Source organism: Microchirus variegatus (genome assembly GCF_963457635.1).
Source record: "Microchirus variegatus genome assembly, chromosome: 13".
Lineage (NCBI taxonomy): Eukaryota > Metazoa > Chordata > Actinopteri > Pleuronectiformes > Soleidae > Microchirus > Microchirus variegatus.
In genome coordinates, this window is record NC_139814.1 from 16399245 (window position 1) to 16471333 (window position 72089).

Consider the following 72089-nt stretch of genomic DNA (forward strand, 5'->3'; position numbering starts at 1 on the left):
TATATTTTGTTAATGACACTGTTCAGTTACAATTGTAAACATACATCCTCCTATTCATAAGGTCAGTTTCGGATTGTTACTATAAGATAACAGAAATTGTTGTGCCTGTCAACTCATAATTATGCATTTAGTCATTGTCTGTTTATTCTTGTCTACCTTTTAGACCCCCCATCGTCTCCAGTGCCAGAATATGTCTTCAAGCCACCGTCAAGGCCAGACTTTGGCACCATGGGCAGGACAATCAAGCTCCAGGCCAATTTCTTTGAGATGGAAATACCCAAACTGGAGGTCTACCATTATGACATTGACATAAAGCCTGACAAATGCCCGAGGAGGGTCAATCGGTAATAGACATTAAGTTAATCATCACCCGTGACATGTATTGGATCATTGTTGGGGTGTTCATTGTGGCAATTTATTTGTTTCATTTTGTCCATAGTGAAATTGTGGAGCACATGGTCCAGCACTTTAAAACACAGATCTTTGGTGATCGAAAGCCGGTGTATGACGGGAGGAAGAACCTATACACTGCCATGCCCTTGCCCATTGGCAGAGACAAAGTATGTGTATTGTACTTGAGAAATAGTATAACATTTTTATTCTTGAAAATGTTTTGTAAAAATGTGTGTAAAGTCATCTTATTTCACAGTGTTGTCTCTCTGTCTTTTGTCTTGCCCATCTACCAACTAGGTGGAGCTCGAGGTGACCATTCCTGGTGAAGGCAAAGACCGCAGCTTTAAAGTATCCATCAAGTGGGTGTCCTGCGTTAGTCTGCAAGCTCTCCACGAGGCACTGGCAGGGCGGCTCCCCAGCGTTCCCTTTGAGACTATTCAAGCTTTGGATGTGGTCATGAGGCATTTGCCCTCTATGAGGTGGGTGACGATTTAACATTGACAAATATATGGATCGTGGTTTACCTTTTGTATGTTATTATTTCTCTCATATTTGTTGTAATAATAAGCTGATTGTAGATTTGAGGCTGTGTTTATGGTTATGATTGCTGACCGACCGACATACTGTGTAGTGCAGACCTGCAGAGTCAAACTCTTAACATATGCATCGAAGTAAGTGATAATCTTGTCATGAAGTGTAAGTGCTCACCCATTTGCTTCTAAATGAACAAGAGCTAAATGTATCTTCTACTCTAATTAAGGTCGCCTGGCGGAAAGGAATAATAATAACATAATATAAAAGTGTTCTTGTCACACACAGCACACTGTGATAACCAAAGATTCATGTTTTCTGCCAAAGGTATACCCCCGTTGGCCGATCTTTCTTCACTCCATCAGAGGGATGTTCAAACCCTCTTGGCGGAGGCAGAGAGGTGTGGTTTGGTTTCCACCAGTCAGTCAGGCCATCCCTTTGGAAAATGATGCTCAACATTGATGGTAATTTGTACTGTACTTCTTTTTTTATTTTTTTCAAAGGATGTTTGGAATAATGTTTTTTCTGAATCTCACCTTTGCTTACTTTTTCCTCCCCAGTTTCAGCCACTGCATTCTACAAAGCCCAGCCTGTCATTGAGTTTATGTGCGAGGTCTTGGATTTCAAAAGCATTGAAGAACAACAGAAGCCCTTAACAGACTCTCAGCGAGTGAAATTTACAAAGGAAATCAAAGGCAAGTACCGTTCAGGAGCTCATTTGGTGATAAGTCTTTTATTGACATACAATTTTTTTTATTGTGGGTGACATTGTGTAAATATATTTTCAAAAAGGACCTGGTTATATGGCTCCTGAACCATATATGATCAACATGCAAAATGAGTTATGCCGTAAAGGATGACTTTGAATGAAAAGTAAACATCATTGCGTTTGTTTTATTATACTATTATTATCATTACTTTGCATTATTTTCAATAAACCCTTCATCTGAGTTTGCTCACAAACAGATTTTTAACAAAGCCAAAAACACTGCCCATAAATAAACCCTCGAAGACATAATAAAAACTGGGCCCACTCGTTAATTTTTTTATTTTCTTAGTGGGAAAAATCCCAGCTCTGGCAAACCTCTCTTTTGTGATCATCTATGTAAGCTGCAAATTACAGTTAAATATTTTCTTAAATCATTGTGATTTCTCTGTCCAGGTCTGAAGGTGGAGATCACTCACTGTGGACAGATGAAGAGAAAGTACAGAGTCTGCAATGTGACCAGAAGACCAGCTAGCCACCAAACGTAAGAGTGCTCCTCTGATTGTGTTGAGCGTATTGTATTAAACTGCATGAAAAAATATTTGCACTCCTTCAACAAGGAAAACTTGGCCAGAGGTGAATGTTTACGAAATGTAAAATGCATATATTGCACTGTAACTGTGTTTGTTCTCTAACTGTGAAAACTGCAGTGTATTTGTTAAAAGACTGACCACGTGTTCCCCTTATTTATTCCCATAGGTTCCCACTGCAGCAGGAGAATGGCCAGACTATTGAATGCACAGTAGCACAATACTTCAAAGACAAGTACAAGCTCATTTTGCGATACCCCCACCTCCCATGTCTCCAGGTGGGACAGGAGCAGAAGCACACCTACCTACCTCTAGAGGTAATCCATCCTAACCATCGACTTGTTCTTATAGTATTATACTTTAAGGTAAACGTTTATTTTTAACATGTTTTGCTTTGTATTTCCCCTTTAGGTGTGTAACATAGTGGCAGGACAGCGCTGCATTAAAAAACTGACAGACAATCAGACATCCACTATGATCCGTGCCACGGCCCGATCGGCACCAGACCGCCAGGACGAGATCAGTAAATTGGTGAGTCACTATGAGAGAAAGTAATGAAAGTAAATTTTACCATCAGAACTTCAAACCATAAAGATATAATTTAGGCGTTAAAGTATCAAAAGCACTGAAAGTAATGTTATATATTGTTGAGTGGGCTACATACATTAGTCAAAATGATAGATTTCCATAGAAATTCATGTTTCTATTCAGGGTCATGGAGCATGTCATTGTTGTCGCCTTCTGATAGGGCTGGGCGATATTGCCTAAAAATAAAATTCCTGATTTTATTAATAAAATAATAAAATTAGATTTTTGATTTAAATCTTTTTTTTCCCCAGGTAATTAAAATATTTTAACGTTCCTCCATGACCGTAGTAGCACAGACTCTGTTCTGTGTCACAGTCTCTGGACTAAAATACAGTGACAGTGTGATGCCAGTCGTGGACCAGACTACTGTGTTAAATATTGAGATTTTAGACATTTCCCTGGTAATTGTTAGAGATTAACCCATGTTTTTGGGGCCGTTAAATATTTGAAATGATCTACAGTTCAGCACTGTTCAGCTTGATCCTTGTGTCGGAGTTCTCCAGAGCAAAGACTCTGATACAGTCACATACAGCGGTAGCTCGCATCAGCGGTGCTGTCCCGACTTGTGCTACTGCCTTTAGTTGAAATGGGCTTTAAATAAAGTTTACAGCAAGCAGTCACTTGTTCCACGTCTGTCGCCGCAAACCCAAACCAGTTCCAAATCACTGAAGATACTAGTCCTTTCTCGAGAACACAATTCTCGCACTCGTCTGCAGTAGCAATGTTGTCGCTGTGTGTGCATCCGTGTGCATGTCCGGAGGGGAAACACGTAGGTGGGGCACAGAAGCTCCTGAGGGCAAAAGGTGCGCCGTAGTAAGAGGAGAAATAATCAATGTTTTTATTTTTAAAATCATCCGGAACAAAAAACTTGAATTAATCGATAAAATCGATATATCGCCCAGGCCACCCTTCTGATGACATCATCGACTTACCTCTCTCTGCTATAAATTCCAGGTCAAACTCTCGATGAAACTGAAAAAAACTAAGACAAAATTTCAATGTTTTGTTGTTAAATGGACAATTATTATACTATTGTTACCATTGCCTGATTTGTCATGAAAATATGAAGAATTGAAGAAATGTTAAATTATTATTATTATTATTATTATTATTATTATAAACAGTTTCAGGCACAGTGACAGATTGAGAGTTTCACATGTAATTATACTGCTGTGCATTTTCCTTTTAGATGAGAAGTGCCAACTTCAACACTGACCCTTACGTTCGGGAGTTCGGAGTGATGGTGAGAGACGAGATGACAGAAGTGAACGGCCGCGTCCTACAGGCACCTTCCATCCTGTATGGAGGCAGGGTATGTTGGTGTACTTTTCATGCATGTAGCTGCGACACAGTTAATTTGTTGATTTAGTTTTACTAATATGACTGCTCCCTGTACTTTGCAGAACAAAGCAATAGCCACACCTATCCAGGGAGTATGGGACATGAGAAACAAACAGTTCCACACTGGTATTGAGATCAAAGTGTGGGCCATCGCCTGCTTTGCACCACAGAGGCAGTGCACTGAACTCCTGCTCAAGTAAGTGAGATACGCAGAGAACACGTCGTCATTTGGCTTGTGGTTTAGAGTTGTGAGCATGAAACTTCTGTCGTTAGAAGAACACAAACACAAGGATAAATTGGGCTTATAAAATTTCAAAGGTGTCGAATTTAATTACTGTCTTGATTTGCTTGAGAGTTCAGTTAAGTAGCTGCCAGGAGTGCAGCTGTAGCACAGAACTCCCTTACTTGATTTTCTTCTTTTGTTTTTTCCCTTTCAAATGTCCCGACCGTTGAGTTTACTGAATCCTTTGCTGCACATGCAAGTTTTAAGAGTCCATGTTATGTATGTACAGCTGTGCCCCATCATTTATGATGTATAAGCCGGGGTTTGTCATCTGCATTTACCCATTCAACTTCATGTACTAGCTAGATGACAAATATAGCACAAACAAAGACCGCCAAGCTCAGTTTTATCTCGTTATCACATTTACTGTGGCACAGGCTAAACTTAACTTTCTGGAAGTCCTTGACCTGCTTGTGATGCAGATGTGACGTGGCTCCATTTTTTTATTTACTTTTTATTCAAGACTCGATTTTCAATTGAAACGTTCGCTCCTAATGGATCAACCTGTGCTTATCTGTCTCAGAGCATTCACAGAGCAGCTGAGGAAGATCTCAAGGGATGCAGGAATGCCCATCCAGGGTCAGCCCTGCTTCTGTAAGTACGCCCAGGGAGCAGACAGTGTGGAGCCCATGTTCAGGCACCTCAAGTACACCTACCAGGGCCTCCAGCTGGTGGTGGTCATTCTGCCAGGGAAGACGCCCGTCTATGGTGAGGGATCCATTCTATAACTGTTGTTCTTCTCCCATTGATAATAGACATTAGGTCAGGACATTTATAATGGGTAATGGCAAATGTGGAATGTAGTTATGTAGATGACTACATTTTGTTCACTGTAAAACTGAATTTTTTTTCAGTGCAAGGCATAAATAAGAGTAAGGATTTGTGATTAGAGTGAGTTATATTTAAAGCTCTGACAGTTGGTTTGGTGAATTTGAACTTGGCTCCTGCTTCAGCGCCTGCTGAGCAAGTTTTACTGCTTCTATTTTTTGCTTTTGGAGATAACCACAAGAAAATAAGGACCAAATAAAGTTACATTCTCTCTTTAATCCTTCCCATCTGTTCTCCCGTATTCCCTCCCAACTCACTCTGTCATTTAAGAATCAGTAATCCTATTTAATACAAATGGGATGGCCAAGTGAAACCACTTTTAGGTCGCCAGTGTGATGGAACAAACCCAGTTTTCCCTCTATGGTGGCTGAGATAGGTCAGTGTTGCTGTGTGCACATGGCCATGCATTATTTATTGATCTGTGTTTTTTTTTCCCCTGGTTTGTGCGCAGCTGAAGTGAAACGTGTCGGGGACACTGTACTCGGAATGGCCACACAGTGTGTACAGGTGAAGAATGTTCAAAAGACAACACCTCAGACTCTGTCCAACCTCTGTCTGAAGATCAACGTGAAGCTGGGCGGAGTCAATAACATCCTCCTTCCACAGGGCAGGTTAGTGGAACGACATCACTCCCATTTGAAATCCTGAAAGTATTTAGATGAAGCCAACATAATCTCTTATAAGGTAAACCTTTTTTGCATTGCATTCTTCGTTGTGTGTCTCTTCCAGACCACTGGTGTTCCAGCAGCCAGTGATCTTCCTCGGTGCAGATGTGACCCACCCTCCTGCAGGAGATGGAAAAAAACCTTCCATTGCTGCTGTAAGTAATATCACAGCATGCAACACAAATACTGTGACTTCTGAAATAAATAAACAGAGTTTGTGCAGGTGCTTGAAATCTTTGGAAATGATTGAATCAAAGTGTTTCAAGGAATTAAGTAAGTTGCGAGTCTGAATGAAAACTACTCCGCCTAGAGCCTGGATCTCTCCTGGACCTCGCTTGAAAGTGCTGAAATGTGCTCTGACTAAAATGATGTGCAATTTAAGCACAGCGATACACAGAGCCTAATCCCGTGAGGCAACACATTAGCAACAACAACGTTAGTAGCACATGCCTTTCATGCACTATCTTTGTACCTTCCTCCTTCAGGTTGTTGGAAGTATGGATGCCCATCCTAGCAGATACTGTGCCACAGTGCGGGTGCAGCAGCACCGTCAGGACATCATCCAGGACTTGGCCGCCATGGTGAGGGAGCTCCTCATTCAGTTCTACAAGTCCACCCGTTTCAAGCCGACGAGGATCATCTACTACCGCGATGGCATCTCCGAAGGCCAGTTCAACCAGGTGATGTGACTACTGTGGATGGCGCCGAATAATACATGTCAGGAAGTAATGAAGACTCATTTTAGATTTAGATTCAGATGTTAATCTTACATATCTTTTTTGGGGCGGGGGTGCTTGAATTCAAGCAGGTCCTTCAGCATGAACTGCTGGCAATTCGTGAGGCTTGCATCAAACTAGAGAAGGACTACCAACCTGGGATCACCTTTGTTGTCGTGCAGAAGAGACACCACACGAGACTGTTCTGTATGGACAGAAATGAGAGGGTCAGTATTGCATCATTCATGTCGATATTTAATGTAGTTTCAAAAAATATATTTAAGTAGCTAATAATGTTATATACAGTGAAATAAGCTGTCTTGTGTGGTGGCAGCCAGCCAGCTGCTACAAATGTGTGCCTCATTCAAGCAGTGTCCCACATTAGGAATGTTATGTTACCTGGAGTAATTTATTTAATTAAATTCTTACTTGGAAATTGCAGTAACACATTTTGTTGTTGTTTTTTCCCCAGGTTGGGAAGAGTGGGAACATCCCTGCAGGGACCACAGTGGATACGAAAATCACTCACCCATCAGAGTTTGACTTCTACCTTTGCAGTCACGCCGGCATTCAGGTAAAATTTGATTATAGTAAAGTGTAATTGAACCAACGAGGGGAGGAAAAAAATCCACATACTTGAAATAAGTATTTGCGATTGATCCATAAATCGATGCAGAGCAGAGAAGGGTCCACGGAGTAGACACAAAAAGGAACATCTGTTATTGAATGTTTCTCGTTGCAGGGCACCAGCAGGCCATCTCACTACCATGTGCTCTGGGATGACAACCACTTCACTTCAGATGAGCTCCAGATTCTCACCTACCAGCTTTGCCACACTTACGTGCGATGCACCCGGTCCGTTTCCATCCCAGCACCAGCCTATTATGCCCATTTGGTGGCGTTCAGAGCTCGCTATCACTTGGTGGACAAAGAGCATGACAGGTAAATGTTCAAAGCCAGTCGCTGTTCTGTAAAGAGCAAATGAATCATGTATTTGATATGAAAACAACAGATAGTGGTGACTGTTCTTTAATTTTTCTTTTTTTTCTGGCAATTTCAGTGCTGAAGGAAGTCATACTTCAGGCCAGAGCAACGGCCGCGACCAACAGGCCTTGGCCAAGGCCGTTCAGATCCACCAGGACACGCTACGTACCATGTACTTTGCCTGAGTGCACACAACCCCAGGTTGGTGTGGGTGAGACTGATGGAACACACTACACCACCTGCTGTGTCGCTGTCAACTGTAGATAGCATCACAGTGGTTTTACATCATGATCTCACTGACTTAAACCATGAGTTACCCATATGTCGATAATTGTACTTCAGCCCCCCTAACCCAGCTAAACCAAGCCGGCTATTAGACTAAGATGCAAAAGAATGGAGTTAGAGGTTCTACTTACATGTCGTGACATGTTGTGCATTCGTGTGTGTTTGTATGTGTCGGGGGAATATATATTACAAAATCTGAGATTAATAGGAAGAGTTTGTACACTGATAGATGAAATCTACCATTTCTAAACTAGTGGGCAGTAACGTTTGACATCGGGGTGGTTTATTATTTAGAATAAGCTGTTTCGCCCTCCTTCTCCTGTTTTTATCATTTGTTACAGTCTTGGTGCTCGAAAGGAGAAGGAGATGTCAAAAAGGTGAGGAGGCCCGTTCACTGTTTATAATGCCTCTGACAAACATTATTTATCAGCCAATCAAAGCAAAGTGCACTGACAAGAAGGGGTACTTAACCAGGACAAAAGTACTTAATAATTTGAGGGTTGTGTGTGATTTTTCACATAGGGCACTATGTGATGAAAAGTGCCATTTGAAAACCACCTTTCTATCATGTCATTTTTTATGTAAAATTATGATTTTATTTGGCCCACGTCTACTGGGTTTTTTTTTTTCAGTATTTGTCCTTGATTGATATTGGTGACCAATATTTATGCCAAGTCTGGTAACGACTTTACCAACAGATTCTTTCAGTCACAGATGCAACCCTCGAACCTGCAGTTCTACTACATATGTGTGGGGGCGGGGGGGCTTTTAGTGTCCAAATTGACAAAGAACAGCTCTATTTTATCCTCCTGCCTCACTTGTTTGTCTGAACTGACCAAGTTGCACCAGTAATCTAGTTCCCATGCGAGAAATAGTGTATTGGGACTGGTTCCCTCCAAGGACTCCTTTCTAATGTACTCTGAGCCGTGTTGATAAAAGACACATGATGTAGAAATCACCATAGAAGAGAACTCGATGAAATCAGTTTTCTTCCCTTCTCTTTTTATAGTCTATTTTAATTTCAATCTTTCTTCTTTTTTCTTTTTTTTTTTTTAAAGAATATGCATGTAGCTGACTCACGTTTTAGACATTTAGGCTTTTTGTGATATTTGCTTATTGTGATATTAGAGTGTTCTGCAGCATCTTCGTCAGAGAAATGTTCGTGTCGCGCATTGGCATCCTGGCAAATGGTACAGTGGAGTGAAAGCTGCAACCTTTTAAAGTTCAACTCATTTGAAATTTCCTAAAAGTCCAAAAAAACAAAAAACAAACACGCATTTTCAAATTATAGTGTTTGCTCCAGGAAATGGATGCCGTCGTCGCACTAGAGCTTGGGATTTATGCAAATGACTTTTTGTGAGTCTTTTTACTATATATACACAGTAATGTTGGTAATGAGGTATATTTTGAATAAGCTTTCGAGTGGAGGCTGCTAAAAATATAATTTTTTTTATCTGATCGGCCCACATGTAGTCTAAATTAACACTGTCTATTTGTATACAGATTTCAAATGCAAATATCCTCTTGCCTTCTGAGACTGTTACCGGTCTTAACTAATAATTCTAGACATTTACTAACATCCCATCCCAACACGTTTTACTACTACGTCAAGCTGGCGAATGTTTGTATGGTCTTGATTGGAGGCAAGTTGTCTATATTTTCTAACTATGCATAATTTTTAACCAAGAGATTTAACAGTGGGGTATCTCACATGAATTTAGGTCATTTGTAGAGATAGATTATCAGGGCCTTTTTTTTGTTTGTTTTTGTTATTGTTGTTTTTTTTAGCATGTCGCATTTAGTAGCATTTCTTAGTGCTTATCAGCCTCTTCATGCCTTTCGTATGGGTATGAAGTATTTATGTGGTTATTTGTAACGTTATAGATTTTATAACCTTTAAATGGGGTGTGGGGGGTGTATCCTTTGTAACCCACGATCTTTCTTAGCCAAACAAGATTACAAACTTTTACATGATTAATTATCAAAAAACGCATAAAAGCACAACGGGACATCTTGATTCTAGGTGCTAGATGTTTTCACTGTAAACCACCTTAAATCCTCACTGGATTGGTCCACAGAGCTTTTTTTTTTTTTAATTGTATGATAAAAATATGCTTTGTCATGACGAGGATCTTCTCTCTCCCTTCGATGACCTCTCTGTGTTACGCTTTCAACTTATTACCTGTAAAGCAACTAGAAAGCCGACTGACTGTGTTTGTGGGGCATTCTGAAAAAATCATGTACTTGATATTTACCGTTATGATGTCAATATTGTTCTTATCGGTGCTGGTCTCACAACATGTAAATTTGGATGCACTTTTGATCGCAGAACGTTGGTTATGACTTACTTGGTATAGACGTGTGTTCCTCAATCGAAAAAAAAAGCAGGAGACTCGGCCATATTGTGTGACACTGGCGTAATTGTATGGAAATGGCCATGTGTTCTACCTCTTGTTACCTGTTTTAAGTGTTATGGTAACATCACACCGCTGGCCATTTCTGTATAATTACCCCGCTCTCTTATCTAATTGGTATTTTCTTGAGCCTTGTGTTGACAGTACAGCTTTTAAACGCTTGGTGTGTGCATGTGTGGTGGCGAACGCTCTTTTCTTGGGTTTATGTTGTTGTGGTTTGTTCCTAGTTTACTCAAACTGATAGTTATTTGTTTTTTCCTTTTTGTAGAGGTTTTGAGCATCAAGCTGTACGACCAAATTCTTGAAGTGTGTATTTCGCACACAGCTTTCCTTGCTTTTGCTCCTTGAAATTCTATGCACCAATGAAATTACAGACTTTGGCTTGCCCTCGACACCTTTTGATATTTTTTTTCCATCTGAGCAGTATAACAATAAATGCAGTCAGGTGTGATCGTTGCATGTTTTTGATCGGGAAAATGGAACGGTAATTTTGCCGTCACTCCAACTATTATTCAAAGTTGCTTTGGAGCTATTAAGAAAATTTCAAACAATCCGTCTTGAGGCAAATGACAGAGCTAATAATTTGGGTCAGGTCAGTTTCACCACAAAACTTTTCTTTGTTCAGTATATTTAAGTTGGTGCTGGGCATGTTAACGCGATAACGGCGGTTAATGACGTTAACGCACGCCGCATTTCCATGGCTAGTGACCGGAAAAAGACGATTGTGACGTCATGTTTACGTGACTCCGGATTGTTAAACCGAGTCTCTAAAGTCACACTAAACTTACAGAGGCATACATATGCAGTACACGGGTGCGCTGGTTATTTGTAGTGCTGCTCTTTTCGTTTAATAAACAGACCGCTCCAGTTCGACTGAAGGCGCGCTAGCGGCACTAAAGGAGCTAATGCAGCTAACGGAGCTAACTTGTAAATGGTGACTCCGGTGTTGCAGTAACGTCGCGTTCGTCTTTTTCCGATCAGTCATCATGGAAACGCTGTACAATAATGGCTGGATCAAAAACCAATTAATCCAGAGTTCGTGATGATGATGCGAGCGTCCACATCATTCACGTATTCAAATGTTCTGTCTCTCTAAGGGACGCTAGGGTGTCGGTACCTTCGTTGGCAACAATTTATAAACATTTCAACCATATTCTAGCAGGTGTAATATTCCAAACGCCCAAGACGTCACATAGGGGATGATGTTTACCTCTTTGTCACTGCTTTTTTTTTTGTACATAAACCTATACCAGCACCTTAAAATAGCAGAAGAGAATGGCATTGCTTTTCCTCCAGATAAAAACTCAAAACATTTGACAATGTCATTTTTGCACTAAACTAAACTAAAAATGGACTCGGAAGCTGTTGCAGCATTTTATTTTAATCGCGTGGCAAAAAAAAACCAACACTTTTTTCCCCAAAAAAGGAGCAGTTGTGGCTTTTCAAAATAAAAGATGCACAGCCAACAGGCGTAGCAGCCTCATTATGTGCTCTCACTTAAGCAGCAGTCAGCATGTCCTGTATAATAAAAAATAATATCCCAATGCCTTTAGATGTTAATGAAAGTGTGAACATTGTAGTTGTGTGGATGGTTTGCCTTTTGTATAGAGATGTGAGAGATAGGTACTTAAGAAAAAGACAAAAAAAACAATCATAAGAGTTTTTAAAATGGTCGGTTGTGGACGATAGCATTTCTGTTTGATGGAGACGTGATGCCAAAGTGTTTGAAGTGTTGTGAAGAGAGAAGTGCAGGAGCGTTTTGACGTACTGAAAATGAGAGTATACATATCTACAATACACCTGTCTCATAATGAGTGAAACAGAGAAGGTGTGTGTGTGTGTGAAACAAAGACACCAGCCTGACTCTGTGGCACTGCGTTCAAAGTTTTCACAGTGCCTGAGGTGCTTCAATTTAAGACATTCAAAACAGCTGCAGTGGGAATATTTCTGTTTTCAGACATCTATAATTATTAATACACACATTAACTTCGTCAAGTTTGGCTGTTTGTTTTCCTTTAACCTTTAAAGTGGACAAAGCCGGGTTCTACTTATTCCTAATGGCTGATTTGTAAGTTACAAGACATATCATAAGACTGGCTTCAGAATGGTTTTATCCATCGTTTTTCCAAACCATTACCCACTGTATCTCTTTACTTTCAGATGAGTACTGACATAAAGAAACCTCCGTATAATAACGTTGAATGTACTGCTTGATTCATAATATTGTGTAGGCTAATCATCCGGTAAATGTATACTCATGTTTGTGTACAGTCTTCTTCTTCTTCTTTTGTTGTTTTGCTTTTTTCCCCCTCGTATTTATAGACTTTAAGAAGACATTATCTTCTTAAATAGTTTAAATTGATTTAAACAGCTAATATTAGTCTCGTCCATTTGAGATAAACAAGTCTCCGTCTGGGTTGTTTGGCTGCTGTAGTTTTTAGGAGGTAGAAAGAAAACTCATCTTCTGTGTTCTGGTGTCATGCTTGAGAGGTGTTGTAACATATGAGCTGTGTGCATATATATATATGTATATATATATACATATATATATATATATGATGGTTGGTTTGGCGTGTGGCCCTGTTAAATCCCTGTCTTATCGTGTAAAATCCCCCCCTGCGTTTTGAGTCATTGGCTCGTTAGTGCAGTGCCACAAAATGAAAATGTGACAGTCTTCGTTTTGAGTCTTTGCTTGTGTTTCATCCGTTTGGCGATTGTGTGCGTGTGTGTGTGTGAGACGGCTTAACATGACACTCTGTTCTAAACTTCGTCGAAACCTATTCGAAGCGTCACCTTGTTCTTTATCCGGAAATCACCCGGCGCGCAGCCATGTCACAGCCAGTGTTCTCCATACAAAGTTTGCTTATGTTGTTTTTGGCTTTGAAGTTAAGAATAATTGAGTATAAATTAAAATGTCTTTTTTTTTTCTTTTTTTTTCTGGTGGTCTTTAGGAGATAAGTTTTACCTCTCATGTTCACCACATGCAGCTTGTGTACAAATGGCGGGTCAAAATTGGCCTCATCCATACTACTGTTGGGTCATAATTGGCCTAATTCAGTGTTTATGTACTTCCACTTTTTTTTTGTTTTACATCTGCAGCTGATTTATGATCATTGTTATATCAAATATCCCTGCTCCAACACACCTGATTCAAATGATCAGCCTGTCAACAGAAGCCTGATAATGAGCCGTTTATTTGAATCAAGGCGTGTCAGAGCAGCAGAAATACAGAAAATGTCACGTACAGGCCAGAACCGAATATTGACAAAGCTGCACCTGGTGGACAGTTGAGGTGAAGTCCTCAAGTGGCTGTCGAGCCTCACCAAACCAAAACAAAACCAAACCAATGCCATCCAGTTGATTTACATGCAAGGCTGCGTTTGTATGTTTTCTTCAGAAAGGCTTCTTTTTTTAATTTAATTTAACGACTTGGGAAGAACTACCTCAGAGCAGTGTCAGGTGCTTGTTTAATATTCTCCCTAATTTATAATAAAGAATCAAAAAAAATCGTAGTGACCAAACTAATTTAAGCCAACAAATATCACGCGAGAGCACTGTTCTTTTTATTATTTAACAAATGGAGAGAAAAAAAGTCATAAATCGTGTACGAGTGGTTGGTTGCTTTTGGTGCATTTTTATCGGACCAAATTTTTTGTCATTGGGTAATCGTCTCATTGTTTCCGTGCAAGTCCTTCACTTTTCAACAAAGCAGCAACAAAGAAAACCAACCGTGCACAGTAGGGGACTGTAGGGAAATCAGCCGCCGATAAATTTGTGGTGACGTGCGTTAGTTTGTTCGTTTCTCGGAGAGACGTATGTACAGCAATAATGTCCGAGTGTCCTCGTCTGTCCTGCCGACAAACATTGTAGACATGATTAGCAGAACAACGCTTAGCACATGGGTAGGAAAACAACAAGGAAAACCGACTTCTGTTTTTTTTTTCTTTGACCAGAAATATGAAGTTTTGACAGCTTAGTATTGGATCGAGCCACTCCAACGTGATCAAACTCCTCCATTTCTTCCTCGTTTAACCCAGTAATTGCATAAAACCGGGGGGTGAATGTCTCCCGATTTCTCGTCACTTCATTTTCCGCTTCTCCTACGATTAGCCACACACTTTTTTTTGTTTTGTTTTTGTTTGTTTGGGTTTTTTTTTTTTTCGAGATGTCGTTTTTCATGCAACAATTTTACAAAGGGAATATACACATTTTACTTCACAATGAATTGTAAACGTCAGTGAAAAGGTACATAATGAGCATGTGTGTCAGATTGTCATGATTTAAAAAAAAAAAGGGGGGGGGACATCTGGGCGTTGTCGATAGTTAATATGTTGTGTGCCTTTTTTGTGGGATCTCTATCTTCACCGGGGGAGTTGGGGAGTCCTTTTTACGCGAAGGTGTGACAAAAAAAAATCTGCTGCGTGACTTATTTAACAAACAAACAAACAAAAAATACAACAACGTTAATTATCTTGCAACCTTGCGTGTAGATGCTGCATAGAACGATCAGTATTTGTGTTTTGCACTTTCAAAACAGACTCAAAAAAAAAAAAGAGAGAGAAAAAAATTTAAATGTCCACGTGTGGTTGGGCAGAAAGTTAAAAAACAGACAAAAAAATAGAAATAACAGACGAGGTATTTTATGCTATCACTAAGAATTATAAGGAATAATATGACTTTGAAGAGCTTTTCTAAAAGGTTGATATATCTATATATATATATATATATTCATGAAGTACCTCATAAGCCTGATATATGCTGCATTGACTTTTTTGTTTTTCTTTTGGTGTACTTCATATTTTATTTTATTTTATCTTTTTTCAAATAAGATTTTAATTTTCCCCCTGTGGGAGGGTTTGAACGTCACTTCAGGCTGTGCACGTGCCGCAAGCAGTTCATGTGATTTCTCTTTTCTTTCTTTTTTTATCTGTCGTAACAGAGGAGCGTGTTATTCCTCATGGCCAAATGATAATCAGCCATTTTTTTACAATCTCATCAGAACACGACCATTTCTCAGCTGTAGCCACGTCTTTTTTGTTTTAGTTTGTTTTGCTCCCCCTTTACTGTGTCTGTGTAGCCAAAAACAACAACAACAACCTTGGATTTAGTTGACAGAGAGATCGTCCTGCGAGGCTCTGTGGGGTTTTTTGAAACAACTGTTGACTCAGGTATTGCCGTGACAAGGTCTTTATCTGTTTACTGTGTCCCTCGCGTCCCCCCCCCCCGTCCCCCCTTCTGCACCTTTGTCTTAAAACGAGTCCTCAGATCTGGCGAGGCTCCCATTTGGCCTTAAACGTTGAACAAATTCCAGTATGCACTACAATCTCACACACTTGACGGCGTAGAGCTCGACTCCTCCTCCTCAGACGCGTCTTTTTTTATGTTTTATTTTTTAATCCAGTGTTGTTTCGTTGCCATGTTATCTACCTCCTATGAATGTAGGGGCTGTCCTGGAGTTTTTGATTTTTCTTGCTCGTTTTTAAGGAAAAACAGACAATCATCTGTAGCTTCTTCTCCAAGAGTATAAAAACGTCATCCCTTCATTCATTCATTCATTCATTCATTCATTCATTCATTCATTCATTCTGTCACAGAGCTGAATCCAGGACACTCCATTTCCTCATCATGTTGTTTTTAATCCTCATTAGCGATTTTATTTTTTCTTCTTTCCCCATTCTAAACCATGATGGAGAAGTGACCAAAGTCTTTTGGCAAAGGCAGACCTGCACAGCCGTGTGAATTCAAACCTCCCTTCATTTGTGTCATTTTCAGCTCTTTTTTTATTATTATTTTTCAAGTTATTTCTCTCTTCTCTCCCCATGTTTTAAACCACAACATGCCAAAACTGAATATGCTGTCATTCCTGTTCTGGTGAGGGTCTTTTTTTTATTTTATTTTTTATTTGTTTTACATCCACTGCTAAGCTCCTTGTTCTTGTTGTTGTAAAGTTGTAAGCTTTTGATTTCTATTTTACATTTCTTGTTTTTCTTTTTTCTTTTTGTTAACAATTACGCTTACAGAACACAAGATATGCTGTAAAACCCTGTTAGATGACATAATGTGAATACGTATCACTTAATGTAGTTCACTCTTTGGCTTGACTGTAAGTTGCATTAATTAATAAATTGTTTTAAAAAAAGATTTTTGTCTCGTGGTTGTTTTGAATAACGGGATAATTGTCGTATGATTGTATTGAAAGTGTTTTATATATAATATACACATACATATATGTGTGTATATATATCCTGTATATGTATATATGCGCATATATGTGTATGTATATGCACTTATGTATATGTGTATATATATATATATGTATGTATATGTGCATATATATGTGTGTGTATATATGTATGTATATGTGCATATATATGTGTGTGTATACATGTACATGTATATGTGCATATATATGTATATATGTATGTATGTAAATATATGTGCATATATATGTATGTATATATATGTGCATATGTATGTATGTATATATATGTGCATATATATGTATGTATGTATATATGTGCATATGTATGTATGTATATATATATGTGCATATGTATGTATGTATATATATATGTGCAAATGTATATATATGTATATATGTATGTATGTATATATATGTCCGTATGTATGTATATATATGTCCATATGTATGTATGTATATATATGTCCATATGTATGTATGTATATATATGTATATATGTATGTATATATATGTATATATGTATGTATGTATATATATGTGCGTATATATGTATGTATGTATATATATGTGCATATATATGTATGTATATATATGTGCATATATATGTATGTATATATATGTGCATATATATGTATGTATATATATGTGCATATATATGTATGTATGTATATATGTGCATATATATGTATGTATGTATATATGTGCATATATATGTATGTATGTATATATATGTGCATATATATGTATGTATGTATATATATGTGCATATATATGTATGTATGTATATATATGTGCATATATATGTATGTATATATATGTGCATATATATGTATGTATGTATATATATGTGCATATATATGTATGTATGTATATATATGTGCATATATATGTATGTATGTATATATATGTGCATATATATGTATGTATGTGTGCATATATATGTATGTATGTATATATATGTGCATATATATGTATGTATGTATATATATGTGCATATATATGTATGTATGTGTGTATATATATGTATGTATGTGTGTATATATATGTGCATATATATGTATGTGTGTATATATATGTGCATATGTATGTATGTATATATATGTGCATATGTATGTATGTATGTATGTATGTATGTATGTGTATATATATGTGCATATATATGTACATATATGTACTCAGACCAGTCTGTCTGGCACTAACAGCCATGACACATTCAAAGTTAATCTAATACCTTTTCTTCCTCATCCTGGTGCTTGGTTTGACCTTATCTTCACCATGTCAGTAGCTGCCACGTGATTGGCTGATTAGATATTTGCATTAGCAAGCAGTTACACAGGTGTACCCAATAAAGTGGCCTATTATGAAACACAACTTTGGCTTTTATTAGCATGGAAGGACAAGTCACAGGAATATGTAATTTACCACGACTGTGAAAAGTGCTTGAATGTGACTTTTAGAAAAGGTGACTAAAACCTTGCATGAGTCTTAAATAAAAAAGCCATGAGCAGGTGAATGGAATTCAGCCTTCATGAAACACTTGTGCTTGTGTGACCTGACAGACTCTGTGAAAGACGCCCTCGGTCAAACTCGAGTGCTGCAGCTGGAGAAAGTGGCGTGGCAGAACCGCGCGGAGCAGGTTTGGCTGAATAAGTCTGAGTTTCTGGGATCACCGTGACATTTCCTCCTCGTGGACCTGCAGGTTATTATGTTCTGTCATGAGCAGTTATAAAACACAGAGACCGTGTGTGTCACGTTATTCAAAAACGAATGATCGTTATGTGTCTCGTTATGTGGTGCAGCGACAGCAACCATGACTGCGTTTTTGTCGACGATGCTACGGCTTTACCTTTTTCGCAGCCGTCTCAAATTGTGAAATTTTTACTTTTGATCATTTACAAGCAGTCGAAACTTTGTGTCAGGGGACTTTTGATTCTTAGAAGAAAATATGCATTTTATTCCTAAAACCGTGTTTTTGTTGTTGTTGTTAATTGTTGTCTAAACACAAGCCTTAAGGCAGTGTTTCCCAATCCTGGTTCCTGCACGTTTTAGATCAGGAGTGTCTACACAGAGGGACAGATTTGATAATGTGAACATTTCCATAAATAATAAATTTACATCAAACCGAAGCTGCGGGCTGTACAAATCTGACCGAGGGCTGTGATTGGCCCACGGGCCGGACTTTGCACACGCCCTGCTCCAACACACCTGATTCTAATGATGGGTCGTTAACAGGTCTTTGCAGAGTTTGATTAGACGATTTGAATCAGGTGTGTTGGAGCAGAGCCGAGGACTGGGAAACGCTGCCTTTAAGGTATTTTGGACATTTGTTATGAATATTGAATGACGGAAACATGGTTGCATGTGTCCTAGCGCGGGTTTTACTCCTGTTTCCTTCCACAGAAACACAAAAACATGGCGATTTGGGGGTTATAGGTCAATTGGACGCTCTAAATTGTGTGCGTGAGAGTGAGTGGTTGTTTGTCTCTATGTGTGTCCCTCCCTGTGATGGACTGGTGACCTGTTGCCCTACTTTCAGCTGGGATTGGCACCAGCAACCCCTGGAACTTGCATATGGAGGATAAAGCGGTAGAAAATTTGACTGATAAAGAGGCTGGCTGATATTGACGTGGTGCTTCGGACCAAAACACATACTGAGGTTTGATTAACACTCATGAGTTCAGTTTTTGCCAGTAAGAATTACTGAGACAAATAATAATAATATTAACAATAATAAATAATAGTCCTGATTTTAGCCACTCTGCTCTGGTTGCAGTAGAATACCTGTTTTGTTTCAAGGTGGATAAACTGGTGATGCAATTATTTGCAAGCTTATATATCAGTTAAAACCATGCAGTCGCCCATTAACCAATGCCGCTGCCCTTTATAGAGACTCACCAACACCTTAACATGCAATCAAAGTGTAAACAAACACGCACAAGACCAGATAATCAGGATAAGTGATCAGATTGTCTCCTACAATAACAACTAAAAAAGCACCAAGGCACCTCAGTGCCTATAAAATAGCGATAAAAATAGCGATAGCGGATCACACCCAAAATGTAATCACTTGTTCCTGGTCCCATTGCAGACATTTCCTGAAATTTGCATCCAAATCTGTCTGTGACTTTTCGAGTTATGGCGGAGGTCAATAATAATAATGATCCACAAATTATAACAAAGCCGTGTGAGGTTTAATAAACTTTATTCATCATTATTACCTTGTTGATAGAAGCAAATCTATGGAACATGGAGTTGGAAGTGGGGCTGTTTGCATGACGTCAGGGACGTTCAAATGTTACATCACAAAGACGAGACAAGATGCGTTTTCAGTCCTGCTCAAACATTTAGAGTCGGTGTAGAATCTTATCCCAAATCCATCCATTAAATGTAATTGTATTAACAATAACAGTGGATGAACAAACGTTGATGATGATCACACTCCAGAGCACAGCCTCACATCGGGGTAATAAAAGTAAAAATAACAAATCAGGATGTGTGACACAACACGACACTATAAACCACCACACTACTGCAACAAACTACTGTTTCCCCACACACGTTTCATCTTTGAAGAAGTACACAATAGGGTGTTGAGGAGTTAAATGTTTGGGAGGTGGAAATAAATCAGAGCTACACAGGCTGCTCAAACAAAGAGGTTTGACACGGACAGGTTTTCTTGGACACAGACTGCTGAAAAAGAATCATTGGCTTTCATCGTCTTCACAGTGGAGCTCAGGGGCGGCGATCGTAAATCCCGGGGTCTGTGAGCACCGGAAAAAAAGGAAGACTGACACGAACACGCACTACAAAATAAGACAGAAACAACTACAACAATAAATTAATGCAAAAATATGGCTCACGTACCCGTGGCCAGATTTTTTTTTTCCATTCTCACTGGAATTCCACATTGAATAGAAAGATCTTTCATAAAAAGTTATAAAATAAATAATCACTCTTTCCCTTTTTGAGTTTTGAGTAGAAAAAAAGTTGCAAGCCGTGTCGGCCTAAGAAGAGAAAGAGCAATTAGAAGGAGATTTTTTTTTTTTTTTTTTTTGCAGAATTATCTTCTCCACTCGTCTCCTCTTCTTTGGCCTTTGTGATCAGGAACACACAGACATGCTTGAGAGGCTCACAGTCGCTCCTCAGTACACCCAGTTGACGGGGACCCACTGGGATTCACTGCACAGTTTGACCACAGCAGCCTGCAGCATCTCAAAGGCCTTGTCCAGGTTGTCGTTGACGATGGTCAGGTCAAAGTAGTGGCTGTACGCCCGCTGGATGCGAGCGCTCTCGTCCACCGTCTTCCGCAGATCCACATCCTGCAAACGCATAAAGGACAGGTGAGTTGTGGAAACTTATAGTGTGCATTCAGGGTGTTTGTGCAGCTCTTGCACAAGTCTCAAAGTCTGGAATTTTGTGTGAAAGTCTTGGAAAAGAGGACTACATTTTGCACACGTTTGTGAAATTGATGCACTTTTGGGATTACCATATCTATCTATAAAGCAAGTTGTGTGTCTGTCTGTCTGTCTATGTGTCTGTGACAGGCATATCTCGCTGACCATTAGTCAGATCGCCCTAAGACTTTGGATATGGGTTGAGCATGGCCCGATGGTGTGCATCCTTAATTTTCATTGATTTATGTTGCACTTTCGCTGATTTACAGATGAGCTGTCTGGAGCGGGGAGGTGGGAGTGAAGAGACTGTCCTTGCGAAGTAGGTGTCCATTCATACATAAATAGTCTGTTTATTGTCTGCAATAACGAAAACAAATGAACACAGCTGTTTCTGCCGCAGTCTGCGCTGCACTGCTTCTCTCTCTACATGTCGCTCTCTCGCCACACATCTATACCCACAATCTTATAAATTATTTCAATACTATAAATAAATGGGTATCTATAGAATATAGAATATATATATATTATGTATATATATATATATATATATATATATGTAGTACTTGTGAGACTGTTACAGTGTTAGGAGATTTGACAGACATAACTCTTGAGGGCTGCGGTGTGGAGGCATCTTGTGTGTAGTGGCGGCAAATCAGGGATTGCCGATTTTGTCCACATACCGGTCGCTGGCTTCCCTATTTAACGTATCCCGGTAAATTCCACATCCTTTTCGGGATTTAAACATCTTTTTTTCTTTTCTTTCTTTTCTTTCTCCCAATTCTGCTTCTTCTCATCGTTCACTTGTTTGTTTACATTCGCGAAGCCATCAACATGGCCGCCACGTCCCAGAATGCAACGCGGTGCCCAAGCCTATAGGGCCCTCGGTTGTTTGCGCGCAGCCCGGTTGCAGAAGGGAACGACTCAGCGTTTAAGTAGCAGTGTTGTCGTGAAGTTAGTCAACTCTCATGTACGAATTCAGACGGCTTAAAAGCAGAGCACATATTTGTAGTTTCCACTAGCATGCTACTACTTTGCGGCTAACTTGGTAAACCTGTTTCCAAAGGTAAGCTAGCGAAGCTACGATTAGCATTAGCGTCGGGCTAACATAATACAACACTATGCAACCTCATTAGGTACAACACATTTTTTTTCAATTTTCGATTAGCATTAGCGTAGCTAGCTGTAATACAGTGTTTGTATTATGTTAGCCTTTACATTCCTACGTATCATGCATTACCATAAGTGAAAAATCTTCTTCAGCTCCCACTATAGGAAAACATACTTCCTATGGGCACTGCACTAGTGTTTCTAAAATGTAAGAAGTAAGTAAAGTTTATTTACATAGTTCTTTTCACAGATAAAAATCTCCAAGTGCCATACAATCATCAAAATAAAATACTACAGCGAGGAAAATTGCAAGGAAAAATAGGAGCACATACTACACAAAATGTTTTTTTAGTTAAACTTCAACTTCCTGTGTATTCTGCATTCATTTATTCAATCATGCTGGTATTAGAATGTAAGAAAGTAGGCACCAAGTCAAGGTCTCTTATGAAAGAATCAGGATTTTTTTTTACATAAAATGTCATGCTGACGTGAGAATAAAGTTATACTGTTTCTCTACAAGAAAGCCAAACAACGGCAGAATAAAAACATCATCAACAACAAAAATCACCAGCTGCAGTGCATTAAAAAAGTTAAGCACTGCAACATTTAACACACAAATGATGATAGATTAAATCCAGAAGGAGGCAGTGTTGCATAACATTACGGATGCCAGCTGCCATAAAACACAAGGAGAAGAAGAATATTTCAGTCCTATCATCCCATCAAACTGTAAATGTTATAAATGTTATCATTAAATGTCTGATCACAATTCCTTTGTGAGAAAACAGCAATCCTTAAGCATTCAAAATAGATTGTGAGTCTTAAAACCTTCTGGTCTATCTGTGCCGAATTAGCATTACCTGGACCTTTTCTTTTTTTTACCCAAGCTCAAAGTTGATGTAATCTTTACTGAAATTGTCCAGTAATGATTTGGGACATAACACATTCACACAGGACTAAAGTCACTGATAAGCTATTGTTATAATTACTTTTCAAAACTAATCCCCTGTGAACAGGGCTTTAGTGTGTGTTATGTACAGTTTATGAAGTGAAGAAATGATTGTGAACTTACTGTAAGCTGCTTTGTTGTGATGCCTGCGTCCACCACCGCTTTGTGCATGGCCTTGAGCGTGTCGAAATCTGGCGCTGCTACAAAAATCACGTAAGGCATGAACTCGGCTGTTTTCAGTACCTTCAGAGCCTGGAGACACAGACACAGTCAAAATCAACTAGTACTTCGCTAAAACTAGCCCTAACCGAACATTTTCTGTCCTCTAACAGCGTCTCTTACCTGTGGGTTGACGTCCAGGATGCACGTGCGTCCAGTGGCCACCACTTCATGGATGGAGTCGATCTTGGTGCCGTACAGGTTGCCGTCGTACTCGCCGTGCTCCAGGAAGCGCCCGGCCTTCACGTCCACCTCCATCTCTGTCCGGCTAGTGAAGTGGTAAGAGTTACCGTCCAGTTCTTCGTCGCGGGCTCGTCGTGAAGTGTCTGATGGAAGGAAATATTTGATTGTTAAACTGAATATTTAACATGACATAATGTATGAATACAGACTCAAACCTAACAGGAACTTACATGGTATAGTTGTGCCGAAACGTGTGGGCTGAAGCACCATGAGTCGGTTCTTGAGGCTGCGTCGGCCCACGCCCTGAGCGCCGATCAGAACCAGCGTCTTCCTCTGGAACGCTGGCACTTTTGCCACTTCCTCATAGATCTGCAGCTCGTGTCTGTCAAACTCTGTTTAAACACAGACAATGCGCAACAATGAGCCATACACAGAAAAAAGACGGCCGCGTGGCGAAAAGACGTGAGCTAAAGAGTCGACGACGCGTTGTTGGGTTTTCTGACCTGCATTCTTTGCCGTCAGATACATCATCTTCTTCTTCTTTTTACCAGCTATCGTGCCGCAAAGGATGCCTACAAAACATGACTCAGCATTTATTTATTTTCACATTGAAAAATAAGTGCAACATAACCTCCATGAGCTTGTAAAGGACAATTATCTTAAAACATGAAATTTGACACTATTATTGTAATAAGAATGGCAGTATTTCTATAGGCTAATACAGTGGTATTATTGTGGTAATCCAGAGATTAAATTAGATTAAACTATGACTATAGGCTAGTTACAAAGTCAGACCTTCACATGTAAATGTTTGTGAATCAACATTTCCACATCATAAATTATTAGAAATTCATCATCCATCATTATTACTGAGCTATTACTTCGCTACTATAGCAACAAGATGGTATTATCATAAAATGACTCCCCCTATTACCATACACGAAAGTCTTACCCATTATTCTATTTTAATATGGCTGTGTTTTTGTGCAATTACACATTTGACCAAAGGAGGGCAGTTGTGGACCATTTATCCACTTCCCAGGCATTTTCACCATCAATCACTGCTCAGTGGTAAAAGCAATAGAGAAGTGAAAGAGGTCTGGCAGCGCACAAACCTTAAGCCAATCTATCTTTTCAACATCAGCAATGTTTATCATGAAAACTGCAGAAAAACTGGAGGATTCTTGGTGTTCTTAGAGTTCAGACTCTGACCACAGCACAAATTATGGTGTGTGTGTGTGTGTCAGGTCACTGTTTATGACCTTTTCTGGCACAAACCCTTACCTTGGCAGGACCAGTAGTCCTCATGGAGACCAAAACCTGGTTCTAATGAGGCAGAACCTGTGTGTGTGTGTGTGCGTGCGTAAAATCCATGTTTGCAGCCTCTTACCTGACCCTTCAAAGTCTCGAGGGACAAACGCTTTCCTCTTCTCCTCCAAGAACTGACTGGGTATCAGTCCTGTGGCCCCGCCCACCACATGGCAAGCCTAAAATAGGTTACAGATCAGTTTGGAGTTTAGTCTTTAAAAGAAAATACACATAAAGGAGTGGAGATGAGTGGATGAAATTCCACCTGCCACCAGTTGAGATCCTCCCTGTTGACGATCTGAAGGATATCGCCCTTCTTGAAGCCCATCCCTGCCTCCCTGCATGGGATCAGGTTGTCACTGTCTGGGTTGTAGTCAAAGTACGGCCTCACATACACCTGTGAAGAACACAGTGGTGAGTCCGGGGCGTGGTCACTGGTAAATCTGGCAATAATGATAATAATCAAAAATGTGGTTAAAGTGGTTTGTGGACAAACACACTCTCACACACGACACACATACAAGAAAAACAATGTGGCTGCAGCTCAGCAGGCCGTCTCACACACCGACACAGTCACACTCATTACGTCCTCGCGTCCCACACTGTACCCGGGCGCAGCTGCTCACACTGCACCAACACAGAGGGGGGACTTTTGCCAGGAAGTGTAAGTGCTCTGGCTGATGCATTTGATTAAACAAGCAACCAGAGGAAGCAATAAAACAAGCCAGTTAAGTATACTGTGCAGCGCACAACTGAGCCACACAGAGCAGGATGTGATTCTGCAGCAGCAGCATTGGAACTGCCCGCTCATTCAGCGAGAACCAAACAAACATTTCGGAGTTTATTCCTGTTTGTTGACCGACAGTCTCGGGAGCCAGAGCTGGTCAGAAATGTTGTGGCACTCACACGTACGAGAAAATCACAAATAACTGTAATTTCCATATGAGGGGATGTGTGTTTACAGGAAGCCAGCGTGTGTGCACTCTTAGGACCTGTTCTGGCATAAACACTGACCTTGTGAGGACCAGCAGTCCTCATGGAGACCAAAAACTGGTCCTAATGAGGCAGAACCTCATTTCTGAGGAACTAGGAGTTGTGGTTAGGTTAAGCTTAGGGTTAGGCTTTAACTAGTTGTGTTCAAGATTAAAGATAACACTTTGGTTTGGCCATCCAAATAAATTGAAATCAGTGCAGTGTCCTCGGAATAACAGCTGCACAAACCTGTGTGTGTTCTTGTATTTGTGGCTTTGTGAGGACCGATAATCTTATAACCCATACGGAGTGAGGACATTTACAAAATTTGAAGGGCTTATTGGGGGTTACGACCTGGTTTTAAGGTTAGGGTAAGGGGTTAGGGAATGCATTACATCTATGAGTGTCCTCAGTTTGCATTGAGAGCAAACATGTGTGTGTATGGTGTTACATCTTGGCATAAACACTGACCTAGTCAGTAGTTCCTCATGTAAAACCAAAAACTGGTCGTAATGAGGCAGAACCTCATTTCTGAAGAACTGGTTTGTGGTTAGGGTTAGTCACCAACTGGTTATGGTTAAGGTTAAGGATAGGATAACACATTGGTTTGGCTATCCAAATGATTTGAAGTCCTAAGAAGAACAGCTGTACAAATCTGTGTGTGTGTGTCCAAGAGCCAGAAATGGCTAGTGTGACCTAGATAGCATGTGGAGTGTTATTAATAGGGCTCCAAAGGTTCACATTCCTGCACAGGGGTTTGTGGGAAGGCTCTCGGACAGATCACCAGCTCTGTGACGGTGCCTCAAAATCAGCTAGTCATTACATAAGTGTGTTTGTGTGTGCTTCGTGATCACGTCCTTGTTTACCTGAGGAGGTGCCGGAGCATCTCTGTAGCTCGGCAGAATCTTCAGCGTGATGCCTCCACTGCAGTCTTTGAGCATCTCCTGCAGCTCGGTGGGGTTGTTGCCGACGTCCTTGCCGTTGACTTCCTTTATGATGTCGCCCACGTGGAGCAGGCCCTGCCTGTCAATCATGCCGCCGTGCAGGATCCTGGCAATGACCAGGTCGTCTTTCTCCACGCGAAAGGTCACGCCCTAAGAGGAGGAGGAGTTACAAGACACTACATGCCATGTTTCCTTCCCCCTCCATCCACTGTATCACTTATTGACTCACTTGGTAATTCATGTACTCAACCACTCCCTTCCAACTGCACACACACACACATGCAGATAATTTCATCTCTCTGCTCACCAGTGGCTCTCCTGCCTTCTTTCTGATGCCAATCATGCGCACAGCATCCGCCTGCATCAGAGCGCTGTTCACTGCCGCGTCATTGGTCATCTCAGCCGGGGGCGGGACGTCGTAGCATTTTGAGGCCACTGTGTCATGTGCCTCCAAAAGAGACTGAGAGAGGGAGAGAGATGATGCGAGTTTAAAACTAAAATGTTTGGATAATTAAAGCTGACATTGAAGAAACCAGATAATTATAGCTTTTTTAAACTCTTTACTAATCTGATGCAAAACACTGAATATTAATCACATGCTCCAGTGCATAAATGTTCTATTGATATATGTAGTGATGGGCTTAAGACACAACTCGCACCCAAACTATGTCTGTGTTTTATTCAGGATGCTGACAGAGGAAGATTTTAAGTAGCCTACAATTTTAAATAAGATATTTTTTAACAAAAGAAATGACAAGAAAATAATAGTAAAACATATAAATTGTGTGCTCTGTATCGACTGCCAGAGGGTACGGAAAAGCTCATGGGTCAGTCAGTATTCTGTGAGCTCCTTTCAGCACACACCGCTCATAAATAGAAGAGTTCTTTTCTTCCGTTCTGTAACTTTCCATTTCAAAAGACAAGTCCACAGTGTGTTTGTTTCACATGCACTGAAACATTGATTTTGTTTTTTTTGATCGCATACGCACAGCATCTATATGAGCGGCAGCAGCTTCAGGTTTCTACAGTCTGACAATGATGACGAGTGTGAACTATGTACGACTGATGTGTACAGTTTATAAATGGATCCTGTGTCATTGTCACCTGAGGTCACAGTGGACGTAAAAACACGCATATATAAATCCTGACTGTGTGAGGTACAACTGCTGTCACTGCATGTTTTAGATGATTCCCTGCTCCAACAAACGGTCAGCTCGTCATCAAGATGCCCGATAACAAGCTATCAGACCATCTGCAGACAGATGGTTGAATGAAGTGTCTTCCTTGTTATTTTTCCCCATAAATAAATAATGTGAAAACACAAAAATATTTTGAATTATCACCTTCCTCTATGGTTTTCCCTGGGTTCTAAAATCGTGCAGATTTGGGGGATTAGGTAAATTGGACACGCTACATTGACCATAGGTGTTAGAGTGTGAGTGGATGGTTGTTTGTCTCTATGTGGCCCTGTGATGGACTGGCGAACTGTCCAGGGTGTGACCCCGCCTATCGCCCTATGTCAGCTGGGATTGACACCAGCGACCCTCATGTGGAGGATAAGGTGGTAGAAGAAGGATGGATGGAACTTCCTCCATATTCCATCACATAACTTTAAATTAAACAGAGGTGGAAAGTGTATTCAAATATTCTACTCAAGTAAAAGTACCACTTTTTTGATACAATTTTACTCAAGTACAAGTAAAAGTACTGGTCTCAAGTAAAAGTTTTTAAAAAAGTAGCTTGTTTAAAATTGACTCTAAATTTCAAACAATTTGCTCTAATGTTAAAACAAAAGTGTACTAATTTAATTAAAGGCGCCATATCGTTAGCCTAATAGTATAGTTGCCTAAGTCATATTTGAATGTTTTCAGAAAACAAGAAAAAAATATTTTTTTAGCAAGCACGTTGGTAGAGTTAGGCAGATATCACAATTAGCAAAAAAAGGCAATTGTGCTATTAGGCTGACGATATGTAAGAATGTGGCCAAAAACGGTTACTACACTCAAATTCAAAATACCGAAGTCTTTTAGGTTTCGTTTTATCCGCCATTGTAGCTCAGACGTAACTGGCAACCCGTGGTTGCTCGGCAGCTGAGACTCGACTGACTGCAATGATTGGTAGACATGCCAAACATGATTTCAAAACATAAACAGGATTTGCAGTCTGCAAAATATTTTTTTTAGTGCGAATATTTTTGGCTGTACTGTTGTTATTGGTGACTTCAGTTTGTTATATGAACATTATTCCTGAGTCTCTGTGACATATTAGGAGGATTTTATGGCCAGTTGCTTTAGATTAATTACATAATGCACCTTTAATTAATCATCTAATGTCTGGATGGATTGGCAACAAAATACATTTATTACATTATTTCCTGGTTGACACGTGTCCTTGAAGTGGCCTTCACCCAAACCTGCCTCTCTACATTTAAAATACTGTATCTTACTGACCACTAGTCAGAGAAAATAAACATTTTGTATGTGATATAATATACTGAAAATCTCTTGTCATGTCATGTTTTTCTTCTCTCTCTCTCTCTCTCTCTCTCTCTCTCTCTCTCTCTCTCTCTCTCTCTCTCTCTCTCTCTCTCTCTCTCTCTCTCTCTCTCTCTCTCTCTCTCTCTCTCTCTCTCTCTCTCTCTCTCTCTCTCTCTCTCTCTCTCTCTCAGTAGGTCACCAGGGTCTTATCCTCCAGCTTACAGCACAAGCAGCTCCGATTGGCTCAGAGGCGTCGCTAACTCCTATTGGTGCAGCCTGGGAAAAGCCTTGCTCGTGCATAGAGAGGTTAGTGTCCTGCTGATGGGATCTAAAACATCAGCTCTGTATCTACAGTAAAAAAAACATGACACCTGTGTCACGAGCTAAACATTAACTACCAAGTCCCCTCTTGTACTAACATGAGCAGCAGTGGCTCATTTTGCTCATAGGAAAATGCTACAGGCTGATAATCATAAGTAGATTAAGTGAATAGTTATTTATAAGGATGTTTAGTGATATTTAACATAATAATTTGCAATAAATTGTCTTTAAATGGTGTCACTGCAGTGTGCACCACTTCCCCATTTCAGTTAATATTTAATCCACTAGCAGCCATGTTTTATCTACCTTATCACCAGGACAAAGATTTAATGTACCAGCTTTTTTATATATATATATATATATGGTTTTTCTCACCTGGAAGTGTGGCTCCTGCAGGATCTTGGACAGCTCCGTGGCGCTGTCATCTTTGACCTTGAGATTGCTGATGTCGCCCAGGATCTCCGTCACCAGCTCCACGTTGTTGTCCTGCACCGCCTCCAGCTTCACCTCCTCCTGCTGCTCCTGAGCCTGTCGGGGGAGACACAGGAGCTCAGGGTCGAGAGTCGTGTGTTTAAACTTATGGATGTAAGGAGTGGTGTTGTGAGCTAAAGCTATGACCGACAGCCTTCTATTTTGCATTCTACACATATATATTCAACACCCTCATTTCACTGCATGTTTTACCTTGTGCACGTAATAAAAATCCTGATTTATTTCTGCTGTATGAGCAGGTCTCCGTCTGTTAAAAGTCTATCTGTTTACATTCAGTCATCTGTCATCCCTGATACATGTTCCATCTCCGCAGGGAGCAGCTGATGCTGGAAAAAATGACTGATGCTGGAAAAAATGACAACAGCCTGAACTCACCGCACAGTGGATTTCAGGTGTGTTGTGTGAGAGGGAGAGGTTGTGCGCAGAGGGAATACATGCGCCGACAGAAAAAACAAGACACACTAGGGTACTACAGTGTTGTTACTCACAGTATGTTTGCATTTGTGTAGTAAGTGTACTGCTTACTGTATGTCGGCACCTGTGTCACAGCAAGCCAAGCACTGCAGGGTGCTGGGGGTGGAGAGCTTTGGTGCTGGCAAGCTTGTTCGCTCACTGCTGCTTGCTGCGTACATATATATAGGCTACCGTTCAAAGGTTTGGGGTCACCTATACAATTTTTTTGTGTCTTCCATAGTGCTGGGCACTAGGTAAACGCGCAGCGCATTTCCATGACGACTGACCGGAAAAAGACACGCCTGACATGTTTACGTGCCGTGACACCAGAGTCCAGGCACTGTTTACCAGTTAGTTCCGTTAGCTGCATTAGCTCCTTTAGCGCCGTTAAATAACCAGTGCACCTGTGTACTGCTTATTTGTGCCTCTGTTTTTAAATTTTAGCGTTACTTTAGAGACTCATTTTAACACTGGAGAGATGGTTGCTGGAAATGGGCCTCTTTACACCTATGTAGGTATTCCATTAAAAAAACAGACGTTTGCAGCTAGAATAGTCGTTTACCACATAACAATGTGTAGAGCGTATTTCTGATTCATTTAATGTTATCCTCATTGAAAAAAAAGTGCTTTTCCTTCAAAAAATAAGGACATTTCTAAGTGACCCCAAACTTTTGAACGGTAGTATATATCTATATCTATATGTGTGTGTGCTACCTTTGGCAGGGTTCGTACAATGGGACTTTCCATGATGCCACGCAGGAAGAGCAGGTCGATGTCTTTGGCCCCCGTGGAGGCGTTGGGCGTCTCGCCCACATTGTCCAGCACCTGCTGCATCGCTGCACGGACGGGTCAACAGATAAGAGAGACAGACACAGATGGAAAAAAGAAAGGAGATAAGAGGAGTTAGCCAAGCCTGAAAGTCATACAGAGCATAAACACAAAACAGTGACGCTGAGATGCTGCAGCAGATAGAGAGAGAAGTCAATGAGTTTGAGCAAATCTGACACAGGATCAGGTATAAAACTTCATTATTAACACAACTGGCTTCCTCCCACAGACCAAAAGTTCTATCATATATAATATGTAATAATATTGTGTCCACTATCTATAATGTTCTTCTCCACTGCAGGTTTATTAAACCATGGTATATAAAAGAAGTGGGAGGACATTTTTAATATTTCAGAAAAGAAGAAATATGTCGAGCACAAATGCAACTAGTGAGAACAACTTTCATCAACAACATCAGGTAAATGTGGGATCAATGTCGCCCAGTCAATTCCATATCTTGTGTCAGGTGATTGTTATTTATCGACAAGGGATTCATAAACAGATTAATAATGCATGCGGAGCCGCCGCGCCTTTCAGATGCGATTCTGTGTGGGCGACATCTCGTATGAAAACGCTTCTGGGCGCAGCAAGCAAAAAGGAAGTGGATGAAATCAGAGCTACACGCCGAGCACTGATGAATGAATAACAACATTATTTTAAAAGTCCTCTTGCAGGTCTCTTTTCCTCATGAAGGCCACTGATCCACATAATCTGTCAAATATGATTTCCCCCACCAGGTTAATAACATATTTGTTAATCTTAAGTTCATTTTAAGCCTAATTACAAAACTGCAAATTCTAGGTTTTCTTTCACCGCCCATTCTCTGTGTCCTGTTTTGAGAAAGTTGTCATTTCATCACAAAAGTCAGCGAGTGAAAGAAACATTGATATGCATGAGGTGTAATGAAAACATTAAACCCAAAGGTCAGACTTAAACTTGATATTTATTTGATCACAAATCTCCTCGCCAATCCCCACTCACGTTCAGCGGCTCTTATGAGCTCAGTATATAAACCGTTTATCAACCACATCTCAAATAAGGTACATAATACGTGAAATGAACATGTTACATCACCGACTCTGCATTATCTAAGATTAGAGCTCTGCAGAGGTTTGTACTCACAGACAGAGAGAGAGAGAGAGGTGAAGACTGAAGGTTTCAACCAGGTAACGCCTTAATGCCAGGGTCTCAAAGCCCATGTAAGCCTGTTTAAGACACTTTAAGCCCTGGGAATGTGTGTCTTTTTATATATGTGTGTGTCGCTCTCTCTCTCTGTCTCTCTGTCATTATACACTTATGTGGGTGTTTAATTTATGTCCAGTCAGCACTTGTACGCAGCTCTCACTCCCATGATTTCCACTGTGACCCTGACTCATGCTCTTGTCGACTGTCTAGGAAATGCAAATAGTGTTATATAAGAAAAATGTCATCTAACTAAGCTAAAGTCTTCAGTTCTACTTTTTCTGGTCTGCAGCACAAACAAATTGAGGTTGACGGATTCATTGATCATCCATTCATCCTCCATGCAGACAGAAGACAGCTGTACAATGAGAAAGTAGAGTAGTAAAAAATACAATTGAGCTTTCACTGCAGCCTGATCAGCACAGTGTACAGACAGACTCTATAAACAGCATACCTTAAATATTTATGATCCTCTTTCTAAAAAAAAAGACAAAAACGGGAGGAAGACGGGTGGGGACGGGAGGGAGGATGAGTTTTACAAACTGCACTGCAGACACTTGGACCAGTATATTCAAGAAGCGGAATACTGAATGTATGACTCAGGATATTCCGTTTCTGGAACGACTACACACAATCTTTGAGAGGAGAGCGGTGACCGTGAAGGCCTTCAGCATTAAAAGAGCAGCAGCATTCATTCAAATGTGACCTCTTTATGATACTTAATGTTTGTTTTCTGCCTCTGTTTGACCTTTTGTGAACAGGAACAATGGGACTAGAGGATTCCCTCCGTTTGAAAAAGGGTCTGTTGAGCAATACTATCAGACCTGACTGAGGGAGCATGTGTGAGTATGAAGCAGCAGTTTTATACTTTTTAAGCAGGAGAATTCACTTCAGAAAGTTTTCATGGGTGCATCGGCGGCCTTGTTTAAACTGCAGCCCCAATTTTTTTTTTAAGCACATCCAGATTGTATCGAGCTTGATTTTTTTGGAAGTCTTAACGGCTAAAAAAAAAAACGAAAGCTCAAGCCACATACGAAGGTGGTTTTGAATGAATGAATTATTATAGATCCATTTCAGCTCCACATCTGTGTTGTACTTTATTTATACTTCTAGCAACTTTTACTTTTACTAAACTGCATTTCACCTCTTTGTTACTCGTTACTACCAAATAAAATCAGAAGAATAAGAGCTGCTTTTCTAGTCTTGACTTGAAACCACAACCGTCCAGTTGAAAGACAACTCACCCCCTACAACTGAGCTACCATGGCTCAATCCTAACTCCTCAATTTTTAATACTTTCACTTTTACTTCTAAAACTTAAGTACAGTAAGTGTCATATACTTTAAGACTTTTACTAAAGTAATATTATAAAAAGTGACTTCAATGTCTACCAAAGTCATTTGGTAAAATATTTTACTCAAGTATTTTTTCTTTGAAGTATTTTATACAAGACTGCACATTTTGGACAGAAACAGGCACAGATTTCTGTCGTCCATTTTGTTTATTTTGTTTTCCAGGGCGTGGCCTGTTACTATAGAAATCCATGTGTAAAAGCAGACTAGACAATGTCAATATGGACACACGCAGATCGGATCTGATTGCTTTCAACACGTAAGTGGACAGTTGGGTCAGGAAGATCAGATTCTGATCAGATATGCTAACAAATCAAAATTGTAAAATTGGGCTGCGGTCCAAAACAAGTTTGCTGTTGTCTTACTTTACTCGCGCAATGTTGATATAGCCTCCATCGGTCTACATAAATCATACCACTTCCTGTGTCCCCAGCTGACACGAGATGTAAACACAGCTGTCATGTAGAGGCTTAATCAGGATTGTGCAAACTCATGTGATCACTGTTTGACAGTCACAGACATTTGTTTACATTAAAAAGTTGTAAACGATGTCGCATATCTAATGATCTTGCTCTCTGCTGACAAACTTCACCTCAGCGTGTCACTGTGTCCTCTGGAATGCCACTGGAATGTTTGCTCACCCGTCCGCCACTACCCTGCCACGTGTACTTGTGTGTACATGACTCATCCCCACAAGCCTCCTACCTCCAGTCTCTATAATCCTCTGAAATATGGCGAAGTGTTACAACCGCCTAAGCCTGACCTGAAGAAGTTGTAAAAGCTAAGAGATTACAGAACTGAGCATTCTGCATTAGATGTTATCTTGGTTTTTTTTTTTGTTCTCCGGCTGGTTCATTCATCTTCATGATGAATCATCCTCCTGCTTACTGGATTTTGTGTCTCCACTGCCTGTGTGTGTGTGTGTGTGTGTGTGTGTGCGTGTGTGCGTGTGTGTGCGTGTGCGCACACCTAGCAGCACTGTGCGGTGTGAATGCCAATGCAGAGGCTCAGTAAGAATTCCTAACTCTGTCTTGCATTCTTATTTTTCAGCTCCTCAGAGTGAGATCACACAGGAACATCTTGACTGACACTAAAGTACATCACTCATCACAAACATAGTGTAGCATGTTGCAGTGTGTGTGTGTGTGTTTTTAAGTACTACAGGGAAAATACTCTCACTGCAAAAGCTCAAAACAAGAGTGGGATTCTCATGTCAGAGACTGCAAGTTTTTTCACATTTAGAAAAGGAAATTACCATTCACTGAGTAGGAGTGGGCCAAAATATTGATTTTGTTCTTCCTCGTGCAATACTGTAATTGATACACCAGGACAAATATCGATATTTTAATTCATACGGGCGCTCTAAAGTAAACAGTCCCTGCCAGTTTCACTCGCCAGGCGTCACGACCTCACGTCTCCTCACGGTGGCGCTGCTCAAATGCAGAACTTACCTGGAAGAGGGAGTTTACTGCGAGATAATGGTGGATCCACGTTCAATATATAGACCTTATGCACTTTGTTTGCTATGTTGTGAATAAATAGAGAAGTTGTGCGCTTTTAACTTTTCCACGGACGTTTGTTTTCTTCAGTTAGACAGATATCGTGATGTATCGCTATATGATTGTCTTGATTATCGCAGAATCGCTGTACATTATTGGCATCGTGGACCATGTATCGCATCGCACAATGTGATTCCCCACGTTTTTTTTACGAAGGCTAGTTTTCGAAAAAAAGGTAATGAAAACACAGTTTAAATATAAAGAATAAACATATCTAATAGTTTGTTTAAAAATGAACACGTAAGACGGCTAAAATCATGAATCAACACTTGTTTTCTCCGTGTGTGCATGGGTTTTTTCCGGGGTTCTCCGGTTTCCTCTCACAGTACAAAAACATGCAGATTTGGGGATTAGGCAAATAGGACACTGTAAATTGACTGTAGGTGTGAGTGTGAAAGTGAATGGTTGTTTCTCTCTATGACGCCCTGTGTCAGCTGGGATTTGCACCAGCGGCCCCCGTGACCCTCATGCGGAGGATAAAGCGGTTAGAAGATGAATGAAAGAGCATAGAAACAGATCAGACACTCAGAAATACTACACGTGTCAGTTTAAACTAAAAGTCTGATGGGGATGAAAGATTTTGCCGCGAGTGGTAATATTAAAAATGCAAAAAAACATGAAAAATCCAAGTCTACAGACAGTTTAACTATGCAGTCATGTTCAAAATAAATTCAGTTTAACACATGGATCGTGATAGACGGCACTGATGAAGTGGTTTACATGAAAAATCTGGCCATTGCGTAACTCTAGAGAAGCGACCTTGTCTTTGTGCATTTAAAAAAAAAAAAAGAAAGAACAAAAACCTCCATGAACCTTGAGCATTTCAGAGCACGGGCACTACAGCATCGCTCTCTGAATATGAAAATAACTTTGCCTGCTCCTTCTTTCCTCACCTCCAGAAGCATCTGCTCCCTGGGTGGACTGCTCAGCCGGGGGCCGCTCCACGCCAGGCTCTCTCGGCGCTGTCACCTCCTCCTTCTCCTCCCGTACCCCATTGGGACAGGCGTCCTCCATAGCTGTGACCATCACCAAGCCCTCCTTTTTCCCTCTGCTTTCTGCCACAAGTATGCTAAGACTAACCACTAGTCAAACACCAGCAGCTCTGCAACTATAGTCTTCTGTCCTTCAATCTTCTTATGGCCTCCTCTCTAAAAAAAAAATCCCTCAAAAAAAGAAAAAACACACACACACAATGACACAGAGAAAATAGAGAGGAGAGGAGAGAGTTTGTGAGCAAACAATGAGACACAAAGAAAACATCAAAACAATGAGATTAAGTTGTTGAAGTGTGGAGAGATGAAGGGGCTGATGTGATGACGAGCTCAGAGAAAAGAGGCACAGAGCTGAACTGCAAACACAGATGCAGACATGTGTTCGGTGCTCGTCAGTCCCCTCCTCACTGGCTCTAATACCTTCCCTCCCTCCCTCACTCACTCTCCCTCCCCCTTTGATAACGTACACACATAATCCCGCAGTTCTCCCCCCTGCTGTTGCCTCAGTAGCCCCCTCCTTGAGGTCCTCACACACCATACACACCAAATGACCAAGTGCCATTATGTAAATGATCTTATGCAAGTGTTATTGACCCCCACGTTCTCGTCCATCCCCTGCTCCCCCCCATTCACACAGTTCAGGGTTTGGACGTCCCACTGTTTGCTGGCGTGCACAAACTCAACGTGAGCCGATCGTGCTCATACATATTCTCCTCAAAAACACCATGAGTCAGCCTGATGGGATCTTCTCATCCTGTTTCTTGTTGATTCAGAGGAGTTAAGGTGCTGACAGGATTAGGCACTCTCCAGAACCTGACACTTTTGGTGCAAACTAGTTGGTGCAGTACTGCAGGGAAGTTATCTTTTTTTTTTTTTTTTTTTTTTTAATAAAAGCTCCCGAATGCCTCATTTAATATGACAGCTGCCCTCTATACATAGAATAAGGTTGGCGATTTTACATCAGGGCAGTTAAACATTTATCTAGTCTGTCATCTAAATTAATTTTGTCCAGCACACCTGATGCTGCTGCAAATAGTCTTTATTCAAATATTGACTCGAGAACCTAAACTGAAAATGACATTCTTTCCATATTGATGGTGCGAGAATAATATGAAATGTTTTTGCAGGATCACCAGGTATAACATGTACAAAACTAGAAAAGCACTCGGAGAGCGCAGACCTCCGCCATGGCAGCTCAGCCCCCCACCCCCCACAGATCACTTTATTTAGTCACTTGTTCCTGGTCCCATTGCGGACATTTCCTGAAAATTTAATCCAAATCCGTCTGTGACGTTTTGAGTTAACAGACAGACAGACATATACCTCCTTGGCGGATGTCAACAAAAGACTCAATCAAACTGTGTGGCAGTGACAGAGATACTTGATAAATGTGAATTCTGCCCAGCGTATAACAGTAAAAGTAAAGCCATCCATCCACCTTCTACCGCTTTATTATCCTCCATAAGAGGGTCGTAGTTCACTGGAGCCAATCCCAGCTGACATAGGGCAAAAGGCGGGGTGCACACTGGACAGATCGGCAGTCCATCACAGGGACAAACTCTCACACACGTTTTGCCTAATCTCCAAATCTGCATGTTTTTGGACTGTGGGTTGTACCAGGATTGATCCTCTAGGGGGAAAATGAACAGTTGTACAATGGCAGTTCGGGCCAAAAGTCTTAACAAAAGGGTAAACAGTGACTAGTGAAAAGAGACTAACATTGTCACACTTGAAATACAATTCCCAGTGCTGAAAACAATCTAAAAATGTCTCCTCCCATCCACAAGCTCCGCCCCAAAGCACCCAGGCTGTGAGAGGACTAGATCTGTCGGCTTTTTAATCCACTACACCACTCCCCCCACCCCCCCACCTCCATCCTCGACATGACCAGTTCACCCCTCCCCCACGATGGGACGTGAGGGGTTTTAATCTGACTGTGATGGCATGGGATTATACAATCTCTCTCCCTCTCTCATCATATCTGCTCAAACATTTCTGCACGTCTAACATCGCTGGTTAGATGATGATCACAAGCAAACCTTTTAGACCAAAAGTGTTTTCTTTTGGAGCATCAGTACCAACGCTACTATAAGGTTTAAATAAGAAAATAAGAGCCGATATCACACAGGATTTTGACTGAGCAAGTGCAGCTGTGCGAGAAGAAAACAGCACAACAAAGCATCATGGGAAGTCGGTCCAATTTGGTCAATAATCAGTACATTTGCGAATGTAGTTCAACTGAAATAATTGGGTTATTCATCAGCAACAAGCCAATTTCAGTATGCAAATTGCATGTATTAAAAGGCAGAAGACGTAATGCCCTGCCTGTGATCAGACTTAAATATATACCCTATATCAGCATGTGGAGATTCAACCAAGTCTGACAAATAATCTGACAAGTCTTTCCCTGCACTGACAAAAAAAGTAATATAGTGTCTACTGCCAGTCACAGTCACGCTAGATTCTTTCTTATATAGAAACCTTGAAACTTCTGTTTCACTGGGTGAGATTAATGCGAGCGCCGGCCTTCGAGCACAGAGAATGTTTTATTCACCTTTAATTCAGAAGAACAGCTGGAAACCCTTCGCTTCTCTCCTGTGTTTTCTTAAAAGATGTGATTTCTCACGAGCAGCAAAAAAACAAAACACGGGCCCTGAACGGACAGAAACATGTCAGCATGTAGGAAACATTTTCCTACACGTCTCCGGTGTGTTTGCACAGAGGAAAAGGCAAGAAGAAGGAGACTTGTGTTTACCTGCGCCGGTTGGTGTGGTCCAACACCAGCCCTACTGGCTACTCATCAGTCAACTGTGAAAAGAGGAAGAGAGGGAGAAAAGATGTGTGAAACATTGCAAGGCTCACACACATGAGGCATGAACATTCAGTTCTACATTCCTGCACACTAGTTCTAACCATTCCTCACACATTTGCTTTATTTTTATTATTTTTTTGGTTTCTCCCCCTGAGGTTTATCTGCTTCATCTGTCTGTGCCACCCCGGAGTCTTGCAGGGGAGTCGAGGAGTTTTAGAGGACTGAGGCTGCTGTTGGTTCAGTGATGAATACAGTCATCAGGGTGATTCATTCTCCTCAGCCATTAAAGGATGCATCATCAGCTGGCCCCGTGCCATAGACATAGTAAATGCTGTGCTCGGAGAGTATCAAGGAAGCGGTGCACGCTCGTTCACAGAAAGAGATCTCATTTTCATTCTTGTACCAATCTGCTTTTCTTGTTAGGTTTTACCAGTTTTTGATGGCTAATTGTCAGCGTAAAAGGACCAGTGTGCAAGAACTGATGTGCTCACATCTCCAAGCACGTCAGGGAACTACCGTGGCCTTTGAATACCGGAAAGAATGAAGTAAGTCGTTCTTTTTCATTTGCATAGTAAGCTTTTACTTCAAAATGCAAGAAGCACACTCTGGTTTGTCCATTCGGGCTGTTGTGGAAACATGACAGTGTAAGATCATAAAAAAAGCTTTTTCTCAAACAGTTTTTACTTTAATGGTAGTATAAACCCTTCTCACTATAACACTCTATACCTATAGAGCGAAGTAATGTCATCTTTCGGCCATTACTGTCTTCCAGACTTCCTGCAAAACCTCGGACTGGAGTTGGACTTGGCGTCCTGCTGCGTATGCACTGAACTTTTTGACCCGGAAACTTTCCAAGACAACGCAGCAACTGATCTGATTTGTATCACGACTAACACATAGATGCAGGTACGAAACATACAGAACCACAGCACGATCTATCTCAAAGTCCACTGTTTGTTTTTCTGTGATGTAAAAGTCATCAGGAAACTGATTCACTAGCTTATAGAGGGATGCAGCGCCACCTACGGAGGCAGAGTCAGATGTATATGGCCAATAAATCGGTTATCTCCTCTTCATATATACTCGGGATATGCAAGTTTTCCGATTGCCTGTCTTAGTCGGACTATGGCCTTAGCTTAGCTTAACATCCAGAACCACAGCACGATCCATCTCAAAGTCCATTGTTTGTTTTTCTGTGACGATAGAGGGATACAGAGCCACCTACGGAGGCAGAGTCAGACATACACAGCCAATATATCAGTTATCTCCTCTGCATATATACTCGGAATCTGAAAGTTGTCCAATTGCCTGTCTTAGTCGGACTATGGCCTTAGCTTAACATCCAGAACCACAGCACGAACCATCTCAAAGTCCACTGTTTGTTTTTCTGTGACGTAAAAGTCAACAGGAAACTGATTCACTAGCTTATAGAGGGATGCAGCGCCACCTACGGAGGCAGAGTCAGACGTACACGGCCAATAAATCGGGTACCTCCTCTGCTTATATTGTTGTCCGATTGCCTGTCTTAGTTGGACTATGGCCTTAGCTTGATTAAACTGCGCATGAAAACATTCGGCGATAGCTGATTTTCATTGACAGCACTTGATTTGGGTCATTATAGTAAATGCTAAAACAAAGGCAGCACAATAGTCATTCCTGCACTTGTTTGTCTGTCAAAATATGTTGTGATATTGATAATTTGACACTGATTAACAACAAAAAAAACTCCCTGCAAAATCTCCTGCCCCTGTTTGGGAACTACAGTATGAGGTCTGGCAGCACTTAACCCATACATGCTGCTCTGAATATGCGTCGTGAGAAAGAAAAACTCAAGCCAGAAATAACCAAATAAATAAATAAATAACAGAACGATGTGGCTACAAATAAGGCGCTGCCACTCTTACACAGCAGCGTGCAGCAAAAGATTATCACTCCTACGCTTCGTTTAGTTTTTCTTGCCCCGAGCTGGAGAAGAAAGAAAAGCAACGATGGTCCAATCAGTGGCACAAGCTCCACCTGCTCAGTCAAGAGTGCAAAACCATCTGCTTAATGTGAGAATATGTCTTCGCCTTCATGTCAGGAGGAAACCACACTGACCACTTTCACTCTAACCTTAACGCCCGAGGTCATACGGACGTGTACGATCTGAGCATTACCAGATTAGGTTTGGCAAACAGCCCAGTTTTGCCACACTGGGTTGTTGATGCGCCCATGATGCCACAGCTAATTGGTCCTTTAATGTATGAACAGAAGGGAGAGGAAGAGAACCAGTGATGGGTCGATTCAATATGCAACGCAGATTACAGTCAGGCTCGGCAGCCTCGTTAGACGTGAAGGATATCCTCTGGAAGAATGTTAATGGAGCCAAAGCCACCAGGGCAATTCCTTACCAAGTCATCCGCACCATGGAGCAGGAACTGAGCCAATTAAATGGTCCAAAAGCAGAGGGGAGGAGCCAAAAAATGCTTGATTTTAGGGGAATATATAGAAAGGGTTAAAACAAAAGGGAGATTTTTAGGGGGTAAGATCTAGAATGTGGGATTGACAAAAGGCACATAACAGCTAAAAATCCCATTTTCAAACAACGCAATTAACAAGTCAGACAGGTTTGCAAATCCTCTGTTTTCTTCGCAGATTAAAAATAATGCGCCCTCCCCACACGTGTTGATCACAGTTCACATCTTAAAAAGATCTCATCACACAACTGAATAACGAGGAATTAACACGCCGAGGGTGTCGTGTGGTAACGCTCCGTCACATTTTAATCATACATGAAGTCAAAACTTAAAAACTGATTCAAAACAAATGATATTGCAAATAGAACAGCAATTGCAATGTCTGTGAGGAAAAAGCACGAGTCCTTCAGCACTAGGGAGAGGTCAGCTGTCCAGAAACTCTCGGGTATCTATAGTTTCCTCTAGTGAAATAAAAACATTTTAGCTTCAGAATGTGCAGGAAAGCGTTTTTGTGAATCTATTCCTAGATGAAGGAGTTTACGTTTATTTTCATTCAAAAGCCAGGATGTCTCAAGGAAGCCAGGGTAATATAGGTGGATGTGTCTCACACTGAGCACACACTGGACATTCCTGATGTCCTTCATCACTGTCCACTCCTGTTTCCTCCTCCTGGGCTGGAGTTAACATCTCAGGAAATCGTCATTTCATCTGGAATCCCAGCTGCCACCGAACGCTCTGAACCAATACACGCACCGATAAAAAGTTGCAAAGCACTCTGATAGCGGACAGCTCGAGCAGGATTATGGGATGGGTGCATGTCTCACTTTTGTAAGCACGTCTGTGCATGAGCATACGCACGCTAACTGCGAGTCGGTGCCTCACTGAGCACATTTGTTAGTTTATAGTCTTCGACGGAGTGAAGCGTTACATCCCTCGGGGTCATGAAACACACAGCATTCATCTAGGAGGAACCATTCAAATCATGTCCTTCTACTCTTCCCTCCCCGCACTAAAACACGTTATTGCTCTTTGCCTCGTGAGAGCAGCCGTCGCTCTCAGTTCCTTCTCATTGACTTGAGAATCACAAAAGGAGTTCGGGCCTTCGCGTCACATCAGCAGCTGACTCCAGGGGGAGTGTGGAGCAATTAGTAAACGTCCCCCGAGCGTGGAGACGAGTGCGCACACGTAACATACAATAGATGTATGTGTAATGACTAATCATAAAACCATCCCCCTTTCATCCGCCCGTCAGCCTCCAGAAAAAACGCCTATGTAGGTCAACTCCATGTGCTTTCAGTAAGAGGATTACACTGCGACCCCCAAAGATGATCATCTCAGCAGATCAATATAAGCATCTAAAGGCTGGGCAATCATTCAATAACATGACATATCACAATATGATTTTTCTTCTACTACCAGAGGGGGCTCTGGTGCCAATCCCAGCTGACATAGGATGAAAGGCGGGGTACACGTTGGACAGGTTTACCAGTCCATCACAGAGACACAGAGACAAACAACCATCCATGGTCAATTCAGTGTCCAACTTGCCTAATTCTCAAATCTGCATGTTTTTTGGACTGTGGGAGGAGAAACCACATGAGACGAACGGTCGCAAACCCGCGTCTTCAGCAAAGACAATAGTGCTAACCACTACACCAACTGTGTGGCCTAACAACAGTTCAATACATATCAATTAGGGGAGGGAAATAATCAATATATGGTGACTCTTTTAGACGATTTTAAGAATCCTTTTTATTAAGGACGAACGATTTTGAATAAATATCTAATTGCGATTATATTGACAGGAATTGCGATCTGAGGGAAGGGTGATTTTTAGTCATTTTCATTCGACAAACATATTTAAAAGGATTACCGTCTGATATTTGCGCAGATCGGTAAGAAACAAAGATGTTCTCTTCGGTCTGTAGAATAAGATGTGTATAGATCAAGACAATAACGAATCTAAAATGAAATTTTGCACAATTTAATTGTTCAGCCCTACTTAAAATCATGATATTTCTACTAGGTTTATGAGTAGAATGAGCAAAAACGGCAGTTGACCATTTAAGTATCAGAGTGACATACAAAATGAATTGGCACCCAGATATCATGATACAATGCAATCTTCATTGACATTCTAATGTCAATATAATGGTTCTGCTCTCTGAAAACGCCCGCTTTTATCACTACAATTCCCATCTGTCTCCATAAATCTGTGCAACAATCCTGTGCCACTGCACTTTAATGCATTTACCTTCAGGGAAATGTAGAAATTGTATAGTATTGTGTGTAAATGTCTTATTATCATGAACTCTATATGCACCATATTCATCAAGAACTGCGTTTCTAACCAGTCTGTTACTGTCGCGGCCGCTAAACGCTGCACCTGCCAAGAGACAACTGATGAAATCAGCTCAGTCTGTATACCGCGAATGATGAAAATGTGGCTTCATGTCGCCTTCTGCTGATTCATGCGCGCCACTATTCTCCACCTGCTATCTTAATTACCGCCATTTACCGCAGACGCCGTTTTTGTTACATCAGTGCACTTCACCAAACGTGACCTCATTCCCTCCGTGGCGGCGTGATATTTCAGCCCCAGTGAGAGCTGAAAACCCTTTGGTGATGCCCGTGCGGTGATGTTAATGATGAGCACCTTATGACATAATCTAACCCCTCAGCCGCTCTCTCATCAGCGTGAAAGAAAAGGCGACGAGAAAGTTAGAGGAAGTGAGTGATGGGTGTGGAGAAAGGGAGCAGGCAAAGAAATGAGGCTCGCTGAGGATTGGAGTTATAATATATCTCTTTTCTTAGAAGCAGAGCAACAGCGTGATGCCAGACTGTGGCTGTAGCTGCTCCGGTTAATCCTGTGTGTGCGAACACGATGACCTTGTGTGATCTTACGAGTTTTCCCTCCCTCAATTTTTTACAAAAAAAAGCATATTTCATGAGCAACACAAGGATTATTTTATTTCTCTGCAGCGCAATGCCCCCTTTAAAGCCGTATAGATGAAATCTGCTGAATCAGCACTATAGAGACTGCAGGAAATTGGCCAATTGTGTTTGCCTTCACTTGTCTGGCAGCCATTACGTTACACACACACACACACACACAAAAACACTGTTCCTCTGTGTAATTTAGTTGTGTATTTTGTTGACAGAGACGTAATTAACTTATGATGACTGTTATGGGGCCAGTTAGTGTGTTAACAGTAGGGAGGTGCAGCCATGTTTGTTGGAAAGAGGAGGGTTAATAGTAGGTGTGTAGATAATGTGTTGTTCATGGGGAGGTTTGAGTCATAGTGTGTGTGTGTGTGTGTGTGTGTGCGTACTTGTGTTTATGTGTTATCTTCTGGTGTAAACACTAACCTTGTCGGGACCAGTAGTCCTCATGGAGAGCAAAACCTGGTCCTAATGAGGCAGAATCTCATTGCTGAGGAACTTGTTTGGAGCTTGGTTAGGTGAAGGTTAGAGTGAGGCTGGGAACAGCTGTGTGAACTGGTGTGTGTTAGTATTCCTTATGTTATGGGGACCTAAATCTGTTTACATAGTCACATTATGGGGCCAAAAATCCACTCCCCATAATGTAAATGACTACATTTTACGTTAAGACGTTAAGGTTAGAGTAAGTCTCCAGGAAATTAATGCAAGTCAATGCAATGTCCTCTGAAGTCATGAAACCCAGTGTGTGTGTGTGTGTGATTCTCTCTCTTCTTCTTCTTCTCTGTATCATCCCTCTCTTATAGCTGTGTATTAATAATGGAAAAGTGGAAGCTTCACAGTGTTGTATTCAGTCTCTGTGAGTGACTCACTCTCATGTGTTCCAATATCAGGAGCACATGTTTGGAAGGAAGTAGAATCATGCAGGAGAGGGTTAAGAAGTCTAACTCGGTGCCATATCACCAAGCAGAACAATAAAGGTCATCCTGGATCCGGGACTCGGGACATGTAACCGGTGCTGCCCCTGCCCTGGAACTGTACATTTACTCTGCGTCTCCTTCCCTTCCTCCTTTTGTTCCTCTCATTCGATTCCGACAAATCGGATTAAGGCTTGTTATAAAATTGAGAGGAAGATGGACAGACGCATAAACTCAAGGTGCAACAGGAGCCCTGGCTGAGTCTCCCGCCTCCCCAGGAAGGATCCCTGAGGATGTTGCGTATGATGAACTGTGAGTGCATGGGCTTCCCCCGTCACGTGCAGGAGGCTAAACCAGCTTAGAAACCAAGAGCCAAGTGAGTGACCCAGGCTGAGGCAAGGAGTCTGTATGTAGTCTGTTATAGCGATGGTTTTGGTTTTGAGTTTCCACTAAGTGCTCGCACAAAGTGGACCCGACGTCCGTGTTAGTGCATTGTTATTAGATGGTGCGCTCATAGACTCAGTGGAGGACAACACATTTAAATCAATATCTGCCAGTGTGTGCAAGGCAAGCCACGGGTCACTCAGCATCCACTCAGTAAAGCATTGTTTATATTTGATTTTTTTAAAGTTTTAAAACAACAAAATGAGGGGGTGTGAGGTGTCTGGCACATGAGTTGTAATAACCCTGTAGTTCTTTATTTTCTTTATCCTTTATTTAGCATGGAATGTCCCATTGAGATACAAGAGCCTGGTCCAGACAGCAGCACACACAGACAAAACAATGTCAAACTAACAGCTTTAAATGCGTGTCATTCCTTTCCCACCATCCTTTGCTGCTGGACGTCCCAGTCTACCCCCCCAATCCTGTCACCACTACCACAGGACTGTGGATCCAGGACTCGGATCCACACCACGTCCACATCCGCGCGCTCTAACCGTGCGTCAGACCCGTGCCAAACGCTCGCGCCGTTCACACTGACCAGACAACTGTACCTTCACACCGATTTCGCCACACGTGCGGCCATTTTTTCCCACTCCCCCCCCGTTTGCCCATCCAATCTATTGTGGCGTGCGAGTAAAAAAAAAACCCACGCGCCGAATGCTTCCTCGTGATTTGTGGAGGACACGGGGTGGTGGTGGGGGGGAGGGACACGCCAGGATCCACGATGTTCGCTCAAAGCGAGCTGGTTTGTGCGTGGATAAATGAAGGCAGAGTGGAGCGGGCTCTGTAGGGGGGCAGAGCCGCCTCCTCCTCCTCCTCTGTCAAACTCTACTGCACCTCCAACACAACTAAGTCTCTTTGTCTCGCGCGTTAAAAACGCTTCGTGGGAGAATCAAATCAACGTCGCCCCGCGTTACAGCTGTGGCCGCGAGCCGTGACTTACCTGTGAGTCGTGCGTGGGTGTTCTCGCAGGTCCACGGACCGTCCCGGTTGGACATTCAGACCCCCCTCAGCTGTCTGTCCCTGGTCCCGCAGCAGACTACCAGAGAACACGGTGCCAATCAACCCCGCACGCCCCGCCCTCGCTCCTGACGTCACAGCGCACCGACCAATGGCGGCGGAGGTTCCACCCCCTTCTAGTGAGTCGACGACTTATTATTGCATTGGGCATTTTTTTTAATCACACTCACCCATTCACATAAATGGACTCCATTTTAGCGTAATTAGACAGTGCAGCTTGTTTAAAGTGTAAACTAATGCTATTACAGAAGCAGCCTGAACTGTGACTGAGCACTTTTATACACTATATATTACAATGTCATTCATTTACTGTTTTTCTCTCTATTTCATTTTGAATTTTCTCATGAACAGTATGTTTTTATTCTGCTTATTTATGATTCTTATTATTAGGACTTATTAGACATCTATACTTAAAGGTTCATTATGTAATAAATCTAAATCAACCTCTAAATCCTCCTAATATGTCACAGAGACTCAGGAATAATGTTCATATAACAAACTGAACTCACCAACAACAACAGAACAGACAAAATATTTGCATTAAAAAAAGATATTTTGCAGACTGCAAATCATGTTTATGTTTTGAAATCATGTTTTTTTTTTACATGTGGTGCCACCTACCGCCATCTACCAATCATTGCAGTCAGTAGAGTCTCAGCTGCCGAGCAACCACGGGTTGCCAGTTACGTCAGAAAACGAAACCTAAAAGACCTCGGTATTTTGAATTTGAATGTAGTAACCGTTTTTGGCCACATTCTTACATATGGCACCTTTAAACCCCTGCAATTTAGCACAGCTAATGTCCACATTTTTAAGCTCCTATTGCATATTTACAAAGGTGGTATTTGCTTTAAAATGCAAAAGGCGAGGGGGGGAAATAATCCTTTATTTATGCTGGGTTCCATCTGCATTTACTCTGACACAGTAGCATCTACAGTGATGGAGTCTCACAAGGATTATCCTTATAGATAGATAATATACTCTATTTAGTTTGGGTATGTCAATTTCAAGCAGGGACACCAAAATCAGCGATGAAGAGGTTAAAGTGTCCACCTGAAAGGATTTATGACCACGTCTTACTATTTTTTTCTATTAAGTGGATCTTCACTTATACATGGAGCCAATATTCATGCATTTCTCAGAAAGCCGTCCCTCTAAATGAGTTATCTTTTCTTTGCAGTATCACATTTCCGTGGCAGACTGTGTGTCTGCAGCGTCTTCTGTAAACTGTGAGCTGACCCCATGACAGGTTGCAGTGCAGTCAGTAACCATCCATGTAATTGCAATAATGCTCATGAGCGATGCCTTTTATTATGCCTTTTATTTTGCTCCTGCAGGGTCTATGTGGCCACAAGAGAGCGCCATTAGCTTTTCTAAAAGGAGCTTTAAACTGGCTGGTGATTTTTACTGGATCTTGCCCTGCAGGTTAGACCCGGTTTAATTCTTCCTAGCACAGATGTTTGCTCCATAGTCAGATCTAACAGAACTATGTTAGCCGGAGTGAGGAGTGAGTTTGAGCGGAGAGACCAGGTGTGGCACTGCAAGTCCAAACTTGAGCTCATTGTGGGGGTAGACGTCAAGTAAACATGGGTTTGAATGCGTCATGTGGCATCCAGGACAGTTAGGTGACTCATCCATCTTTTTTTTCAATGTGGAGTATAATTTAACAGGATATGTCATTCCATTTTGATTACGACCACATGGTTAAGCACAGGGGATAGTGAATCCCTTTTTTCCGATTTAATTTGATTCATTTTTGTGAGCGCAAACAAATAAAGTGAAGGGTTTCTGCCTTAAATATGGGTACTTGTATCACAGATGGGCACATTTTTTAAGAAAAGGCTCACGGAGAGGCGTGAGTTACAAGAGAATTGTTAATTTCCCCCCGAAAGATGCATGGCTCTAATGGAAATAAAGTCTCATGCAGTGCTCTCATTAAAAGCCAGGATGTTTGAACTCTTTTAGATGAGCCGAAATTAAAATAATAATACACAGAGAAATGTGTTCCAAAAATATAAGGGGAAAATAATCTTTGTGATATCCACAGATTAGAATCTGTTCTGGATAGTATTTACAATGGCAGTACACGTTAGAATATATATATATATATAGTTTTTTTTGCAAAAGTAGAATAAAATGTAACACTTGTACAGTATTTTCAAAAGCGTTCTTCCTGTTTTAAGTGTAGAAGTGTGTGAGTCAGGTTCCCTGTAATTGTAAAAACATGCGTTCAATTAATTTTGACCAAACATTCCTTCAAACAGTGATTCTTTAATGGCACGATTATACAATACAGACAACATGCCCCTCTCCCATTTTGCCTTTATGTTTTACACATGATAAATAAACTAAATAATTTACAGTTGCATGACACAAACTACGAGCACTTTTGACCATAACTGCTGGAGGAGAGGCTTGACTATATGGCAGCTCATGTACAGCAGAGGTAAAAGGGTGCAGAGGGAGGGCTTTTCAGTGTGGGACGGTATGAAGTGACAAATGTGAAGAGGTGAAAATGTCAGCAGCGGCGGGGCGGCAGTGAGGCGGGTGGCAGCACTGGTGGGGCGGCATCACCACAATGATTGGTCATATCTGGCGAGACAGGAGGTGAAAGCATCAGCTTCATGTTTCTGTGTTTATTTGTGTGTGTGTGCTCGTCCACTCACAGATTAGAGGCACAAACCTTGACTGGGGAAGTGTGTCTGAACTTTCCTTCAACAGCAGCTCCGACACCAGAGTGTCCAGAATCTCAGGACTGGACCTCTTCCCATACCTGACACACACATGCACATATACGTATTATCAGAGGTGGGGAACAATATATGCATAATGTAAAAAAATCAATATTATATTGATTGTTTTTGATAATTTTTCACTTTCATTTGAAGCATTTTCTTTTCTTTCAGCACTAGTATACAAAGTTTAAAACTGTATATTTTATACTCAATCTTAGCAGTTCAAAAATAGCATTCTGTTACCAGTGTATCATTCAATTTAGATAAATGTCAGACTGGTATGGGATGTGCCTTGGTTTTTGGAAATATGACTGAATATGATGGGTTAGTGTCTCAAGAAATGCATTATTTAATTCTGGTTTAAGGAAGAAAATAAAATCACAACTATCAATACAATTGAAATGCAATTCCCAAAATACGATCTGCACCTAAGTATTAAAATACAACCGAAATATTACAAAAGCATATATGTTCCCAGACACATTTTGAAAAGGGTTTTAAAAAGGCATAACTTCAGTGAAAATTAAACTCAGACTCAGAAGTCAGACAAAGAACCAGGATACACAGACAGGGAGTTGCACAGCAGGTGGTCTTATTCCCTTTTCTGTCCCTCAGATGATAAACTGTGGCAGCAATGGGTGGCAGCAACATCCAAACCCCTGACATTCAGAAAAAACCCTGAAAACTGCAGGCGATTTGTCAAAAGCTGAAGCTGTTTATTTTTTTTATTTTTTAGTACTAACAGGTGGTACGACTGGGCAGCAGGTGTATCCTGCTCTGTAACAAGTTAGAGGGAATCATTTGGGAAAAGGCTCCATGCAGAGTCAGACTGCACTAAATAAATCCAAAGAATATTATTCATTATTCAATACACGGGATTATCAGGTTTCTGTGGTGTGACCAAAGCTGTCAGAGGAGTAGATCTCGTTAAAGAGCAAATATTACTTAAATATTAATATTATACACCTTTATTATATTATTATGTGTATATGTATATATTCCTGCAGCTATGCAAGCAACTTCTAAATAGATAGATAGATAGATAGATAGATAGATAGATAGATAGATAGATAGATAGATAGATAGATAGATAGATAGATAGATAGATAGATAGATAGATGAGCAGCCTACCTCTGTCTTGTGATGAGGTTGATGTAGTGTCTCAGAGCAGAGTAGTATTTGGCCAGTTCCTCCGCCGGCGCGTCGTCCCCGGGGTTCTCCGGTTTCACCGGGTATCCCTCGGTCAGTGCGCTCAGAGAGAGCAGCGCCCACAGCAGGAACCCCACAGTCCCCAACCAGCTCACCAAGTTAGGATGCATCTGTCAGAGAGCGTGCGTGGAAACAAATCAAAGATTTAAAACAAACAAAACACACACAAATAAAACACAATTATTAGCAGTAGAGCTCCAAAAAATATATAATAATTGTCAGGATATTTATTTGTAGAAACACTTTAAATTAGTTTTGTAATCTACTGTCATGATCTTATTAAATAAATAATAATAATAAATCAAGATACTTACACTTCCCAGTAGTTCAGAGGGATATTTGCGCGCTGTCCTTTGGCGTCTCTTCTGCTCTTCTGTGCGCTTGGCGTGCGCTTGGTTTTTATATCCGTCGTGCGCCACGCGCGCCGCGCAAAAACGCGTCAGAGCCCGCGTCCACATTTGGCGCAAGTCTCTAAGTCTATAGTGTCATTCCTCAACTGGACGTCACAGCTCGGGCTGTCATTTTTTCCCCCCTAAAACAATTTGCTTATAAATACTTTAAATATATAATCCACAATTAAGCCTCGTTTCCAATGACACACACATGAATTAGAGATTAAGTCTTTACTATACTAACCAATAAGACAACCCATGTCCATTTGACAACATGACATGGATAATTCAGTAATTACATGGATAAAGTAGCATAATAAGTACTTGTCCATGAGTTATTCTCGTTCTCTTTATTACATTAATGTAAAAAACACATCAGAACACACACACACACACACACAGATGTGTGTGCGGCTATTTCCCTTTGGCCACTGCATTGACTTCCATTCATTTGTTCAGCCTAAACAAAATATAATCACATTTGACTGTTAACTTTAACCAGGACCTCATTCTGGATGAAGGATTTGATCCCTGTGAGCATTAGTGGTCCTAAAACTGTCTCTATTGAACAATCAGTTCTTCTAGATCAATAATCTGATCTGAAGTTATAAAAGAAGAAGAGAAATGAAACACTGCAGGGTGAAATTCAAATCAAACTCCCCACAGGCGGCACCGAAAGAAGCGCCGTGTTCACGTCTGCTTCTTCTCACTCTTTGAATCAGTCCACTGATTTCACTCTGCAGCTCACTCCATCAGATGGAAGGAGAGACTGGCACACTTAACCCAAACAAAAGGCCTAAATGTGAATATAGAGTCGCGTCACCCAAAGACGAGACCAATCTCCAAGATACCCTCTTAATAAGAAAACCCAAATAGCACTTCAACCGAATCTGTATCATCAAGTGCTTCATTTACCTCGCATTCATAATCCTTTTTGTGTGTCGGCTCGCAGCCACATAATCTATTAAAATCAGGATTCTTCAGCAGAGCTGCTTCATAACTTATGCAGAGGATGTGTTAAGGGCTTTTTTTGTATAACAGGATGCAAAGAGGCAGATGAGCAATGGAATAGAAGTGAGAGCATGTGGAGCACAAAGGCATGACCGAATCATGTTGATCACAGGCAGTGATTAATCCTGGTCCTCTTCAGGAGACACTTATACACTCAGTGACTCACTTCAGTAGGTATAACACTTTTTTTTAAGCAAACAGCTTGCACCTAAATAAAAAAGAAAGATGCACGGAGGAAAATGTTGAGAGAAGAGTTTGTGTCAGAGGTAAAGTGAAGAACTGACCAAATATATACACCTCATTGACCACTTGGGCAGACGCATGTCTGCAGTGGAGGCATCGACTGAAATGCCTCTCATACATTTTGAATGGAGCTCAAGGTGTTCAGGGTCGCTGAACTGCATTGTGGGTTTGTTGCATCACTTTGCTCGCGGCACGAGATGAGAAATTTTCAACTTTCCAGGGAGCGGATAAAGTAAATTATGCAGAAAAAAAAAGAATAGCAGATGCTAACCAGTCAATCGTTTTTTGTGCACCTAACAATAGCAATTACATTACCATCACTTTAACAACTTTAACAACTCTTAGCTGTGACTGACACTTGCTTTTTTTTTTTTTTTTTTACCGCCGATGGCTTCAGAAACCTTCAAGCCTTGTTGTAGGGTCCGACATAAAAGCCCATTAATACTAATTTTCTACCCGTCCCAAACGATATCTCCATCACTGCCCTACATACCTCTGTGCGTCTTTTGTGTTGCTATGGATGTTGAGAGCAGAGTACCAAGTTGCAGACATCAAGAAACATAGCGACCAGTAAGAGGGGTTATTTTTATTGCAGTTGATCTGAAACGGACTGAAACCAAGCGGATTTTGTGGCAGTGGGATGTAAGACCACTACATTTAAGTCATCCCCCATTACTGTCCCCACTCGTTGGTGTTGGAGGTGAGAGACTTTCTGGTTGCAGTATGTTTTACAGTTGTTTCACCGCAACTGTAGGTTTCTTCTTTGTCGTTTTTCCTGATTGATTTGACTATTGACTCTATACTTCCCCCACTTGGCGGACAATGATGGATAAAATGAAAGCCATGTACAAACAAAAGTATAAATGGGCGTAAAAGGGGACATATTATGCAAAAACATTTTTTTAATCATTTAAATCCTTATATTTGGGACTCTGGAGGCCCTATCAGTCGGCAAAGTGTGAAAAAAGATGACTCACTTATGTTGTTGTGGTCCTCTTCAGATAAAGCACGCAATGTTGACTTCCGCACTCATTGGGACGTCACAATGCGCTAAATTCCTGGAATTGTTGTCTCGCGGAGCTCCGCTTTGCCTGCGACACGCAAGAGTGCTGGCGAGGGCAACGGTATCCGGAAACCGGAAGTCCGCTAAAAGTTTTATTATTGGCTCCACAGTGCAGCACAGAGTTCTACACAAACTTCCAGCCTCAGAGGATTTATCTGTCCAGTGGATACATGTTGTGACAGCAATGTGTCTGCTAGAGCCTGCAAATGATCACTTTTCCAAATGCTAACTGCTAGTTCCCAGTAGCCTCTGTGGCTGATGTCATTTCCTGTCCCTTAAGTTTCATTTTACTTTTTTAAGGTGGACCTAAAGAGATACTACTAAACAGAGCGTTCTGAACAGGGCTGTTTTGGCAGAGTGATTGAACTGCTGTGGTGCTTCATCCTTATGGTATTTTGACCGAAGCATGTCTCAGACATGTTCATTAGGACACCAGGGAACTAGGTTAACTTAGAGAAATAGGGTATAATACGGCCCCTTTAAGATTCTTAACTCAAATCGATACTCAAACAATTGAAAATAAGGTGACCAGGTGTACCACACAGCATTTTGCATAACTTGTCCTGCATATTGAGACAATGTCCCACATTTAAATCGGCTCTAGACTGATGCTTCTCTAAAAGATCTAATGGCTGTGAAAAAAGGGGGCGTCTGTCACCGCGGAGCTGCCTGACTGATGTCAATCAATCTGTCAGTGGCAAATTATACAGATTTTTGAAAAGATTTTGAGGAAAGAATGATGGAAAATTCAGCAAAGAAAAGAAGATGCAGCTGCAACAAAGAACAGGGAAACTACTCAGAAGTGAGTGAAGCAGCTAAAGGCCATTGTCAGAGTTTTTTTTGTCTTTTCAGTTCAACAGACTATGGAGGAAATTGCAAAAAAAAAAAAAAAAAGTTTACAGAAACTTAACAAGTTACTTATTTCTTATGTTATACATGTGAAGGACCAAAAAAAGTGAAGCCATAACTTTTATAAAGCACCAGTCGTTTGGATCTGGTCGCCCTAATTGGACACCATGTTTACAGGGACAGTGCTAACATGCTGCATGACTCAGCTGTTCCAGTTTACTCAAAAGTCAGCGTGTAAGAATTAGTGACACCTAATGTCGAGACTGCACATTGCAAATGGATTCTCTCACTCACCTCTCCCTTTCGTTCATTTCATAGTGATTATACTCTTTCCAATAAATTATTTAAAAAATAGTTAATGCTCAAGTACAATCTCTCCAACCAGTTCACGTAGAGCTACTTTTATGGATACATAAACAAAATGTCCTGCTAATCATTGGAAACTTTCATTCTTTCATTCATTCTTTCATTAAGGGGTTTGGTTGAGTGACAAACCACCTAATCTCAGTTTTATACCCCAGTCAGACTGGGTCAAGACCCACATATGGATCAGAATATTTCTTACACCCTTTTGCTAAAGACTTATGAGTAACCTTTAAAAAAACGTGCAAAAACATGAAGCTATGACTCCTTTATGAACGTATATCTCTTGTATGTCTGCTTAACAGTGAGTCTCCATAAAGTTTGCTATTGCTAACATAGATTTGTGTTTTCTTAGTTATTACCAGTCGAGTGTCATCTGACGGACCGTGTCGATCTCTACACAGTCACTGTCCAAATTAAGCTTTCACCAAAGTGATCATAAAGTGACACGGAAGTGATTTTAGTGACAGCGTCAACGAGACTCCGGGGGTCGTTCATTTTAGATCGTCAACATCGGCGCTAATAATATAAATGCTGCCAGAAAGAAAGCTACCAATCTTCTTCAATGCAGCCCCGGTTGTTTACGCTAATTAAAGCAACCAATGCAGCGACAATTAACGTGACAATAGTGCGCCGCTGCTCCAAAGGCAGCACCTTTGTGAATGTTGGACAGAAGAATTTCCTGGAGCCTGGTTGCCGTTAGCGTGAATCATGTCTTTGGAGAATGAGTCCTCCTTTAGAGAGCGAGCTGTTTAAATGCAAATGTGTGTTTGGACAATTAGTTATCTTCCCAAGATTTGTTAAGATGAAAAGCCCTGTAATTTTCTGCCTGCTGTGAATCAGACTTTTTGGAATCCACGGTGTGTGCACGACGACTGTCAAAGGAAGTGCTGTCGAGCAGACTAGACTGCCTGAATCGTCTCCATCAGGCATGCAGATGGACAGAGGAGAGAAAAACCAGACGAGGCTGAATCTTGTTACAGCCCTGGGTTCTTTCTTGGTTGTTACACCGTTTCTACACACAACTCTGACATCTAAATTGCTGCCTCTGACTGCTCTATTGTGCTACGGTGACACTGTGCTACTGCTGGTAGGCGAGCACTACTATTACCTACTGTAGATAGAGCATCGGCAGCCCCCCCTGTTCACTCTTTTGGGCTGCATGCAGTTTCCAAATGATTGTGATTTGAATTAAGGGCTTTTAATATCATCGTGTGATGGCAAACATTGCAGGATGTAGCACTGGTAAAGCTTTAGTGTAATTTAAAGGTGCATTATGTAATAAATCTAAAGCAACTGGCCGTAAAATCCTCCTAATATGTCACAGAGACTCAGGAATAATGTTCATATAACAAACTGAACTCACCAACAACAACAGTACAGCCAAAATATTTGCATTAAAAAAAATATTTTGCAGACTGTAAATCATGTTTATGTTTTGAAATCATGTTTTGGCATGTGGCGCCACCTACCGCCGTCTACCAATCATTGCAGTCAGTAGAGTCTCAGCTGCCGAGCAACCACGGGTTGCCAGTTACGTCAGAAAACGAAACCTAAAAGAAGTCGGTGTTTTGAATTTGAACGTAGTAACCGTTTTTGGCCACATTCTTACATATGGCACCTTTAAATTAACACCTTTTGCCACTAAAGATGCAAGATCTCTAACGTCCACTTCTCTGAGCTGCTAACTATTAATGGTTTTAAGAAGTAGTTTAGTTTGTTCTGGCTGTGACTTTAATTGACAGCCTCCACGAGCAATTACTGAACCATATGAAATCTCACAGAACACTTTGCTTCACAGGAAGTACAATCCTGCCTACGGCTCAATTAATATATAAGAGGGAATGATTCCTTTGTTGTTTTCCCATTTATTCTTCCATCGTATTATAAAACCAAGCTCTGTCACCACATCTACTCGTCTTTACCTCCACTCTTCCTCGCTGTGAACTCAGTGGAGGTGCGTTTGTCTCCATCTGTGTGTGTGTGGGTGTTGTAAATGTGTCGCCGCCACATCTGCTCCCGGGGTGAAAGCAGCACAAACATCGAACGTGGAAAAGAAGAAGCTTCATAGAAAGTCCTTTGATTGACAGACAAAACGGAGGATTTAGGTTGGCAGGTGGGTCTCGGCTCAGCTGTGCAGGTCACAGTCTTGAGACCTAGAACGTTAGGAGACATGATGAAAGTTGCCGTCACGTCAAAGGGCACTGAACTATACTGGACCACAGGAGTGTGGATGTGTCACTGTTTCTATCGAGGTGCGACTGTTAAACTCTCTAAGATATTAAATAAGTGTCAGACAGAAATGGAAAAAGATATTAGACATAACTAAAATCACTTGCCCGTTAGAGTCAAATTAGTTCACACAATGCTGATGAACAGCTCCACACGACTCTCTCTGCATTAATCAGTATAGCATCTTGTGTTGCCCGGCAACATGGGATGTGAGCCACCAGCGCCAGTAAATTGAGGCAGCTGCAAGCAGGTCGGAGTAGAACTGAAAAGAAGCCAGCATGAAAAAGCTGTTTGCTCAGCAGTTTGATGAAATAAATCTTCTTTTCCCTGACCTGTTCCTTTGCTGCCTCTGTCATGTCTGGTAGTTTTGCTTGACAGACCCTGTTTGTAGATGAAGGACGCAGCATACATTTAATTTACATTTAGGGGTTCTATTTTGAAAAACCACACAAACCACCAGTTTGTGTTATTTGTGTAAAGTTTATTTTTTTAATTTCTGGGAGAACATGCAGCTACCCTAAGCTTTTATTTAAGCAAGTTATGTTTTTGTACAGGAAGTAAGTTTTTATTTGTTTTGAACGTATAAATGTTAACTTTTGTCTTAAGTTTGCCTTTGTGTGATCACATTATCACATCATCTTATACAAACTGTATTGTTTTGATGCCATAATTTGCCTAAACACACTATGCATTGTATACATTTTTTAATCGAGAATCGTTTGAATCAAGAATCGATTTTGAATCAAATCGTGACCCTAAGAATCGGAATCGAATCGAATCGAATCGTGAGCCACACAAAAAATCACGTCTCTAATAATTTGCCTTAACACACTATGCATTGTATCAATTTTTGAATCGAGAATCGTGATCCTAAGAATCGGAATCGAATTGTGAGCCACCCAAACATTCACATCCCTACTACCTTTCAACCATGGGCCTTATATTTTTAAATGTAGGTGTTTACATAGAATAGAATTGCACTTAGAAAAAGTTTCATAATTGGTGGAACCTGGCCAATAGCTCCAGAGTTACATCCACAATAAGTGACTTTATTTTCGCCAATAAATGGTGGATTTTACGAGCGTCGTTGAATGCATCACAGCCATGCAGAAATATTGCTGCGGTGATGTGCTGTTCTGACACAGTCTTGTAACCAAACCTACTCCCTTGTTAATGTTGCCGGACTCTTACAATAACAATCCGAGCCATTAATTGGCAAAAACAAGCACCTTTTTATGGATGTAACTACAAGAATTGTGCTATTGCACCATAGATGCCGTCGCAGATGCCACCCGATGTGATCTACTGGACCAATTATGAAACAATTATTATACATATACAAATACAAATCCTAATGTTTTGTAATGTTTCTGCTGAATACACTTTTAAAAGCCAGGTGAATATATTACCAACACATTGGACACCATGCGTCTTTACTGTATGAACCATGTGTCACAAGGGAGAGGCTTGATAATGAAGGAAAACATTATGATTTCCACCTAATGCATTAATGCAGTTAAACACGTCCCCTCACTCACAAGAGTGCGCTGCATTTTTTTAACGCAACCTTCTTCACAACTTGCTGTCACTCAGTGATCGAGGGTGTCCAAATTAAAGTCATTTCCAGATTAAAATGTCATTATTCAGAAAGCCGTCGGAGGTGTGCATAATTCTGAGCACAAGGGGGGTGACGCGCAAGGACTTCTTTTGTCAGGAACAGCAGGAGTAAAAACACAAACCTGTAATCAGGAGAGGTTTAAGAAGAAAATTATGAGGAAATAATGATTTTAAGTCGTCAAAACGAGAACCTTTAGTGAGGACCAGGTCAAAAATCTACCTATGTGAACATCATTATTGACCAGTATGAGGTGGTTTATGATGGATATTAAGAGCTTTGAAGGCAAACTTTTTGGTAACTCACAGGCTTATGGGTATTTCTGATTATTCTGCACTATATAAACAAGAATGGTCTGTTTTTTGGGGGGTTTTTTTGTATTACTATTGATATATCCCACACAAGCACATTGTCCATCTTTACATATCAAAAATAGAAGAAGCAAACGTTTGAACATTTTATTGTATTTTTTTGTTATGTTATATATTAGACCAGACAATATAATAATGCTACTACATTTGGGTCATTCCAATACACAAGTGTGACTTAAAGGTCCAGGGTGTAAGAATTGGCGGTGAGAATGCAGATCGTAACTAACTCTTCAGTGAACTACGGTGGCCTGCACATGCCAGAAAGGATGTCATTCGACTTTTGAACTGTGAAAATGTGCACTGTTGCTGGTTTGTTTGTTTGGACTGCGTAAAGCAAGGTCTTTGCCCAAATTACATATCAAAGACTTGTTCTAAGGCTACAAAAACTGAACTCAAGTGATTATATATACTTCTACTAACATGTTTTTGGGGTAATATATTAAATTTCTGCCAACAAACTCTCCTAAATGTTACGTTCTTGACTTTTTAGTCGAGTGGAAAAGCTCCTGTTGTCCAGTATTGGCCATGGATCAGTGGTAGAGCACACTCTTAGAAATAAAAGTGCTAAGTAGAACCATATAAGGTTATTCGGCTTGTCCTCATAGGAGAACCCGTTTTGGCTCCACCTGGAACCCTTTTGGAGGGTTCCACCAAGAACCCTTTTAAAACCCTTTATTCAGGAAAGGGGTTTTAAAGGGTTCTCTGGATCAAAATGGTTCTTACTGGAACCATTAGTGTTACCAAGAACCCTTGAAAAACCCTTTCTTCGGGAAAAGGTTTTTCAGAAGCAAATGGTTCCAGGTAGAACCTCAGCCCTTGTAGAAGGACCCTTTTGGAACCCTTATTTCTAAGAGTGTAGGTCGTCGTCTTCCAACTGTAAGGTCAGGTCATGAATAGCAAAAGTGTAGCGTGGTGGTCATCAAGACGAGAAAATCATAACATAAATACAGATCATTAGGAAGGAACTGAAGTCCATGACGGCCTCACGTGCTGTACAGTTGTTTTCAGTCTCTCTGTGCTTCATTATTCTGTTTTGATATACAAATGTCAAACGATGTTTCCCCTCTCACTAGCATCCCAATTGCAATTTTAAGTGATTTATCAGAACCTGTCAGTCTGTTGTGTGTCTCTGTGACCTGCCTGAGTTATTAACCACCTCTTTCTCCACCTGTGGGGAAATCAGTGTGTTCTTCTTATTCAGTCGGTGCGTTCATACCATAACTGTCACTGGGGTAATTAACCGTTTCCTTGCACAGTAATTGCCAATTTAATCTGTGCCCAATTCCCGATTTATGGCGTTGGAGCTGTCAGTCAAGCAGGGCGTGGATGGTTTCTATGGGGATAAAGGAAGTGCAGTAATCATTTTCTTTAACCGATGGCCCGAGCAAATTACCTGGAGTCCCCCAAACAGAGAGGGTTGCTATGGAAAAGCAATTACCAAAAATTGTAATTGTGCCAGGATAACCTATTAAATTAATTAGGCTTTCATTCACTCACCCACTCTAACCCTCTGCGAGAAAAATGTCCACGAGTAAGCAATCGAATCAAGTGTTGTTGTTTTTTTAAAGGATGCTTGACTCTAGTAGTCAGCAAAGCTTATCTGATTTGTGAATGGTGATTGGCCTAAAGTGTGTACGCGACTGTGAATTTGTGTGCACATACTTTATTTATCTGGGAAAGGGGGGGGGAGGCAACCTGGTGCTGTGGTCATCGTCAATGCACGCCAAATCTGAAGTGTCAGCTTTCAGAGGAGACACAGGTGCGTCCATGCTGTGCCACAGACGTAGCCCTGTTTTCTTTTCCTGATGACCACCTGTTCAGCTCACAGCAACACACACACTGATCCAGTCTGACTTGACATCCACACACTGGGAACATTTGAGTGGGTCTGTGTCCCTGTTCGACGTGTTTCTCACCGCAGGACTCAGGAAAGTGGGCCACCAATGGAGAAACCAAAGCCTGCGTTTCAACCCTCCATTCACCGCGTGGATTAAATCAGCTCTCATTACTGCTGATCTGCCATGAGGAATGGGATTAATCAATCAGAGACAATCTGCCAAATTTAAAAAAAGAAGCACGTAGCTCTGTTGGTTTTGATTTTATTTTGGTGACGTGTGGCGTGGGCGGATGAGAAAACATCATTCACTCATGCAGATGTGTGAACTGACCATTTTATGGATCGTGCATTAAGAGATTAATATTACACGCTAAATAAATAGCATTTTTAATAGAGTATTTGTACGTACGAGAGATGTTTAGGTTTAATTTTTACAGCTCATATGTAGAAATCAAACAGATAATTGGGACGTGGTGGCTCACTACCTAACATATGTGTCATGTAGATTATTATGGTTGGTTAATCTCAGATCAGCGTCACTGTTGGCTGCCACCCTCTGTGCCTTGATCTGAAAAACATAGAGCAGAGCACACGACAAAGCACATTAAAGAGAGAGTTTTTCATATGTATCATAATATCTGCAGCAGGTTACATGCTCCTGCTTTCCTAAAGGACAGTTAAGACTGTGTTATACAGCCCTAAAAAGTGGTTGTCTCGGATGGTTTAAAGTGTGTGTGTGTGTGTGTGTGTGTGTGGGCAAAAAGCAAATGCCACGTGGCTAAGTGATCAGTCAAGAGCTCATTAAATCACACATAATTAAGTGCACGAAAATGGATAAAACATAATCATCAGTGTCGCATATTCAGTCATTAAGTCAATTTCCGTGGTTTTCAGGAGAGATGGGAAGTACTTTTCAAAAACTGAAGGAGGAGGCCATTATTGGCGTTAGGCCATGCGCGTTGGCTTTCGGAAAGTTTTTTTTTCCATTCGGTATTTTGAAATAATCTTAATACACACCACATTCTAAACAACATGACAGATGTCAGTGCTGCCACTGCACTGCTCTCTGCTGCCCTCATATGACTGCTGATGGAACTGCCTTCAGCATGCGCGCACCTCCACTATGAATATTAAAGGAATGGACACCTTGAATTATCAACCAATGATATTGTTCCATCTGATTTTATATTTAATTTTAAAGGGATATTTAAGATTTTCAAAAGTCTTGTTTATGAGACACTGACTGACAAGACTTGGGTAAGGGTTAGGTTTAGGTTTAGGGTTAGGGTTAGGGTTAGCACAACCAGCCTGGGACCAAGACACTTGCTTTTACTGATAACATTGGGGGCAAAAGTCAGTTTAAATGTGTTATTTTGTGTCTTCGGTGTTGGAAATCCTTTGTGACACAAGCTTATCACACGAGGCGACAGCAGACCAGCAGCTCCTGAGTCCCCATGAGCTGAAAATTCTGATTTTTATCAATGTTCCAGTGAAGCGAATGGTCACTGGTTGACTTCAACAAACCTGAACTATCCCTGTAATCTATAGCTTCTTTTTCCATGTATATTGTGATGTACATTGTGTTGTTATATACCTGAGCAACCGGCCTCTAGTGCGAGGTAGCCATCCATTAGGGAGGTGAATCCCGTCAGCCCCCCCATGGCAGCATACGGGACGTCCCTGCCTATTGGCTGTCCCCGAGCCTCTCTCTCAGACTTTGTCTCGACCTGCAAAAAGCATCATGTATGATTTGGATTTAAAATGATGGGTAAATTGCAAACATATTTGTAAAGGTGTGTTTGATATTGGACTCACCAGGGTTCGGTGAGCATAGCAGGGTTGACTGCACCCGCAGGTGAAGGGGCTCTGGAACCCAGAACAGGAATTGCCTGAAAAATAAATAAAAATGTTATTAAGAAATCTTTAACTTAACAGTTCATTTAGTGTTTTGTGCAAATGTTTCAGACTCACACTTCCTGCACAAATGTCCAGCGGTTACACTGTGATCCTCGGGTAAATGTTTACATCTGCAGCGAACAGGTTTTGGTCCATTTCGAGGAACAAACTCATAGGTAGGACAGCAGCATCCCCTCACCCGGCACTGTAGAGTCAGGGGCCTCTCAGAGGGAATCACCTCAAAATCTGTCTTGTGTTGTTTATACCTGGATGAGATTAGATCACTTACAAATGGAATTATGGTCTTTATAATGTAGAAGGAAGTCAGAGTTAAAGGACCAGTGTGTAAGAAATAAGGCACAAGCTCTACACGGTTTTGTATCAGACACGTCAATTTCAATTATACACAAAACTAGTGACCAGCAAAGCAATTATTTCCGTTGTACTGAATCATTAGAATCGGTTAATTAAAAAGATTAGTTCAGTACGTCCTGCATGACCAGAGCGCAGTCTCCTTCTGACGCAGTCTCTGAACTAAAATACAGCTGAACGGGCTCACGATTGCCAGCTTTCGTCACATAATTCTCGAAATACGCCAGACTCCTTTGTTAAATATTGGGATTTTAGACATTTCCGTGCTAAATGTTGGTCGATTAAAGGTGCCATATGTAAGAATGTGGCCAAAAACGGTTACTACATTCAAATTCAAAATATAGAGGTCTTTTAGGTTTTGTTTTCTGACGTAACTGGCAACCCGTGGTTGCTCGGCAGCTGAGACTCTACTGACTGCAATGACTGGTAGACGGCGGTAGGTGGCGCCACATGGCAAAAAACATGATTTCAAAACATAAACATGATTTGCAGTCTGCAAAATATTTTTCTTAATGCAAATATTTTGGCTGTACTGTTGTTGTTGGTGAGTTCAGTTTGTTATAATATGTGAATATTATTCCTGAGTCTCTGTGACAAATTAGGAGGATTTTACGGCCAGTTGCTTTTGATTTATTACATAATGAACCTTTAACGCATGTTTTCAGGACTTTTACGTCTTTTTTAACTGATCTACAGATCGGCATTAGTCTCTGAACTAAAATACAGCCGAACGGGCTCACGATTGCCAGCTTTCATCAAATAATTCTCAAAATACGCCAGACTCCTTTGTTTAAATATTGAGATTAGCACAAGTTTTCGGGACTTTTAAAGGGCCCATATTGTGCAAAATCAACTTTTTTTTTATCATTTTAGTACTGATATTTGGGACTCAGGGGGCCATACCAGTCCCCAAAATGTGAAAAAACAAGACTCAGTCATGTTTTAGTGGTTCCAGTGTAAGTATAGGCGATAAAACACGCAATGTTTAACTCTTTTTTAACTGATCTACAATCCAGCATCACTCTCTGCTCAGCTCGCTTGGAACCTCGCTTGAGCAGGTGCTAAAAAAAAGTACCAGGTACTATCGCTAATGGAAAAGCAAAATTATCCAAGTCGAGTCAAGCAGAGTCGTGCTGGAACTGTAGAGTGAAAAAACACCTTTGACTGACGTTTATGTTCCGAAACATGGTGGCACAAGATGGCAGCCTCCATAAAGCAAGGCCCTTGCCTTGATAAAAGCTTTATTTTATGATGATACATTCATACCAGCATATTTATGGGAGGTAAATTCGATGTCTAGAGACTCTCCTTTAATGTTACACATTGGACCTTCAGTGTATTATACCTATGTGTACAGAAGCACGGAGTCTCCGGACCAACGAGTTTGCAGTCGATGCCTCCTGGTACCCCAAAGCTCACGTACAGCCTGTTTTTCATGCGTCGAGGGACCACCGTTCTCTTGTACTCCTCATATTGCGCTGGAGTGAACAAGACGCCTCCGTCGTCGTCGCCCACAATCCTCGGAGAGACGGGAACATTTGTGTTGAAAAGACAATTTACTGACACAATGGGCCGAACAGCCTCCTAATAATGTTATTACGGCACATTATTGTTTTTGTAGTCTCAGGTGGAATCAGCTCGACAGTGTAAAAATTTGAAAAGCAAGTGTCTGGTGTCTGATATTGAGACCAACCTTTTGTACTCGCAGTATTCATCTATGGCTTTTAAAGCTGATTGATCAAGGCTTTGTCTTTCCATCGTCAGAAATCCACAACTGGTGGCTGTGAGCTTTTTGTTGCTGTTTACACTTCCAGTAAAGGTTGCTATGGAAATGGATGTAGACGACACTCTAATGGTCACAAAGTGAACTGCAAGAGAAGAAATAAAGCAGCCTATACTAAAGCTTTTTATTACTCATTATATGTAGAGAAAATGACATTGTTTTTGAGTTGCCTTTATGTTGAATTGTCCTTTTATCTTTTTGTCCGTGTCTCATTTAGTTATTTTTATTTAATTTAATATTAATTTGTACTCTTTTATTTATTCTTTTGGTTCTCCTTTTGCATTTATTTACAGTATTTTATTTCTCATGTTTATCATGTCTCATTAGTTAATGGCGATGTTTTAAAGTTTGCATTTTCTTCCCTAAATAGTCATGAACCATATATTTTTAACCATTACACAAACTAATAATGATTGCCGGCTTTTGTAAAATGTATAGAAAACATGCATAAATACCAGTATTAGTGTGGTAGTTTGCTTAAGTAATTAATTAATTAAATAATAAATAAATACATTAAATAATTAATTAATTAATTATTAATTAATTAATTAACAGAAATAATACATTGAAGACTATTTTGTCATGTCCTGACATATTGTTGACTCCTTTTTGCTTATTTTGCTTTCAAGGTTTATTGATCCTGAAACTTCTTTAATAGACCAAAACACCAAAGGAAATCAGCAACAAAATGTTGGTATATCATGGACCTTTGATTTTTGTCTGATAGCTATGATACGTATGTAGATATATCTTGGAAAATGTCGTAGTAATTTAACTATATGGACGCCAGCTGCCGTAAAACACCAAAGAAGAAGAGGAAAGTATGAAGTGAATCCCAGCTTGCAATGGGTGTGTGCTACTTTCCTAAATAAGCAGTTAAGTGATACCAGACGCTTGTTGTTTCTTCTATCACAAATGTCTTCTGATGTGTGCTGTAGTGATTAGCCTCCACCCATGTCTGCTGTGTCCTCTCTCAGACTACTGCCACCCACCAGGATGCCACTTGGGTATGCACAGTACACACAAAAGTTTGTGTAAAGGAATAGCATGACTTGACCATTGACCTCAAAATGTGTTCCTTTCATCTGTTATGGTGTGTTTGTTTTTTGGCTACTTGCCTGGTACCACTGTAAAAAAGTACAGCAGTGTAGGAAAACAAAATAAAAATGTCTAGTTCTTTCAGTCCAAAGACAAAAGAATCACCCTTTGATGTCATAATAAATACTAATTTCACATGTACTGTACGTCTACATACTCAAATATATATTAACAGTAATGTCCCCATACACAGATACACACATTATAGTGCATTGTAGGTGCAAAAATAAAATACAAAACAGAAAATACAGAGAAGAAACCATATGAGTAGTAATATATTCGAAAACTGTCAAATAAAACAGGCAGTTAACAAAAAAAGATCAAAAATTGGCCTTTTGAGTATTAGGACTACATATCCCACAATGCCACAGTGACAACGCACGCAGTCGACGTTCATGGAAACCATGACAGTCTGAACAGATGTATGCTCTCACTGCTGACTTTCTCCTGCTGCTGTGGGGTCCCGTGGATTTTACTCGTGTAGGGCCGGTGCGGGGAGAGGTGGAGCAGCCGCGTGGACATGGAGCACGGCAAACTGACTTTATTTTTAGGGTTTTAATGGAGGCAGCCGCGCTGTTACTCCCAGCGACCGCTAAAACAGCAGCCCCAACAACAAGCATCATTCAGTGTCAGCCAGAGGAAGCAGCTGGAGCTCAGTACCACGCAACGCACCGTGCTAACAGCCGCTGGAGAGCTTCAGTCACCAACACAACCCCCCTGGTAAATGACGTGTTCTTTTTTGTCTATTTGTGTCTCGTTTGGTGGGTTATTGTTGCATATGCGTGGAGGAGTTGCTGCTTTCTGGCTGCCCTGGTTTGAGTGTGGCCGGGCTAGCATGTCGAGCTAACATGTCAGAGGAGTTCAAAACAGTTTGAGCTGAGCTCGAGCAGGTGCCAGCACTGTCGTGTTTTCCCATACATCAGCTGTAAAGTGAAAACAAGTGTACAGTGGGTTCACGTTATCTCTGAAACCCAATAAATGCTGCCAAATCTCTTCCAAAAGTTTATGTGACAAGTCTTCCATTACTCAGTTGCCATGTTGAATTGTACATTGTTTTTCATGAAAAGTGCAATGCAATGCAAACACTAAATGCTGACTTCAGGTACGGTCCATGTATAGTTTTGTAAATGTTTTTGGACATTTTGTGTATGATTTTGGTATTAAACGGTGACATTTCATCATTTTGTTCTGTTATCGAAACAATATCGGCAGATATTGGCTTTAAAATGTATTATCGGATATTGGCAAACACCAAGATCTGCAAAGATGTCTAATGACTACAACAGTAGGCTATATACTGACTTGACTTCTATACTGGCACCCTCTACAACTATTTTTGTAATGAAGAAAATCTCCATCTGCTTTGACATGAGTAGGCAAATTGTTGATGTTAATTTCACTATAGAAGAGACTTAATGACCTCTGCAGTTGGTAACAGGGAAAAACATGCAAATATAGATATCAGGTATCGGCCCAAGCACTCCTGATATATCAGCATATCAAATCTCAGCAAAAAAAGTCAGATATCCTGTCTCCCTAAAGCCAACCGAACGTATCAAACTCTTGCGATAGTGACAGTTGTCAGTTGATATTCCCACTACTTCCTGTCGTCTCCGTCTATCTTCTGACGCCGTTTCCTGTCTACCACCCACACTTTTTCGTCGTTTGATTACACCAAAAGACTCTGAGAATAGTATGCGTTGCAGATGAGGTTATTGAGTCCCATCATGCGTTGACTCTTGTTGCAGTGAATATTTAACCTCCAGACTTTTGACTGACACTGTGTGCCTTATCGCCCTCACTGACCCCTAAGCACACATCAAAACAGTCTTCTTCTCGTTCACTGACTTAAGATGAGCGAGCGAGAGGAACACCACAAGTTAACAATTGACTGACACAGCAAATCATTCAACAAATCATTCATCGGCTGAAAGCGTTATTGCTTCATCTTATATTATGGCATCTTACACACTGAGATTAGATCTCCAGCTAAAATTGTTATAAGTGCAGGATTGTGGATGAGGATGTGTATCATATAATGTCTGCAGAATTGTGTCTGTGATCCTTCTTCTCTAGTTTCATTTTGTTTGTTTGTTTTTTTCCTGGAAACAACCATTAGTCAGCTGTTTATTTAGACTAAAAGCTTAAAGTTGCACCACCTCATGTAAATAGCAGATAGTGTTTTCAAATGTTTGTCGGTTTTGCTACCAGACCTGTTTGAACCTTCTTGTAGCAAATTCCCAGATCAGTTGAGGGTTGTGTGGTTTTTGTGTGTGTGTGTGTGTGTGTGTGGACAAGACAGACGCTGGAAAGCATTGCTAAACATATTCTGTTACCTTTCTTTTCATAATTTATTCCCTCGGTCATTGTTGCCTCTCACAGACCTCAATAGGGAGTGATACTCCACGCCCAAGAGAGAATGCAGAGAATGAACTTGTTGACAAGTTGTGAAAACTGAGGAATGATCCTCTAATTTCACATGCATGGTCACAGTGCACTCTCTCTCTGGGTTATTTGCACAACCAAAGGCTGTTGTGAAGGTGGGATTAGAGAATCCTCAGATGCCTCGTTTGGCTAGTGTGTCTCTTCACGCTAAATTTAACAGGTCGTTGGGTGAAGAGGGCTGGAAAAGATTTGTTAATGAGTGGGCTACTGTGCACCTTAACCCAGAGCAAAGATTTGTGTTGTTGTTCTTGTTGTTTTAATGGCTATAAAACTGCAGGAAATAGTTTTAATGTATACACCCGCTCCTGCCAATAACGGGGTTTGCCAATAATTCGGTATTTAATTCTGTTTGTGTGTGTTTTGTAAAATAATCTACTCCGATATCCTCGCAGACGTTGATGAAAACAAAGATGTACATATCAAGGGACCTGATTGCTTTTTAACTTGTTTTTTTATTGACTGATGTCTTGGTTTTGGATTTTTACATTGTTTTTAAAGGTGCTCTATAAATCTAGTATTTTTTTCATTTTTTGAAATGTCTGGTTCTTATAATGGTATAAAAACATGGACAATAATATAAGTGCTTCCATCTTGTAGTTAATTTTCTCTTTTCTCTCGTCTCTTTGTGTAATTTTCAACACAGTCAACCATGTCTGCGAAGGCCCTGCCTGGACACCCATTCTACATTTGTGACTTGGAGTTAGACGTCTTGAAACCAAGGCACCTTGCCAAAACCCCCTGACTCTTGGTGTCGCAGAGGGCGTCGACTTCTTTCTGTTTCCACTTCCTCACATCCGTTGTGTTCAGCATTTCCACGCCACTTGGTACTTGCAGGATGCTCTTGTGGTTCGAGAGACGTTTTTGACTGAATGGGGATCGGGCACAGGTGCGAGTTAAGTCGAGCGAGGTGCTGAATCCTTACTTGCTCGTGAAATGTGTTCCATTGGACTTTAACCTCTAACCCCTTGGTGGATAAAGACAAGAAAATAAGACCGTTTGCAAAAGACAAACAGTCACAGTCTTCATCAAGAGACGGTAGCTTCAGACCAGGCCTCTCCATCTCCCCCTCCCCTGTACCATGCTGGGGGCACTCCTGCGGAGGAACATGTCCCAGAAACTGGGTGTGCTGCTGCTGGTGTTTGGACTGGTGTGGGGTTTCATGCTGTTGCGATACACTGTGCAGCAGCCGCGACATCAGAGCAGTGCTGAGCTTCGCGAGCAGATCCTGGAGCTCAGTCGGCGATACGTCAAGGTTCTGACTGAGGAGAACCAGAACGGTGGACCGCAGGGAACCTCCATGGCTGGTTATGGTATGTATTTGTAAGGAAGTCATGTGTATGGAGGTGACTTGCCACTCTCCAGCATATAACATAGATAAACAGACATATAGGACATTCAAGTTTCCAGCAGCGAAGTAGGACATAGAAGTATAAAAGCATTGTAGATAACTGTAAATTATATAAGATTATATAGTGCAGGTGCTAAGTGTGCAGTGCAATACAACCAGTGTGAATTAATAAATAAATAACATTTACTCCTGTATTAACGTTGTGTGTTTCTTTCTCTTATTTTTACAGCTGACCTGAAGAGGACGATCGCTGTGTTGCTGGATGACATCCTCACACGACTGGTCAAACTGGAGGGGAAAATTGAACTGGTGGCCAACGCCTCCTCCACTAACGCTTCCCAAACAGCAGGGGGCGACCTCGCCTCCAGCCACCAAGGGACGTCCCGCCTTCACCCTCATGTCCCTCACAGGCCTCGACAGCATCAAGGAGCATAGTTTTATAGATGTATGGTGTTTTTTTTTTTTCTTTTTAGCTCGTCACACTTTTCAGGCATTAGTCACTGATGCAACGGCGTCGGACACATGCAAAGCAATAGAGAGACGTTTGATCATCCTCTTTAGATTTGGTATGCTTAACAAAAACGTTCAGCCAGCTCAGAGGGAAGCGAGAGGACTTTTCCATGCTCTGTCCTATCATATGCTGATATTTATTAATATTATTATTTTTACTAAGACTTTTCATTGCATTTCATATTTTTATCGCAGATTTTATTTGGCTTCAATTCTAGCGTTGTTTTAATCGCAGAGATTATTAAGTGAGCGCAAAGAGGTATAACCCTCATGGAACGGAGACTGAATCTCATTTGCTTTTATCATATATAAAATGGCTTCACACACCACTACCTACATTGTAAAACCTTTTTACAACACTGCTTCAACATATCAAAATGCTGAACTTGACGGCACAGTCACGATTGTGAGGAACATTTCACTTATTTGCTGGTGCAGTTGCTAAAATACTCTTATGAAGAAGAGTCTACTTAAAGCTTAAGCTTGTAGTGATTTTAAGCAAAAACAAAACTGTCTTCACCGGCAAGAGATAATCCAAAGAATGCTGTTTGCACTTCCATTGGAGTCTAGTATGTGTATTTACAGTTGCTGTGAGAATATTCAGGATTATTGCAGAATTCGATGGAACGATGCCTGTTTGCCAATGTTAACGTGAGCGTGTGTGTGTGTGTGTGTGTGTGTTTTGTCTCAGCGGTTACACAGAGGTGAGACTTCTGGGGCTATGTTCACATTACCAGCCATATATATGTTCACATCCCATTTGATTCTGATTCATTGCATGTCAGATATGACGGTTCACATTCATTTTCAATCATCACTTTCGCACTGAATTTGTGGATGGGATTTCACTCCCCTTGATGGGCACAACACACGCACAAAGGCTTAAAAGAACCCTTGACCACTGTCACTCATGTCACATGGCCACATATCAGATGCATGCTGAAGTGACACAAATTTGATTTGAAATTTTTGCTCAGATTTGTGTCCACACAGCCTGGAAAAAATATCAGCCATGAGTCACACCGATTACTGAAACACTTTATAAGACATTTTAGCCTGGTAATCTGAACGTAGCCCTAAATGCGCATATGGAGCAGATTGATTGTACTGTGTGGTTTGTTTTTAGCCCTGTAGTGCTCTTAAAATGACTTACTGGTGACTTACGGCTTACACATGTTCAGGGTTCATGATGCACTGTGACTCAACAGAGATTTTCTATAAAATGCCAAGCCCATCGCTCTGACATATTGATTCTCCTGGCTCGTCTGCTGAGTTTCTGAATAGAGTAAGAAACGGCTCTTCATCATAAGGACTTTGTTTTGCCACAAACTGAGAGCAATACTTTCATGAATTAATTGAGAATTGTATGAGACTAAAAACATGAAGAAAATGTGATAAAAAATATAAACCAATAGTAATAGTTTACCATGTACTTTGCGACATACTTTTGCTGACACATTACAAAGTTAATGATATGTGGAGTCCATGAAGCAGAACCTTTATTTTACTGTTGTTTTTAAAACTAGTTTGACTGTGTTTACACTGAGTGATGCCATACTTGTACTTAATGGTGGACCAGTCGGCTGCTGTGAAATAGCTTTACTAATAAATTGAGCTAAAGGAAAATTGTTCTTCCCCCAAATCACTGATTATATCACTCTTTAACGTGGTGTTTACGCATGAAATGTGAAAGGAAGAGTATTTGTTGGGCGATGGTGTGCAATGGCGTGATTCTATTCATCTATTCATGCCACATTTAGATCTGCGTGTGTGTGAGAGCGACAATGAAGGGAAAAGCTTTTAATACACGTTGACACAGGTCAACAAGTGAATTTTTCATTTTGATGAATTTTTTCTCAGGCATATGTTA

The 72089-nt window shown here is 40.9% G+C and overlaps 5 protein-coding genes across 10 annotated transcripts; 2 read left to right on the top strand and 3 right to left on the bottom strand.

Moving 5' to 3' along the window:
• Nucleotides 1-213: 213 nt before the first annotated feature.
• Nucleotides 214-7810, top strand: ago2 (argonaute RISC catalytic component 2; the record flags this gene model as incomplete). 2 transcript variants are annotated; one of them, XM_083900141.1, is made up of 18 exons in its annotated part: nucleotides 214-344; nucleotides 440-560; nucleotides 691-872; nucleotides 1252-1388; nucleotides 1485-1619; nucleotides 2087-2174; nucleotides 2390-2537; nucleotides 2632-2751; nucleotides 3998-4120; nucleotides 4212-4345; nucleotides 4956-5140; nucleotides 5712-5871; nucleotides 5990-6080; nucleotides 6411-6605; nucleotides 6734-6868; nucleotides 7114-7215; nucleotides 7384-7583; nucleotides 7702-7810. In XM_083900141.1, the coding sequence occupies exons 1-18, from the start codon at nucleotides 229-231 to the stop codon at nucleotides 7808-7810; spliced, it is 2481 nt and encodes an 826-aa protein (XP_083756267.1). In that variant the 5' UTR covers nucleotides 214-228. The 2 variants fall into 2 exon arrangements, with proteins under 2 accessions (XP_083756267.1, XP_083756266.1); XM_083900140.1 differs by having other exon boundaries at nucleotides 253-344; nucleotides 3998-4128; nucleotides 4178-4345.
• Nucleotides 7811-19721: 11911 nt separating this feature from the next.
• Nucleotides 19722-46864, bottom strand: pals2b (protein associated with LIN7 2, MAGUK p55 family member b). Of its 5 annotated transcripts, none has more exons than XM_083899300.1 (15): nucleotides 46771-46864; nucleotides 39014-39066; nucleotides 38813-38911; nucleotides 36160-36414; nucleotides 31078-31181; nucleotides 29776-29928; nucleotides 26910-27062; nucleotides 26525-26752; nucleotides 24952-25083; nucleotides 24769-24865; nucleotides 23882-23950; nucleotides 23609-23770; nucleotides 23319-23521; nucleotides 23100-23228; nucleotides 19722-20845 (listed from the first exon to the last, which is right to left on the bottom strand). In XM_083899300.1, exons 4-15 carry the CDS (start codon nucleotides 36290-36292, stop codon nucleotides 20669-20671), a joined length of 1740 nt encoding a protein of 579 aa, XP_083755426.1. In that variant the 5' UTR covers nucleotides 36293-36414; nucleotides 38813-38911; nucleotides 39014-39066; nucleotides 46771-46864; the 3' UTR covers nucleotides 19722-20668. The 5 variants fall into 5 exon arrangements, with proteins under 5 accessions (XP_083755426.1, XP_083755424.1, XP_083755425.1 ...); XM_083899298.1 differs by having other exon boundaries at nucleotides 31060-31181; XM_083899299.1 differs by lacking the exon at nucleotides 38813-38911 and having other exon boundaries at nucleotides 31060-31181.
• Nucleotides 46865-49325: 2461 nt separating this feature from the next.
• npy (neuropeptide Y) lies at nucleotides 49326-50901 on the bottom strand (the record flags this gene model as incomplete). Its single annotated transcript, XM_083900206.1, has 3 exons — nucleotides 49326-49439; nucleotides 49514-49620; nucleotides 50714-50901. 3 exons carry the CDS (start codon nucleotides 50899-50901, stop codon nucleotides 49366-49368), a joined length of 369 nt encoding a protein of 122 aa, XP_083756332.1. The 3' UTR covers nucleotides 49326-49365.
• Nucleotides 50902-61303: 10402 nt separating this feature from the next.
• Nucleotides 61304-64793, bottom strand: fam221a (family with sequence similarity 221 member A; the record flags this gene model as incomplete). Its single annotated transcript, XM_083899529.1, has 6 exons — nucleotides 61304-61335; nucleotides 62362-62494; nucleotides 62583-62656; nucleotides 62739-62929; nucleotides 64381-64554; nucleotides 64729-64793. 6 exons carry the CDS (start codon nucleotides 64791-64793, stop codon nucleotides 61304-61306), a joined length of 669 nt encoding a protein of 222 aa, XP_083755655.1.
• Nucleotides 64794-69439: 4646 nt separating this feature from the next.
• ccdc126 (coiled-coil domain containing 126) lies at nucleotides 69440-70350 on the top strand (the record flags this gene model as incomplete). The annotated part of the gene is made up of 2 exons (XM_083899287.1): nucleotides 69440-69671; nucleotides 69939-70350. The coding sequence occupies 2 exons, from the start codon at nucleotides 69440-69442 to the stop codon at nucleotides 70142-70144; spliced, it is 438 nt and encodes a 145-aa protein (XP_083755413.1). The 3' UTR covers nucleotides 70145-70350.
• Nucleotides 70351-72089: the final 1739 nt, after the last annotated feature.

Bases quoted from the DNA above. Each gene is read 5' to 3' on its own strand.
- pals2b (XM_083899299.1), bottom strand. From the start codon at position 36,292: ATGGTCACAGCTATGGAGGACGCCTGTCCCAATGGGGTACGGGAGGAG. The intron at 29,929-31,059 runs GTAGCACACACA...CTCCCCCGACAG, and splicing joins TTGTACGAACCCTGCCAAAG to GCTCAGGAGCAGCAGGAGGA. The intron at 20,846-23,099 runs GTAAGTTCACAA...ATGCGTTTGCAG, and splicing joins TCACAACAAAGCAGCTTACA to GATGTGGATCTGCGGAAGAC.